The following is a 72,089-nucleotide window of genomic DNA, read 5'->3' on the forward strand; positions in this document are numbered from 1 at the left end:
CCTTTGTGAGAGCAGTGTACATCGATCACAACATAGAAAACACAAGATAAATAAGCTCAAGCTCCATTGACACATCAACAAAAATGTATCTTTGATATAAATGACAGCATTCTGTGTTTCTTTTCAGGGGCTATATGGACATAAAGTACAATTTATTTCAATAAAATAAATAAATAAATACCATCAACGAATAAATAAATAAATAAATACCCCATTATCCCCCAAGTATTCTACATGGTCAGTCCAGCATAATACAATAAGTCTAATATACTGTAAGATGATATACTGTAACAATGCTGAAATTACAAAATATATACCCTTTTACAAAATCCCAAGGGCTTGACAAGTGTTTTATTCCCTTTATAATTTATGTACATAGACAATGTGATTTACACCTATTCCTTGTGAGTTTACAAATCATACTGAAGCACTGTCTCCATTTGTTGCATACTGGTGTCTATCAAAATTGATCCGTAAGGGGCTGTAATTCATGTGCGTCACATTATCATACACGACATTTACAATTTAGATGCTCCCGCGCATTCAAAGCAAATTCGAAGGAGCGAAAATAAATAGAAACAACCAAAACAAATGAAAGAATGAATGAAATTCTGCCCAGCCGGTGATTCAATTTCCTCACCGTGTGATGATTTACATTCTCAATGCGTTTCTTCTCAAAGAGGCAGGAAGCGAGAGGCTCGATAATAAGGCTTACACATCTGTTCTCGACACAAATGCAGATGCTGTTTTACTTGACTGAAGCTCTTAAATTCACTTTTTATCATTTTTTTTGCTTATTTGGTTTGTTTCATTGTTGATTTGTTGCTCATCTCAGAAGAATGACCGAACAACCCCGGTGCTACCGCAGGGATTTCAAAATACCCTACAGCTGTCTGTAGTGGTGTTTGCATTGAAGTGGAGATCGGCTTGAATTCCTCTCTTTGAAGGCAAAACACAGTTGCAGTTATTCCGTTAATGTAAAGGGAAAAAAAAAAAAAAAAAAAAAAAAGCTAAGTTTTAGAAGAAAACCTCACTTGATTCTAGTACAGTTTCTCTTGCATAACCAAAATACAACAGCAGTGTGTCATTATGTAAATGCTCGCTTTTAACGGCAAATGGAAGCGAGGATGAGAGGTCAGTGTTGTCTATACAGTGAGCTAATGGCTGCGAGGAACATGATTAAACCTGGCCTGAAATTCTGGGCTGATCCTCCCGCCTGCATGTGAAGACGAAACCTCAACCTAAAACGATAAACTGGGCACATTTTTATCTTTTTTTTTCCAATTTTCCTAGAAAAAAGTATAATTAAAGCCTGAATGATAATCGACAGTGCTCATTTTTTTTTTAGTTTCCATAGCCAACAATAGAAGACCATAAAACATGTGGATTTTTGCCCTGAAAGGTGCATGCAATAAATGTAAACCACTATGTAATAGTAAAATATATACAGTGTCCGTACAGTTGAGCATTGTCCATAAACAGCATCCCCTCTCTCTGACCACACATAGAAAATACAATGTATAATTGTGCCAACACTTAAGCTAAATAACTTAAAATAAATTAGCTTCCATTAAAATGAATTTTGATGTCACTGTCTAACATAGCTCTATTAAAGTGCTTCAGATTTTGTGTCGTAGTGTGTTAAATGAAAAAAAAAAACAAGTGAAAATAAATAAGACTGTTCACGTCATTTAGATCTTTCTGATGGATGTCTGCTGGGATCTGAACTGCTATTTAATTCAGCTCTTTAAATGTGGAAGGAACGTACTTGTCGAAATAAAAACCCAATTGAGAGAAATCAACAGGAAATTCCAAATAAAAAGTCCAAAATGAAACCATGAAAACAAAAATCAAACTAAGACTCTTGTTACTGTAATTGCTCACACAATCAGTGTTTTCACAACACACCTACAGACCTCCTCATTCCATTTAAATGTAATGCTACAACATTTGCAGTGTCTGTCAGAGTTATCAAATGAAACGAGTAAAGTTCAAAGAGATTAAAACTAGGGAATTAAAGCGAGTGCTTTAAATCAAATTAATGGATATTTCAGTGGGTCCCCTCCTTCAAAATGTCCCGCGCTGGCACAGAGCATATGTAGAATGCAATGAACTGTATGATAAGGCTGGATGCACACCCAGGCCTAGAGATAGAGATAGGAGACCCAGTAGACCAGGTTGAAGAGACCAAATGCAGTGGGGAAGAAGATGCGTGCATACGAGTCTATCTTGGCGATGCGGATGTGCAACCTGCCGTGCCGCCAGGCTCCGGAGCGGCAGTCTTCGAAACAGCAGAAGAAGCTGGTGCAGTCCTTCCCGTCCAGACACTCGTAGCCGTACTCCTCGTCTCGCTCCTGCATGTGCGTGGCGTTGTTCATCTGAATGGCAGTGGCCGAGCGTGGACGGATGTCTACCGTGGGTGTCTGCTTTTAACAGGACAGAATGACACAGTCAGCCACAGGAGCCTCAGAGCGCCACAATCAAGACCTCACTGACGTAACGGGGGACCTAATTTGAGCTGCCGTTTTCTGTCATTAGTCAGCAAAATGTAATTTGCACCTTCAACTGTCCAATGGACCCTTTTAATGTCAAATCGACGCTTATCTGCCACCTGTGGTTGTAATTAGTGAGGCTTATAGTGACAAAGGGTCAGTCCCAGTGGAACCCATGATGCAAATTACACGTTTGAGCTGGGGTATAGCTGGCAGCTGAGGAAATCATATGATTCGTACTGGAGTAGTCCATATTGCTTCATTTAGCAGCTAAGTTAAGCTAGTGCTGGGCAATGCCCCTCTATTTTTACTTCTGATTGTGCTACTGATCCCCTCGATTCCAGGAAATTTGTGACGCTGTGTGAAACATAAATATAACAGAATGTGATAACTTGCTAATCTTTCTTGACATGTGCTCAACTGCAAACAGTACAAAGACAATATATTTGACGTCTGACCTCATCAGCGTCACTGATTTTTGTAAATATCTGCTTATTCTGAATTTAACTGGTAACAGGTGATAGTATCATGATTGGGGCATCGAAAGGTTCAGTCGTATTTACGTTGTACACAGCGTCCCAACTTTTTTGGAATTGCGATTGTACACGTGGAAAAATTCTGTGAAATACCGTAGCAAACAGATGGCTGAGCATCATTTATTCTAAGCGTTTTTTTTTTTTTTTTTTAAATGTGTTGAATTCCCAGTGACTCAACATAATGTCAGAATTTGGACCTACGTGGATGTTGCAAGCCTTTTTTTTTCAGAAATACATTTCTAAGATATGTTGTAACTGGCTTATGATGCATCATAAAGCTAAGCTTAGGGAGGAGCATGTGTTGGCAGATGTGCAGCACACGGCTCAGTATTTCTGCAGCCCACTCTTTCTGTCACTAAACAGGTTAAAATAAACCTCCTTTTCAAACTGTGCTCACCACTGGAGGGCACATGCCTTTCGTTTGTGAAGATTCCCAAAATAGGACAGTGACATCAGTGAGTCTGTGGCCCTGTCACTCTAAAGGGAGAAAATTAGTATTCAAACAGACTGTTTTCATCAGCTTTTATCTTGAAACACCATGCCACCTTTGCACAAATTGGAATTCTGGCTGTATGGCAGATTAAATGTCCTACCCACCCCTTTGGCAGAAATGGAAGGTTCCTTGACCTTGCTGATAAACTAGGGTGTCAAGCTCACCATTTAAAAAAGACGCAGTGAGTCGTGCACACTCCAAAGTTCAGCTTCTAAGAATTTTACATCACCACAAAAGTGCCAGTAGCTGTCATTTAGGTTGTTCTTTATGTGTTGTCCTTACAACATAGGAACAGTAATCCAGAAATGACTGCAGCAGCACCAAATATGTTTTACAGCATTGATTTATGCTCTGTGTTAATCAGCTCTTAATTGCAGCAAAAATCACAAAACAGCAAATGCTTTTTTTCCCCTCTTGCCACATTAATGTCTTCGCGGTCATTTCTATGTATCTATAATCATGCTTGCTGCAAATAAAATAGGTTGTTGCAGTTTTAGTTTGGACATAACAAGATCTGCCGTAAGCATGCATCCTCAAACAAGCTTAAAATACTTAAACTTGATTGAACTGTTCATTCCCTACAACTTCTCATCTTGCCCAGCACTAGTGCACAAACCTGCGGTCCCTTTGAAAACCATACATAACCACAAACAAAGCAACATACGGGTTAGTTTCAGCAATTTTGTCCTCATTTGACGGACAGTATGTTGAATTAAGGAGGGGATTAGCGGAACAGGTTATGACTCAGTTCTCAAAGGGGATTGGTTGCACTGGAGGAAGCGCAGTGGAAGCTCAAGCAGAAGGAGCATTAACAGCATCCTGCCGCATGGCCTGGTCAAGCTGGGCTGTGCTGAGTTGGTGTTAGCGAAAAAAAAAAAAAAGAAAAACAAAGAAAAACAACAAAGATACAACACAGTGGCATTGGCAACTTTAACTGGCTGAAAGTAGACAACCTCTCAGAGAAGACAAAAGGCGGAAGCATTCTGGATCGCTGCTGGAGGATCCCGTGCTCATCTGGTTTAAGTGGAATATTTGATGGTAGTGTTTAAATACTGCGGGTGGATTTTTCAGCTGTGCATTTATACTAATGTGTAGTCTGTCAATCTAAAGGAGCTGACCTGGAAAAATATCCCCGTTAGTCAAACACCGACTGTAAAAAAATAAATATTGTGGACCTCTGTGTGGTAAAAGCAGATTATCTTGTCTTGACTTGTGTGTTAGGCTAAATTTAGACCTTTGCTCGCTCCCACCCGCCCAGGATGCTTTTTGGGTGTTTAAAGATTAGCACGTGTTAATCTTCTGAATGGACCTCCAACTCTAATTAGACTTAACACAGTACAGGGGTTGTCTGTTTCAGTCTGTTAAGGCTCTGCTGACTCTGTAGGAAGCGTCAGGTTGAGAAGCCCAACAAACACACAGGTATAGATTTACTGGCAGGAGAAGGGAAAGAAGAGGAAGCTATTGCAGCAGCTGCTAGTTCACTGCGGTTACAACAACAACAAAGAGTGAAACAGGACAGAGGGAGCCAGAATGAGTCCACACCGGGCCTGGACTATTACATTCCTCTGGACACGGGATGTGTGGGATGCTTATTTGAATTTTAAAAACTGCATAAGTACGTCTGGCTGGCTGCCTCCGCACTGTGCACTGCAGAGTGCCCCTTTTTAATGTTATCTGTGATACCTATTTAGTAACTTATGAGGAGTACAGCAAGAATGCAGGTAGATAAAGAGGGAATAGAGAGAGGCGTATCTGCCGTAGAACAGACAGAAAAGCAGTGAGGTGCTGGGGGCTCAAAGAGCCAAAATGCATCAGACACATGCAGTCAGACACAGGCAATATACCTTTGAGGAAAAGAGCCGGAGGAGCTTTTGTCCAGACAGGAAACAAAGAAAATGTGGAATTGAAAGAGAGCAACAAAAAAACAAAGAATACATGTAAACAGAGAACAAAAGACATCAATAAAAGGAAAAAAATAAACAGAGACACGAGATAACGTGTGAAAATTACAAGCACTGTACTGTCTAACTCAAAATGGAAAGAGAAGAAATATACTGTAGAGAGACGTACATGTTACGAACAGACACAGGGGGAGATGCATGGTGGGATATATGTATCTCACATGCTTCTTATGCCAGCATCACCTTAGGAAAATTATTACAATGCATACGTATTGCAAAACTACACAGATTAAGTAAACACTGTTCATAAGTTCACATACTCCCTGTGAGCGTGGCATCATTACAGTTTCACATGAAGTTGGAAGCATCTCTCTCACACTCCATCAAGCTTCCTTGTCAGTTCCAGTATGTGAAATCTAACATGTTGTGGTAATGTATGTCAGTATTCCAAGATAAATAAATAAAAAAAAGATGATAAACTGACAGGAGTAAATCTAAATCCCTCTGCATTTTAAGAAGAAGACTTAAATCCCATGCAACCAAAACGTCTCACAAGTAGTAAAAGAAACTTTTCAGGTTCTTTATTTATTTATTTTTCCTCGATTTCCTATTATTTCCATATTTTTAACAATTCATGAGCATCAAAAGAAGTTCGGTCAAAGACCTCCTTTTCTTGCACGCTTCCTCATTCGAGCATCTTGGCAAGTCGTGCAGAACCTAGAAAAGTCCCTCTGAGATGGCAAACTGGCATTGCACCTTCCACTTTATTAGTCATTCATTTGCCCACGAGACCATGTGCAAAACCTTAGTTACCGAGGCTGAAACTAGAGCGCCCCACTTTCCCCCCCAAGTTCCAGTTCGATACTCCTGTTCACCCAAGCACAGTGTGCTTAGAGCTTTGAGATTTAATATCTTTCAAGTCTGATTCCCTCCCAAAAAAAGCCACGACTTCAACGATGGATTTCCATTACCTACAAACAACCCTTTACAAAAACATTGCTTAGCATGAAAACATTAACTTTCTCTCATAAATAGACTTTAAGTGCTCGATTTGAGCTAATTTTCATTCAAACTCTTCATTTCTGGAACCATAAACTGGCTGTAGCTGATGGGGAAGAAGCGCTAGTCCTGCCGTCGAGGGTAAACATACTCGGCTTCATAAGTGCTCGTATAGTATGTTTCGCCGCGGGTTCACAGCCCTTCAACCGAGCTGCCATGATCTTTTGAGGGATTTAAGGCTCACATGAGGGCAACTCTCCTGTCATGTGACACAGGTCTAAATTACAACTGTAACAGATGTGTGGCGGATTAGGAAAAGGTTCAGGCTGCACGCCTCGCTCATTGAGTAATTTGACGTGGTGGCCCTTGGGAAGATGCTCCCTTAGCGATACTAAGCAGCGTATAGCTTTTTTTCCACGGCTTATCCCGGTACTGTAATGCAGTGGGGGAGGGACAGAGAGCGTAGGGAGAACTTGACCTTTCTCCTGAATAAAGGATACTGTAAACACTGGAAAGACATTACATAAAGATATATTACATAAATGAAAATAATGTTTGTTGAATTGAGCACGATCAAAAACTGAAACTTAAGGAAATTATAAATATACTGTACGTATCATAAAGTTCACTTCAGTTGGTTTTAGAAAGATGCTCACCGGGTTTTTCTTCTTCTTGTCCTTTTTGGCACTCGGCTTCCTGTTGCTGACAAAATAGTGCAGTGTGCCGTACTCTATAAGCGCGGCGAAGACGAAGATGAAGCAGACGGACACAAACAGGTCCATGGCAGTCACATAGGAAACTTTTGGAAGGGATTTCCTGGCTATGGTACTCAGCGTGGTCATGGTCAGCACAGTGGTGATGCCTGGTAGTGAGATCAGAGGGAAAATAAGACAAAAAAAGACAAAACAGGAACCTGTAAGTTCAGTTATACTGCACCGCCACATAGAGCTCATTGCTATGTGTCTTTTTACACTGCATTCCTATTTCATCTAAAGAATGCTCTATAATTTAGTTACTATGCATCATAAAAGCAATTTCCGTACATTAAAATGCTGCCTGTCTTGTATTGTGTTTTATCTGTTGTTAGAAGTAGCTTGCCACACTGTAATCTTGCTGTACTTAATGTGCTCTTAAATCTGTCAAGCACACGGCGCGCATGATGCTCACAGCTTTATTCAAACATTTATTCGGGAACTTAAAGAAGAATTCATTAAAACGGTTGCACGTGTTACTAACAGAGCAGTCTCCCGGAAATAGCTCCACAGCTGGAGGGAAGCTGAGATGAGCTCAAGTGGACGTCTTTCTAATCATTTTCACAGATTGCGGACCAGGTTTTCAACGTGTTAATGCGTTTATTTTATGCGTACAGTTCAAGCATGTGCTCACACATTGTTCAGCTTAGGAACACATGTGCTCCTAAATGTTTCAGTGTGGGAGGGAAATCTTTCACTTTAGCATCACATTTACTGCCTAGTGGGAAAGAAAGAAAATCACAAGAGAATTAATAAAACTGAAGTTGCATATCTGTAGCATATATAGACACATATGAAAGAGGATTGACGTTTTAATTGCAAATCTTAACAGTCCATATGGGAGGAGTGAACAGCTGTTTTACTGTCCCCTTGATCCACATACTTCAGTGGTTCAGCTGCCATTGACCACCACACTGGCATGCTGCATTCCCCTATCTGGCAACCCTCTCTCCTTTTCACCCGCTGTCTCTGCCTCTCACGACGATGTCGATGGAGGCGGGGTGATTCCACATGACGAGAAAATCCATTTATAAGTGCACTGATAGAACAGATTACCGACAGCAGCGTCACAACTCCCGAGCAACAACAAACAAACAACTAAGAAGGCCGTCGCCTTGCTATAAATAGAGCCAAGCCGAGGCCTCGTATATAGAAGATGATTTATTTCTATATTTAATGTGGCCTAAAAGACATTCAGTCTGCGTCAAGATTAACATTGCAGCATTGTGAGTGAATTGATATATTTCTGGATGGTACTGAAGGATTAAGAATTATGTCATCTGCGTTAATCCGCTTCCTAACCACCTGGCTTCCTGTACCTCCCGCATCATCTTTCAAAAGAAATTAAGATACTTGACTCCTGGTACAATTTTAGCAGGGAATTAATAGCGTTCTTATTCCTACCGCAGAACACGTCTGGAGCTGCAGAAGCAGGAGAAAACAAAACAACCTATTTTTAGAGAGATTAATGATGGACAAAGTAATGATGATAGTGAGGTAGAATGAGGGTTTCTGGCTGCAGGGATTGTTTTTACGTTCAGTTGTGCTCGCTAATGATCACATCACGTGAGCTTGAGGTCAGGATTTAGAGCCTTAAGGGGCCAAATGGAAAGCTGACTAAGGAATATGCGCATAACTGCATCACAAGTGAACTTTTGATGATGTCCCCTGGACACCAAGGGCAAGTTCAAAAGTTGACAAATTTCCTTGAAATCCTCTCGTTTGCCCTCTTTTTGCTTTCACTCCGTGTCCCCCTATTACATGCTTTGAAGAGGCCACCTGCATTATTATTGTGCTGAGGCTGCATCTCTGCATCCTCCCCTGCTGTACTGCATAATTAATGCCTCATTAAGGCATGCATGAAAACATATGTGGCAGGATAGGCTCTTCTAATCAAGATGGACCAGATTCCTAAGTAGCTGCCTCTCTCTCAGAGGGGAAAAGAGAGAGAGGGATGAGAGGACAAAAGGAAAGGGGAGAACGGCAGGTGGACTTCTTTTCAGTCTGAGGCGGTGCGACCAACACAGGGTTGTTGATGGGCTTCACAAGAGGGAGTAATTAAGGCCAGGATGACTACTGAACCACACTGGCATAAGAGCAGCATATGTGTGTTTGGACTGACTGCAAGAATGAACTAAAGGCTCAGTCAAGGCTTGATGAGAAGATACAGAGGAGATGTTGCGCAGTCAAAGTTCTGCTGATGGACTTTTGGCTTTTTAACGTGACGTCAATATGTCCAACAAACGCTGCTGTGGCTGAAACAATTTTCAATTCTATTTTTACCCAGTGATGTCCTGGCAGGTACCGCATCCTTGTTGATCCAGAATGAGACCCAGGAGAGGACGACAATCAGGGTGCACGGGATGTAGGTCTGAATGGTGAAGTAGCCCATTCTCCTGCTCAGGTCAAAGAAGACGGTCAGCACCACATAGTCTCCTGCAGAGAGACACATGACAGGAGAAAGGAGAGAAGGAGTGAGGGCGCTGTGGAATTTTAAAACATATGGGGTGGACAGATTATATGCTGGCGGACAGTATGCCCAGTTTATTAAATCTCTTCACATTGTCTCACTATGATCAAAGAAGGTTGTCGACACAGAAACGGCAGGCATGGATTAAAACAAACCGGTAAAGTCCATGACCTGATCAATACATCGTGTTGTGCAACCTAAGTCTTCACTGCATGTTTGCCCAGGGCAACTGGAGATCTAAAATGAAACCGAGTGAATCAGAGAGCTGGACTTGCTTGGATAAACACACGCACACACCCTCGTCATCCTGCCAGTAGTTAGCTGGAACATGAACACCAGCACGCAGCTGATGATGAGCCATCCCTGTGCTGGCTGCCCGACCCCAGCAGATGTTGGGTGTTAAGGGGTTGAGGTTAGCTGAGCCCTGATAGACCTGACCCTGACAATATGGATCATCTGGCCCCGCCTGCTTAAAATGCATGCGAAGCCTTGTGCACGCACACACACACACACACACAGATGCATACATGCCTGTGCGCACGAGTGTGCTTCCAACACCCTTGCAAGGAGGGCGAGTTGAAGCAGGACCAAACAGAGAAAGACGGGCATGGAAGAGAACAAACGTACACATTGCAGTCGCATCTGTGGCAGCTTGAAAATGCAGCGATGCTTGCCAACAGTTACTGTCCTCTGTAGCTGTCTATCCATGTACCTGTCTGTCTGTTTCCCTGGGTTTAATGGGAGTTCACTGCTGGCCTCCAGCTCAGTCAGTTGTCTGCTAATTGATTAACATCAGACTGCTAACAGTGTCGGAAACCTCCCCTGGCCTCTCGCTGCGGTTTGTAACCTGCAGGGCACTGTGTATGTGTGTGTGTGTGAGCATGTGTGTGTGTGTTTAAGCACCCACAGCTCATGGAGCAGTCTCTGCAGCTGGGGACTGAACAGCTGGCTAATAATTTTCCTCAGGAGAAAGGGCGACAACACATACTGCAGTTTAGCGAAAAACAGCCAACATCTGTGTATTTGTGTGTTAATGGAAGGCAGAGAGAGAAAGAGATGAGGCTGTCAGTGTTTGTTATGTCTGCGAACGCGTGCACCCCGCGCGAGCGAGTCCTCGCAGTGTCTGGACAGGGACCAAGTCTTCGGGATTTATCCCAGCATGCACCTCTACTCACCCAGCCATTGATAGCATCATTAAATAAACCAAGCGCAATATCCCCAGCAGCACAACCATAACTGTTCATATCGCCACGTGTGTTTTCTGCTGATGCAGGCAGGTGCATGGTATATTACAGTGCACCGCCTCGCTTTGTCGGAGTACGGGAGACACATGAAGGCTGCTCTCAGGGGTCCCGCAGCCCACTATTTTGTTTTTATTAACACTACATTAACAGGGGCCCAAAACGGAGACCCCTGACAGCTGAGAAACTGCCGGTTAATACACTTATTCCAGCTTGGTCAGCAGCGCAAAGCCTCCTTCACATTACCTCAGACTCTTAATGATAATGGGATTTCCACCACCGGGGTGAGGTCGGCTGGTGTGAGACCCTGCTGCCATACGCCTCTCGTCTTCTGTTCCGCCAGTTTCATTACAGGCCACAGCGCTTGGCAGGAAGACACTTTGAGGAGGTGCTATCGACCGGTGCCCTCCATTCTGGCAGCCTGATGTATCTGCATCAGCCCTCCTGCCATTATAACTCCATAGTAATGCATCAGTTTGTTAATGACTTCCTCATTCTGCTCAAAATCAAAATGGTTTCCAGTTCCCTCACTGGTTTAAGTGCTTGTCTGGGATTTCACAACATTGCCGTATGGGGAGCAAACAGTTCCTTGCTCCAGATAAACAGCCTCTGCACCATTAGTGGACTGTGTGAACATTTGACACAGTTTTGTTTTGCATTTTTACTTGATTGCCTGCTTGACTCAATTTTAAAGTATTCTGATGACATGTTTAGCGTGCACTCCTGGTGAAAGCTGGTGCGGTCTATGTGTGCGGTGGGTGGGGGCGTAGCTGTATGAGATAATGAGTGTTGCTACCACGAGGAGTTCCCAATGATAATTCAGAATCCTACACACGAGGGACTTTAAATATTAATTTTACCCCAATTGCAAAAAGCAGTTTATGAACCTGTCCCTCTGTGTCTCCACTTCGGACGAAAATCACATCAACTTTATCCACCGTTATTGGTGGATAATAGTGCCCCCTCCCCCCCACACTGAGCCCTGTCTTGCTTGTCTTGCAGCACCTCAGCAAGCTTACAAGCAAACTAATTTTGTTCTTATCTTGTTATTGTTGTTTGTTTAACTCGTGAAGTGCTGGTATTGCTGCTTGCAGCTTTCTTGTTACTTTTCTTGTCACAGCGCTTCCTCGGGTCATGAGCAACACACCTGTTCTTGAATGGAGTGTAGCGAGAGACGGAGAGCGAGCTGTACCCAGCATGCCGTTCGGCAGTGTAACAGTTAACTGGGGTCAACAATCCCACTGAAGTTTCAGCAAACCGCTTAGAAAACTCTGTCACGGCATGTATGGATGGATGCACTTTAGAATGTATATAGTTAGAAAGCGAATGTATTTGTGGAACTATGTCAGGGGAATTAAAAATAACAGCATGCACATTTCAGCCTCTGAGTCAGACGGCAGCTCACGATGCCCCATCCATTTGCAAACTGAGCTATTCATATGATAATTCAGTAATTCGGCAGTCATTATTAGGTCATAACGAGGCAGGAAAACGTGTGAAAATGCCCAATTCAGCTCCTAGGTCACGACCTTTGAGAGTGGGGAGGGGCACTATTAACTGCGTGTTGACACCTACCTCATTAACACATGAAATTTCTGCATGATTTAATCACAGGGGCCAACATCTATGTTTAGAAGGTTCAGAGCTCAGAAAGTCTTGGCCGGAAATTCGTTTTTTTCAGAGCGTCTCAGCACATGTGTTTGTTCACAGTTGATTTACATGAAAAAACTGATTAATGACATTCATACTGCTCTCAGATTAGGAGTGTCGAGCTTGTGCTGAATGTAAGAAAATGTTGTGCTCTTGGAGGAAGGTGAAATATATAAAAATGTCAAGGCATGTCAAGCCACCTCAGACGTGTCTGACAGGCCTCAGAGGGTTGGGGGTCCCCTCTCAATACACTGCACAGTGTGTACTTTAGGTTGCTGTAACACACTACTAATTAATGTGTCTGGTGCGCTGCAGTTTCCTGGATCCTCAGCTGTACATCCGCTAAATGTGAAGTCCATTGGATGAGCGGTTGTAGAGAAAATCGAAGGACAGACCAGCAGACAGAGAGACAGAGGCTCCTTCCATTTTAGCTAGATTAAAAAACATGGTCACATGTCTGCCTGCCTGTGTGGGAAGACAGAAGTGTGTTTATTTCTCATAAGACTGCAGCTGGGATATCAAAGCACCCAAGCCGTTGTGCCTGCGTTCCTCCTAATGGGGGCCCTCAAACTAACCTCAGCTAGAACTGCGCATCTGTCAACGCCAACAGACGAGGGTGTGTTCACAAGAGCATTCACACTCTATCTTCACAGGGTCTATATAAAGATCCCTTCTTCAAGGCTGTTGCGGCTAAGGTCGAATGTACCTCCTTCTGTGGATCAACAATGAAAATGAAGAGGCTCTCATACGTGAGAGACTTGTATGATCTCCCAGTCTTTCATAGGCATCCAACAAAACAATGATCCTACAGGCAGCTTCACCCCTGACCTCATAATCATCAGTTCATCTTCATGTGTAATTACAGAAACAAGAACACACTCAGAGTTCAGATCCCTCCTTTGCGTCTTTGCTTTAAAATTCCCCCAAAGTTCAAATTTCTCCAATCCTATCATCTTATTGCTATAATTACATTGCTCTCCATTCCCTCCTGCTTGTAATTCCTGAATGAAAAACGCTGATGACAGCTGTGTGAAAAACCAACTACGCAGACAACAGCTCACAACTATTGTTTGTATTAAGATATGGTTTGAAGTATTTTTATTAGGATCACAAATTTCCCTGGCAAAAGCTATTTACTACAAGCTGATGTAATCTACGGAAAGCAATAAAAACTTGGCGGGGATGATCATTCATCAGAAAACAGAGCTACTTTGTTGTTAGAGGCTGCAGAGACGACACACTCAACAGAATTAGACGCACACACAAACAGCAGAGGGGGTAAAAACGGATCACTCTTCCATATGAGCCCTCTACCGCCAAAAAAAAAAAAAAAAAAAAGATGGATGTTTCATGACTGTTGGAAAACAGAAATCATTCTAACGTTCCGCATTTTTTGGGAGAGTACCGAACCTGCGAGAGGGAACGCTGAGCCCAGCGTGGCTGCACATTTTTGCACAACAGCCACAGGGGAGTTCATCAGAATATAACATGGTAATTGAGGATTGCTGACACGAAGGGGAGGGGGGGGGGAGTGTCACATGAGAATATCATTCTGCTGGCAGCCGGGCTGTAAATTGGTGTGGATATGGACGGGCAGGAGAGACCTGAGGCACATGCTGGCCATCCTATGAAGGTAGACAAGCCAGACACATTGCAGAGCTGCTGACAGGCTGTTTCACTGAGCTCCTCTCCTGTCAGGGGTCGTCTACATCAGAGGCGACAGCGGGTGTTGTTGTGCGTGCGTGTTTGTGGCGACGACAGGAGTTTTTGCTAATGACCGGGGTTGCACCACGGCTGGTTGCCGGGGTCGGCAATGCTGAGAGAGGACGTTAACTCACCACTTCCTGCGACATGACCAGAGGCCTGGCGATTAACCAGTTAAAATGGCCTCACTTCTTGCCTCCACAGGCCGCCGCAGCTTTTTTGTAGCCGACGGTGGCTGGCACGATGATGTCACGGCATTGTCATGGTGAGTAACTGCGGCAACACAGCGGCGTGATTAAACAGCAGACAGGAGTCTGCAGAGTTTGATTGCCTTGTTGTTAACATTGTAGTGAATGTGACAGAGACAGATGATTATCCCCCTCTCAGACGCACTAATAGCTCTCAAATTATTGAGAGCGGGGCTGTTTATAGGATTTATGACAGGTAGTAAGAAGCTGCCGGAACGGTTTTCCTTATCATCATTTGGAGAGTTTAGGAGGAAGCGGAGAAGTTAGATAAGCATTTTTTATTTTTAAGATGATGATGTCACATCCTGTCATCAGGGCTGGATTAACATGCTGCGGGCCCGCGGGATACAGTTATCTATGGCCTCCTATATTGTCAGGGTCAGGTCTATCACGGCTCAGCTAACCTCAACCTCTTAACACCCACCCTTACACACACACACACACACTTTAGTCACTTTTGGGGACAGTATACAGACCAACATTCATTTCCTGGTGACTAACCGCTACTTGCCTCACTTTAACCTTAACCTCTGACCCAGAAATCAGCTTTTCCACAAATGGGGGCTCAGCTTTTGTCCCCAGTTGGACAAGCCGTCCCCAGTTACCTGGTGTTTAGCATGGAATGCGTCCCTGAAATGAGCCTACGTTAGAAACAATCACACATGTTCTGCCAATGTTCAGACTCACAGACACCAGTGTCTGAAGTTTGCTGCAACGTAGTCAGTGATAATTTGATTAAACTCTTATCAGTAATGATTTTGTGCCAAGTACGGATGATATGAAATATTAGAGATATCTGAATTATTTGACGTATTAAAACTAGATTCTGGCACAGGCGTCCTTTACAAGACAAGGCCTCAGGCTACAACTGCAGTTGCAACCTTGTATTACCAACGAATTTGTAATTAATCAAATCACCACAAAGTAATTACCACGCAGACCGACTGCCCCCTCGGCCCAGTTGGTAATCAAGCCTTGGCTGCCATCTCCAAAAATACCACCCTTCTATTCTGTTTCAGGCAAATAACAAGTTTATTTCTTGTTCTCACCTACAATTTGCTGAATTTTAAGGCAATCCAAGCTCCACCAGAGAGTTTATTTCCATCAAGTCATATAATTAAAAACAACCACCACCATCACGAGCCACCTCTCTCACTTTGTTCTCAGTCTCTCACCGGTTTATCCATGCTCCAGCTTACCTCTGCTAAAAATGGCTTCGTTATTTCTTATTCACACGCTGAGGAAAGATGCGATTCACACTCATTACATAAGCTCCAAGTTCTAAAATTCAGCGCTCACTCTGCTTTCTCCCCATGTTTAATATATCACCTCTCTGGTCTTATTTTCTGTTCTAACTATTTTGGCCAGGTGACTAGTCCCACTTGTGCTTCTTTAAAAAGGACGAACGAGCTGCAGCTCAACATAAATACAGCTAATTTCGTAAAAGCAACGAGAAGAGGGGAGAGAATGTGATGCTATGACAGTGATAGAGAACTGCAGAAAAACACAAGACAAAGCTTTCCAGGGACCACTTGGTGGAGGATTTGTTCAGCTTAGAGAAATAAAATGGCAAACCTAAAAACACAGATGGATGGACAGGTGCCCTGATATTTCAAGGCAAGCTGTCAGAGGGAGATAGATGGACAATATCTGCTATTTGCATCTTTTTCAGTGATTCAACGATGGCCATTTGAGGTTTTAGCTTTTACCTTCACGCAGTTCTGCCCTACACACCCGGTGCAGAATACTGATTGTCTTTTTCCAGACAAAAAAAAGAAAAAGAAGCGCTGAACAAAAAGGAGAGTTACAGCAGGAACAGCAATTTGTTTTCAATAAATGGCAGGAGCAGTGGGTAGTTAGCTTCAGTCGTAATAACCGCTGTGGCTGAAAAGCCTGCACAGCCTCCAACAGAAAATCGAAGGGCAGGGGTGTCACAGCGTCGGCCATATTTTTTATAACCGATGATAAACTGTTTCTGTAGTGGTGTTTTTGCACAGGATCGTTACGCAAAGATGCTGTTAAAAAGTCCTCGAGTACCTCCCACATGCCCTCTTTAGGAACCACAACAACAAAATAGAAACTTTGTAATTTTATGATGCGACTTTCCAGGACATTGTTTAACTTTTAAACGCACTGTGCTGACTCATTGAGCTGTGCAGATTAAAGCCAGTTACTGTGTCAATGAGCGCAATCAAAACTTAGATGTTTGCCATTTTAGGTTGATTAGCAGGAGTCAGATAAATAAAGATTTTGCACAACAAGAGGAATCTGTTAACATTTACTACACCTCATTTTACTGTAATGTCTACTTCCATAAATCATTAGGTGCTGTCAGAGAAAAGAAAAGTGAAAACTATGTATTACAGGATGTCTTCAGGATGATTTTCCAGTCACAGTGGGACAATGTACCGGCCTTTACAATAGCAACAATATAATTTAAATTTAAATTCGATGGATAAGCTCAGACAAACACTGTATAAGCCTAGACAATCAATCCCCACTTCATTGCCAATGGCTTTGTGCTATTACAGATTAGAGTTTTTGGATCCCTGGTTTAAAGCTTTGAAATCTAATTAATCATCCCCAACATACTGACTGAATAGCCCAAAACTACAGCACTGATTTATGCCTGTGCACACTCAGACTAAGTAGCATTTTCTTTTAAGTCTCTTAATAATCACAAAGCCTTGCCAACACTCCCAGAAAAGCACAGCATGCACACTTAAACAAACTGGTATTTTCAATGCAACACGCATTATAGGCTCATTGCGCTGAGGTTCATACATGATCCCGACAATCCTGAATATTAACAATGCATCCCCTCATACAGATTCATGGACAGTTTTAGGATTTAATTTCACTGTAGCCTTTGCTAGACATACTGGTAATAGGCCTCTGATAGATTATAGTAACTGTGACATTCATTAGCATAATATGCGCAGATGGGACATATTGTGCTCTTTTCAAGGCTTATATAGGTAATAGAATATGTCACATATGGCATATAAATATTGATTCTGCAGTGTTCTGATACCACAATAACAGGAAAAAGCCTTTAACTTTGTTAAGTGCTTCCCTAGAATTCATGTGCTGCACACTGTCATTATGATTCATGAGAAACTTCTGTTTTAATAGCAATTCTGAGATTTATCCTCTTATGAAATGTATTAACCAACCAGACACAGGATGTTCCACCACTGCTCTCTCCTTATTTCTTATGGCTAATTACTTTGAAGCCCTGGGTTGCAGAATATTATGTAAGGCCAATAAGCTGACTGAGAATAGTAACCAGCACCCAAGCATGGAACTTTATAACAATTTATTGAGCAGTGAGGGCTCGGTCTTGGAACAATTGCTCCACAGAGTCGCATCAACTTTGGACTGCTTTTAGGATCTAAACCAGTCTCGACCGGGTAGCAAGATGAGACTGTTTTTTGTGTGTGCATGCATATGTGAGCACACACAGCACATATACAGACTCCATTTATATGCTATCGTAATAGTTGTTGCGACACACGTTTTCTAAAATCGCATATTCTGCACGTCACTCTGAAATAATGAGCCCTACTGTTCTACTTTACAGTCACACGTTTCACAGAAATACTGTGTGTGTACTTTCTCAGAGCTACACACCAACTACTTACATACATTTGTTATTCACGTACCTTCTAGCCTTGTATTATGTACGTTTCAGTGGTGGAATGTAGCTGAGTAGACTAAATCAAATACTGTACTCTTGTACAGTTTTGAGGTACATGTGCTTTGCTTGAGTATTCTTACATTGATTAATAGCTGTGCTTACTGGTTAGTTAGCAGAGATTTTTCATAGAAAATATTGTCAGTTAATAAAATATGACACATTGTTATAAATAGGTTGGCAATGATGAAAAAACAAAAGAAGTTTGATGACGTTGTGAACCAACACGGGTTCATGGGAGTTGTAATGTTCATGTTCGCCGACCTCCGCCTGCGCTCTGTGACTGTATTGTCTCGTGTTTCCCGTGTCACCACTAACAGGCGACTGAATGAAACGTTACCTCAGATAAAATGATGGATTTATCTGGGTTTGAAAATTGTTGAAAACAATTGGTATGGAAATGTCAAAAAGAATTAGCTAATTATTAGTATAGAATTATTATTATTAGATATTATTGCAATATTTTTACTTGTTCCACCATTGGTCTGTTTTTAGTACACAGTAGGGACAAATTCACACTGCTTTTCCTCTTAGACCAAAAATCAAATAACCTAAAAAAATAAACAGTGAATAAAATTACTGTTTATTACAGTGGTAACAGTAGCAATTAAGTCCCTTGTAGCACCAGCAAGTACTCATCTGAATTACAGTATATACCTGTGATCTTCTCTCTTCCTGCACCTTCAGGCTTACAGAGTCTCTCACTCTCCTTTTGTCAAAATCTAAGAGCAACCCCATCAACCGAAGCCTGACCTTCCGCTGCTTCATGCTGGTGCAGCGACAAACGTCTTTCAGAATGACGGCTGCACCGGCAGAAGTCAAGAAGAACGCAAACCTCCAAAAACAGCATCTCTGACAGCTTTGACCTGCTTTGGTATTGGCTGAACATCCTCCTCTTTTTTTCCCTTGCATCCTTTTTTTTTTTTTTTCCATCCATGCATCTCTCCGCCCCATGACCTCCATCTTTGCCTACCGGCATCTCAACTGAAAAAGAAACCAACAGCACCCTCACTTATTTACGTCCACTTGCTTTCCCCATCTTTCTCCCTCTTGCAAATGAGATGACTTTAATTTTGTAGTCGATGTATTCCAGCGTCCTAGTTTATTGCCCTGAAACTCGTGCTGCAAATGCAGTTGTGCTGCGGAGAGGTTCGGTGCCCTTAAAGTAGACGAACAAACATGCATCATGAGGACATTTATATTCACACATTGAGGTAGAAGTGGCAGAGGCTTAAATATGATGAGTGGAGCAATGGGCTGCCTTCGATACCGAATATTATTCTATTTCTCGAGCTTCACCCACTGCCTTCAATCCATATTCCTGTGTGCTTCATGGTCTGTCGGCCAAAAAAGAACAAACACCACAGAGCGCTGAGAGGACTGACAATCTAACATGGCACAAAAAAAAAAAAAAAAAAATCTATTCCTCTAAATCTGTGCTCCTCTGTTTTTGCACCACAGGCGCCCTTTTATATGCAGGTGGTGGTCGATGGGGAGGAAAACAAGAGCTTTATTTTCCCAAAGCAATCTCTTCTCCTTTGGCCTATCACCAGTCCCTGTTTTCAGGTTTTAATTACTGGCTTATTAGACTGTCAACTGAGAAAGGCAGAGGGAGAGAAAGAGAGGGAGAGAGCAGGAGGGGGGCTGCAAAAAAGTAGGACACAGGAATACACCGGGCGCAAACTAAAAAAAATGGTCTGTTTTGCGAGAGTGAGCAGGGAAGGAGGGTTGGGGTTGGGCTGTGCGGAGCAGACGCCTGTACATGTGAATGCTGTTAGTGTATGGGGTGGGTTAGGATGTGTGCATGGAGGATGGGGAGGAGTGTAAATTGGTATTTAACTTCACAAAGGGAGGATTCTGGCTGAGTCAGAGCATTTTTCCTCCCACTCCTGCCCATCACAACTATCACCCAGAAGCAAGAGGGAGAACGCACAGAGAGAGAGAGAGAGAGACAGAGGAGGGGAGGGAGGGAGGGAGAGATTAGAGACAGCAGCTATTATAGCAACAGAGCGACCACGGCTAATGCATTGTTTCAGCACTTCTTAACCTTTTTCCTCCAGCAAAGACAGAGCGGTCGTCATCTGATAAAAAGCAGCGAGGTGTTATTACTGTGAATAAATGACTGTTTTCATATACAGCCATGGGTAACATACTGTGCAACTGATTGTGCAGCATTTCAACCTGTCCACGTACGTCTGATTAAATACTTTCCTAAAATGAAGTGAAGTTTCACCTCTACTTTTCACCGTTAATTCAATACTTTATCACTCACAACAGAGCATCACCGAAACGCTTTGCGTGAGCATGACAGGAAACCTACTATAAAACCATGAAGTCATGTTTGAGCGTTTTCCTGCTCCGTGTGTATCGGCATGTTCCTCGATCTCATTCTGCGCCACCTTTTTTCACATTTTGGCGAATTATTCCGAGCATGAAGTGTTACTCATCAAGGCAATTTATGCGTCGGAAACTGGAATAATTTCACACAATATGCTTTCACAGGTGTTTTATTTGATCAGGGATGCAATGTCTCAGTAACAATAATAAAAAAACTATTGGTGTTGTGTTTTTATTGCTTTTTGTCTCCCTCCATCTTTCCTTGATTAAACCAGGCAGGTGGTGACAAGCGTCCTTGTCTCTGTGGCATTGTTTTTTGTTTTTTTTCTATCAAGGAATCTGATTACATTTTCCCTTTAATTTGCTTTGGATTTCTGCTATTGAACCCATATGTGACGTGGCTGTTACCACACCACCGCTGGGGGATTTCACAAACCTCCTGACGCCAAAGCAATATTGTCCCACATCTCTTTTAAGTGGATTTCCTTAAAGGAACAGGATTTCTATTTGGCAGTGCAATAATAACGCAACACAGCCTCCATGAAACCCCCCTAGTCATTACGTTCTCCTGACACGAAACTCAAATGTTGTCCAAGGACTCACAACCAATGATTTTCCTCTGCAAAGACCCCTCTTATGGCATGAAATATTTAAGGACCCCATCTCATTCTTCAGTAGTGTTTTTTTTTTCCGATACATATCGATTCTGAATATCTTGAAACTGTTTCAATGCTCGTTTTTCCGCAGTGTCGGTTCATTGGCACCAGCTGCACTTTCTCGCGAGCTCATGTGCAAGTGATGCTACAGAGCAATGCTAACGAAAGGTGTTAGCACAACAAATTTAGCGAAGCATCTGAAGGACACGCACGTCGACCTCTATAAAGTGTGTTTGTAATGCATTTGTAATGCTCAAAGCTAAGCTAATCCCCCTCAGAGCTATCACGCCTGAGGAATCTCGGACTGCAGCATTTCAGTTGATAGAAAAATACTTTGACTATGATCTAAAGTAAATGAGCTTGGATGCTGTACAGACATGCATCATATTTTATGTTATATTTCTCTTTCAATCCAACTCTAAAATTTTATGCCCTCAGTTGTGTCATTTTTTTCACTGTGATACCGAAAATGGTGTTGAATATTGCTACTTTTCAAGGTATTTTCTTAAAGTTACAGTTTCTAGTATCGTGATGACACTATACTTCACCTCCTGTTATGTTGCTGCAGAAGAACTGTATCTATTCCAGTTGTATGTGAGAGTGTGTAGGAGTGTAGTTAAGGATTAAATTATGGTCGAGGTCCCCATTCGCAGCACCCAAGGCTTATAGATAGAACAACGATGCACTCTGCCATGCTATAAGGGGAATCCTTTGGCTTGCCAGAGAATGACTGTGCTTACTGCGCGCATGGGCGTTCATGTGTTTGTCTCGTTGACTGTTTCCTCTCGCCGGGTCACTTCCTTTCATCCACAAAGCCTCCAGATTCGCCCCATCAAAGAATCATCTGCAAACCGTGGAGCTCCGTAATCGGGAGAGGGCCACTGATGTGTCCCTGGGCTTTCTCCACTCAAACTGAATCACACAGGCGGCCGCACACAGACAACAGGGCTGCACGCCATGGCTTTTGGAAGGTCACTCTAAGAATAGCTTTCAATACATAAAAAAAAAAGGACCAGATCCAGTGGAGAGCACACACTGAAATGTGCATGCAAGCAAATGGACACATAGGAGCATGCATTATTTCATGGACACAGACGCAGACCAAAGCACTCTGAATTCTGTCGAACACGCACAGATATGTTCCACTGGCTGATGCACATAGCGCACATTTGTGCTCAGCTAAAAGCGCAGCAAATTAACCACCTCACGTCCTGCTGAATCCATCCCGTGATTCACTGCCCAGGAAAGTGAGCCTGGTTGCAAAACAAGGAAGAAAGCAAATGGCATCGACCTTTTATGCTTGAAAAAAAGCTTCTTGCCCATCGAAGCAATGCTTCTTCTTTTTTTAAACTCATTTATTCCGTTAATGTGCTGGGAAGATGGTTAACAGCTGCAAAGGGACCCCTTTGATAGTATTTGATAGCTAATGTAAATGCACCACACTGGCTACATTATCGAGCGGCCTCAGACAAAAAGAATAAATCACCCATTTCTTGATGAAACGAAACATTCATTCATCTTGGTTCTCCTCCCATCTTCTTTTATCTCCTCTCTATCAAACACTTGCATATATAATGTATTAACACAACTGTTAATGCAAATGCGGTGACCAGTGATTCTAACTTTCTGACTCTTTGCTTGCAAAAAAAACCTACTAATAATCCAATGGGACTACATGTTTATATAATCTTCCTTATGTTGTTGCTGAGAATTCCCAAAGTACAGCCTCAGACACAGTAAATGCACATATTTTTTCACATCCTTACACACTTGACCTCTGTCAACTGGCAACATGGATGCTGCTCAGTAATTTCGCTTTGCAGGACAGATGAAGTGCCACGACTACCATCCCTTTCCCGCTGCTCCTCTTCCCCCTGCTCTCTCTTTCTTTCCTCTCTGTCCTCGTCTGCACTGTGATGTTCATCCCTGAACTCCAGCGTGGCAGATGGGTGAGAACACAGCTCCCAGCGTCGAGCTTAACCCAGTCATCGAGGGGTTAACTTTGAGGTTAACAGCAACGTTGGCTGTGTACCTAGTTAGCGCCTTGGCCGTCCCGCATTCAGATCCTCTGTATCTCTTCTAGCGCCTCTCTTTCTGTCCACTGGTGTCTTTTCAAAGGTCCTTGCTTGTCATAAGCAGCAGTAAATGTTTTTTTTTTCTTTTTAATTCTTGGCCTGAGATAGTGTGCGTGCATGCAAATGTGTGTGTGTGTGTGTGTTTGTAGAAGCAGGTATAGGCTTCCAGGCAGTACAGCCGGCCCTGATGTGAAGTGACATGTTAAGAGACCAAGCCTTTGGACACTGGCTGAGGGAGGAAAGAGGCAACAAATAAAAACAGACATAGCCTTTATAAAAAGCTACAACACAACTGCATCAGGGCAGCAGATGGCATGTCACCGCCCCAGCCCCCTTTCATTACAATATCACTCAATCGTTCTTTAATCTTGCATCACTTTTTTTATCGTTCTGTATTTTAAAGAGATACTCTGAATATGAGATAATGCTGGATGGCTGTACTGTGACATGTTGAGCCTGGGAGAGGTTGGCTTGTCTCACAGAATGAGAGGGAATCTCTTCCTCTGACTATTTGCTGCAGTCACCATTGTCTGGATCAGGCCAATTCACCTGTCTGCTTAGCTTACCATTATACGTCCCTCTGTTGCCTCACCTGACCCATTTCAACTCTGTTTAACTGACGGTGATGCAGCACAGCGCTTGAACTGCAATGCTGTGAAAATGTTTTTTTTTAAGAACATGTAACTAAATATAACCTTCTGTGCAGGTCAAACACACAGAACCCTTTTGCTGGCAGGGATTCAGCGTGTTGGAGAGCATATTGTGGTGCACACCAGCAGATGCTGAAACGAGAGTTTGAGTTCAGGGTCGTCTGGTTGAAGGACAGTCTCCCTACTTATTGCTCTATAGTCTACAGGCTCCTGTCACCAACACCTTCAGTCGAGATTGGAAAATGCATCGCTCAACAAAGCAGCAGTGTTTAAGCTACACTCCCGGTGAATATAAAACAGCAACAACAACAAAAAAATCATTATAGTGTTTGTGTTTCTTATAAAGAAAAACCCTAATAGTTGTACTGCTTGTATGACACCTTTCATGCAAATATGCAGCCAGAATTGCTTCACATAACGTGACTAAAATAAGGAAACTCAGCTATCATAGGACTAGACGTAATAAATTTTAACAATCAATAAAATACTTGCTAGCAATCTAACATATTTCTATGCATTTGAATGCATATTTCACTTTGCACTAGGGGATGAAAGAGAAGAAGAGCAGAAAGAGTAGATAGTGTCAATATGCAGTTACAACCTCAATTCCACGTTGGGACACTTGGAATTCAACAGAATGAAATAATTTGCTTCATCCTTCTTGACATACTCAACTGCATACAGTCCAAAGACAATATATTGAATGTTTGACTTCATCAGCTTCATTGATTTTTGTAGATATCTGCTTATTCTCAATTTAATGTATTTCAAACAAGTTGGGAAAGAAGCAACAAAAGACTGGGAAAGTTGTGGAATGCTCCAAAAACACCTGTTTGGATCATTCCACAGGTAAACAGGTTGATTGGTAACAGGTGATAGTATCATAATTGGATGTGAAAGGCTCAGGATGGAGCGAGGTTCACCACTTTGTAAACACATGATTGTATAAAGGATGTTACTACATGGGCTCAGGAACACTTTGTTAAACTGTTGTCGGTAAACATAGCTCATTTGTAAATGACTGCATTCTGTTTTTTTGGAATCAGGGTTTTGCAGTTTGAAAGCAACCTGAATTCTACTGTCAAAAATGTGGATTTACCATCTGAGTGATCAAAGAAATAAAACGTCCAAATCACTAGTACAACTGTTCATGACAAGGATGTTTAGCTGTACTTAAACTGCACTAACGGAGCTGATAATGATGCAGGGTATTAAGGAACATTGCTACATTTCCAGCACACCTTTCAGGAGCACTCCCTGCCGCATGGCGAGTACTTGAGATGACTGGGTAATTATAAAGTCCTAACTGACTGCTTTTTCAGACAGATGTTGCGCTCATGAATCTTGAAGCAGGTCAGATACCCAAACAGACTGCAAAATGAGACAAGAGGTCTCTCAGCCACAGTCAAAGTTCTCTGCTCTGACAAAAGAGCAGATGGCTGTTTGTGGAAATAACAAACCAGATCAGAGAGAGAGAGCGAGTCAGAGGACGCTGCAGATTCTCCACTACAGCTCATCCTCCTACGCAGATTGCCTTTTCACGTTGTCACTTGAAAAAATGTTTTGATTAAAACAGAAAATTTATATGCAAGTTTTTAGCTCTTTTTTTAATCAACTTGCACCACAGTAGTTTGAGCATTTGGTCTTGCAAATGTGTGTGTATAGGTGTGTGTGTGCATTGCGTCGCAGTGACGCTCTGTTGAACTGAACTGCAGAACGACCAGGTGAATTCAGTTACTCCCGTGGCTGCATGTGTACGCAATGTTTGATTTGCTGTCCGCCGCTGAATACATGACTCTATTGAAATGTTTAAAACAATAACGTACATGAAAGGGGCCAATGCCAATTTTTAATTTATGTCACTACATCGAAATTGCACCGTGATCAAACATTTCTAAACAGTGTTTTCTGTTAACGCTGATGACTCATGCTCACAGTTTTGTTTGTCACGATTATAGAGCACTGGCTTACCTAACAGGGATAGCAGCTATTAACACCCTCCACAAACACTCCAAACACAACTTAATTGTTCATCATAGGAAGGCATTGTTCATGGGTTCCACCGCTACCAACCGGCAATACGTTGAAAGGAAGCTGGACACTCATGCAGTGAAACTACACCTGCATCAGAAACAGAACTCGTGTTTAAAAACAAATACAATTTTAAAAATGCATTAAAAATTTTATGGAGTACTTCTTTCCCGATGTAATTAGCTACAGTACATGCTTCTCATAAGACAGGCTGGGCTTTTATTGTGAAAGGGACACAGTGCTCTAACTGACTCGACGTACTGAGCTGTATATGATGAGCAAGAATAATGGCCCCGCTGCCACACGTCTGATACAATGACTTTACTTCCTGTAGCCTTCCAGCCAGCAGTACATTCTAAACAGATGGAGTCCAGCCAAAAAACATCCATTCTCCCTGATCAATACCCACATAACAGATAGACTAGGATGAATGTCTCGTAAAAAGGAGCTTGAGTTGAAGCTGAAAAAGAAAAGACTGCGACCTTTATGTTGGTGTTATTAGGGAGATGTGTGACATCCTTTCTTTTTGTAATCATTTCTAAAGTTGCAAGTTTGGCCAAATAAGTGCTGAAGCGGCTGCGCTTCCTTCTAAGCCATTTAACAGTAGGATTTATGAGGGGATCTTTTGCTTGTGCATGTATAATAGACCCTTATTTTAAACGTTCAGTCACTTCCTCTGGATAATGCAGCTGATCTAATGAGAATGAACTCTCCTCTGGCCAAAGTTAATCTCTGCGGCAGGCTCTCTTTCATTCACACCACAGACAAGTGCAAAGAATACAAACGCTTCCTTGCAGAACATTACATATATTACTTACTGACATCTCATGAATATAAACATAAACAGACAAAAGCATATGCATGAAAATGCAGTTTTGGCTCTTCTCTAAAATGTCAACACTGTCCAGGAAAAGCAGCTGTTTTTCCCTCAAGCAAACATTCACATTCCTGCATCATTCTGAATGGAATCCAGCCAGCGTGTCATAAAAACACTGCGTGAATGATGCACAGTTTCCTTCTCTGTGTTATTTAATGGCTCCGCACTCTTTAAACTCATCCAACCTTCTTACAGCGTACCATGAAGGACGGTTCACTAATGTACATGAGAGAGTCAATATTTCAAAGTTTTACTGGCAAACAGCAATTCTATTTAACAAAGAAAGGCTTTTTAAATGTATAATTTAAACATTATAACATATATAACAAATCCTCACCGTGCATTTTGTTCTGGACCATGATCCTTAATAATAATTCTATCAAAAAATGAATGTAATAAAATATGGAGCAGAATACGAGATCTACATGTAACAGATTATTATATTATTAAATGCAATTATAATTATTAGTCCACTTTTCAGTGTCTTCTTTGCCATTTTAGGTTCCAATAAGCAATATGGAAATACATGCAAACATGTTAGGTGTCAGAAATTGTGTTGTGTTCACAAAGTGGTGAACCTCGCTCCATCCTCGTTTGTGAACGACTGAGCCTTTCCAGAGTGCTCCTTTCATACCCAATCATGATGCTATCACCTGTTACCAATCAACCTGTTTACCTGTGGAATGTTCCAAACAGGTATTTTTGGAGCGTTCCACAACTTTCTCAGTCTTTTGTTGCTTTTGTCCCAACTTGTTTGAAACGTGTTGCTGCATCAAATTCAGAATAAGCAGATATTTACAAAAATCAATGAAGCTGATGAGGTCAGACATTAAATATATTGCCTTTGTACTGTTAGCAGTTGAGTATACATCAAGAAGGATTAGCAAATTATTTCATTCTGTTTTATTCTTGCACAGCGTCCCAACTTGTTTGGAATCAGGGTTGTAAAAACCTTCTAACAGGCATCTCTATGATTAGTGAGTAGCGGCCACAAAGTGTACTGTAGCTTATGTTGCGTTCTGGCTCAGAAAGAGTTAAATCCACATTCTTAATGACAGAAGAGGCTGTGGTACGCAGAAGATTTCACACGTATTCAGAACGCCATCTTAAGTGTCACAATTTGAACCACAATGTGCGGTATAAAATTAAAAGCCAAAAAAGTGCTAAAAGTGTCACTGGTGTGTGGGAAAGACAGTCAGGACAAGCCACAGACAAGCTGTTATGTCAGCGCATGCACTGAATGAATGACTGGGACACCATTTTGGAACAGTCATCCAGCTCCTACAATACATCCACGGCTCCTCCACCTGTGCCGCCCCACCATGAAAATCTGTACACCCGTCTGCCCATCCCACAGGATATGATATGGACAGTAGGTACCCCTTATGGATTATACTAGAGGCAGTGGGAAATTAACATTACAAGTCATGTCCCTGTTTCTCTACTGGTTCATGTTGTAACCCCTAGCAACAGACAGAAACCAGATCAGTATACAGATCAGACCTGGACAACGAATACCAATTTTGAGAGAGTCAGAGAGAGATTGACTTAATTTTATAAAATATTTAGAGTCACTGGCATGCACGGTTCCGCCTGATAGCAGTAATAATGCCTCTCATACATTCAGATATTAAACTCCACCATATCATCACGTTAGGGTGAGCTGCCTGCACCATCCTGCCTCCATCAGATTAAATGCACCATGCCCGACGTGAACGTGGTGCCGTGCAGCACCCGTGGAATCGCTATTCCGCCGCAGCCGTCACACGTTCGAGAAATCGCTTCCGACACACACGACCGTCCGGCGAAAGCAGGACGGCGCTTGCACAGAACGTGTGTTCAGTGAGCCTTCACTGAATAACAAAGACGGGGCTTGTTAGCAAAAAGAATTGATTGTTTTCTTACCTGAGACGGTCCTGACGATCTCAGAGGTGTTTCTCAGGCCCACGAAGGAGAACTGGTAGAGCCTCCAGGAGCGGATGTCCCCAACCTCAACTGAGCTCCTCTTCCACTTGTACACAATCTCCTCCCTGGGGTAGCCATCTGAACAGGAGAGAACAGAGTTAAAGGAGCTTTGTTAAACTGAGGAGAGGAGCTCGGCGCAAAAATGACACAATGTTTTTCAAAGACTAACATTCATCCCTTTCAGGAAATATCTTAAGACTTGACTCCTTCCATAAGCTCTCTGCTATATAAAACAATGTGTTCCAGCGCCGTTCAATTGAAGACTACACCACAGAGCACAGTCTGTTTTATTTCAGAGTAATCCATACCCACTAAGTCAGCTGGCTTGCAAATAAACTGTTTCATGAAGCAACCATTATATAACAGACTCCTGCACAACATGTTGACGAGATACGCAGTCCATCTGCGGGGAGGAAAGTTCTCTTTCTGAAGCACTGAGCTGACGTAAAAGCAAGCGTTACGAGATCGATCCATGGACGGCTACGAGTTGGTCTTCAGTAATTTCATTACCTCAAGAGGATGCTCTCCGGTTGTGAGAATCACAATAACAGTCTTACTTGTCTGGCACTGATTCACTTAGACGAGCAGATGCATTTTCCTAATCAGATCATACTTGTTAGTATTGAATTTATATCTGGTGTTCAAATTTCGGGAGAAAAAAAAAAGCGTTTTTAAAATGAATAGCGAGTTCAGTTTGGAGTTGGGCTCCTTGTCCGGTGACAGGATGTAAACAGGTGCTAAAGTCTGAATGTAATCATCTTCGGCCAATTCTCTTTCGATTTGGGTCGAGCGTTGTCTTCGGTCTGGTGATGAGCCGTGTGCGGCCGACGAGGGAGTGGCTTTAATAATGCACGCAGAGCTTCCTCGGTGCAAACTTGAAATGGCTTTGTGACTAAAGTGCTCTCAGAAATTCAGTGATGCTGGACCTCGGAGGAGCAGGGGATGGAAGGATCTGCCCCGCTTGCCACATTAGAGACATCCAGGCAGGCAGTCTGCTGCTCCACTGGCAATGCATCCAGGACAAATGATTGATTCAGTGTCCTTTTGGGAAGTTAGAACAACAATGCTCCTGGAGCTCAATAACACAACTTCACTTTGGAACTAGCTGTCTCGTTGTTGTCGACATTAAAATATTAAAATGAACATGCAGTCCGAGCTGAACGGAAACAACACGCCTTATCATTCTCCACCTCGTTACAGTGTGATCTGATCCTTCTGGCCATAGTCACAACCAGCGCGAAGGAGGTTGCATTGGAAATTCTACAATGCCGCTGTTGCTTTGTGGCACGTGTTGAGAAAAATATGCCGCGTGATGAATTGCTGCACACACTGCTCCGCCTGCTGCCTCTGAGATTGAGCTCATGTACTGTACATCAAGCGATTTTCAAAGTTCTGAAAACATCCATGGCTTTCATCAAATTTAAATGAAGGCTTCTGTTCCATTTTTAGGCCCGATGCCCCCCTGGTTTTTTCTTTCTTGTTGCTCTGGAGTTATTTAGGAAGAATTCTCCCTCGAGAATATCCCATGGTGCATCTCTCTGTAGATCCATAGTGGCCTCATTAGCATAGCTTACCCCCCATACGCTCCTCACACGGGGGGCGGGGTGACTCATTTGGACTCGTGTCACTTTTTGAAATGTCTTTTAGAGCAGTATTGACAAAGTGCAGGAAAATCAATCAGTGCTTTGCCTCTGGTCGAGTTGGCAATGAGACATCTATTATTAAATCCCTTTACTGAAAAAAAGATTGGGTGGCAGTTGTTAGCAGCCAGAAGAGAGCGGCACTGCTCTCTGTTTATCAAAAAAAGCACGTCTTGGCAAACTACCTGAGTATCTGTCATGTCTTCTTAACTATAACTCAAGCTCACAGTGTACTAGGTCCCAACGCTTTTTGGTCCTGGAGGATCACCGTCTTCTTACTGAGACGGGGAAACTGGCTCTGAAATACTGTGCACCACCCAACTGGAACAACCTGCAGAATCTCTTAAACTAGACAAGCTGATCCCTTTGAATCAATGGAGATCTCCTCTGATAGACGTGGAGCAGTGTGAATGTAGGTGTTTTATTTGAATTGATGTTATCTCCCATGTTGTTGTCCTTGAACTTGTTGATTTAGTTTCATTTCATTTGTATACTGAGCGGGGACTTTGCACAATACATGTACTCTACCAGAGACAGCTAAAAGCTCATTTCTGTATTCTTTGTGCACCTCTGCTCTTTTGTAGTCTCTGTATTATAATTTAGTTGATACCGATGTATACATATAGTTTTCATGCGCAAAACAGAACATTGTAACACATAAATGCACATTGTTAAATCTATTACAGAGCCCTTAGATAGTGTTTTGGTCAGCAAAGAGAGCAAGATATTCTGCACATCCTGTGACCCTGTGTGATCCTGTTCCTGTTGTATAGTTATCCTTAAATGATGATGTCTTTGTTAGGCTCATATGGCCATAGTGTAGTCTGTGTATGTGTGTGGGTGTGTGTGCGTGCGTGTGTGTGTGTGCATGCCTGTGTGTTTGAGATAAAGCAGAGGAAGAGAGGGCGGGGTAAGACAGTAGGGTATCAGCATATGGCCAGACTTACAGCTTGAAAACTCCAGGGGACATGAGTGCTCATCCATTGGGAAGTTGTTCAGTTTAAGCTGGCACTCGGCATCGATGGTCAACCTGCAGAGACACAATATTTGGATGCACACAGATATTTGATAGTAAAATACAAATAATATATATCTATATATTCAAATTGATGAATTGAATATAGTTTCAAATGACATACCAATCGATCACAACACAATAGTTTACATTTGGGAGTGTGCAAACGTGAGCATTAAACCCCTGCCCTTATCTGTATTAACACAAGGAATTATTAATTAAAATTTCACTAAACTAAATTGATGTTTTTTCACAGCAACACACCCGTCTCTCCGTTTCACACTTGAGGGAGTTTGAAGGCAAAGTCATTAAACTTCCTCTTAATGAGAGAAAGACCTTAAATGACTTTACCCATCCATGCACTCGCCATTGTCATGTATCATTGTCCTCCCAATCACAGCGGTCATCCTAATTAACCACTGGTTAAATTCTGAGTTCCTTAACAAATTAATGAAGTGGAGGGGTAGTGGTCTGCAAAGCAGAACATCCATCACAGCGTGATGGAGTCCAGAAGAGTTCACTCTCTCTCTTATTATTACTGATGATGTATTGTGGTGTCAATATAACCGTCCGCTGTATTTATGATGGAGCGCAAAAACATGAAAATAAGCACAATTAATATTTCCCTTCAATTGATCCCCCTGTTTTACACACTTCACATGTTTCTTGTCGGTTTCTTGTTGTTTCTTGTTTTACACTCACAAACAGTCTGCAGCCGTGTTATTATTGAGCTACAATGCGGGGGCTAAAAGGCAAACATCGTCTTGTAAATCAGAGCAGTAAATTCCTGGCCACTACTGTGCATTTGTCCAGCCTTAAGCTCTTCAGGCAAAAATGGGTCATTAGATAATGTAGCAATATTTATAATTAGCATTATATTTATATTATTCAAAAAAAAAAAAAAAATCTCCCCAAGCATTTAAGAAACTCAAACTCAATGAAAACCTGTATGGAAATTAAAGTGCTCCCTTTTAAGCCATATACTCAATGCAAGGGTGTCTAAAAGCATCAGTTTAGACAATGCAGTCCCTGTGTTCCCCTATCACTGACAATGACCTGCCTCATTCAGAGGACAGAGTTCCTCCACGCTAATTAATGTCAAATTTAAAATGCTGAAATTTAAAATTGCCCGGGGCCTGTCCAGGATCATCCGCACCATGAATCATTTATGCAGAGAGGCTGTAAATTGTTACGTACTCCAAGTACACCTTCTGCTGGCTGCTGGTGGTGGATGGCAGGGAGAGCCTCAGTGGTAGCAAATTGATAATAATACAGATACAAAATTAAATGCTGCACACATGTTATTCGTTCTTAGTCCACCTTTAATGCTCAAATTGTTGAGACAAGACTAATTACCACGTGTTTTCATTGTTATCCATTGTTTTCTGCTTTATTCAGCTGAGAGTGCTGGAATGAATCGTTTGTGCTTTTTTTCCCCATTGAATCTGTAATTAAAAGCACTTTAATCTTTTGGTTTAGACACACAAGCAGAAAAACTGACTACTATGGCAGAGATAATGATGACTGACAATTTAACCTTCCGATGTGATAAAATGATAATGATAACTGATAGGTCGAATAATTCTGTCACACAATCAATCAAGCGGTGGGTCTCGGATCAATGAGAAATACCCAAAGCAGGTCTATTACTAATATCTCATGTGGCGCGCTACCTGAGGGTGTAGAGTATCCGACCATCGTTCCAGATCCGAAGCATACGGTTGGGCGTGGTGATCCAGTGGGCGTCGGCCTTCTTGGAGTTGCGGAAAAAAGTGTCCGGGATCCAGATCTTCCCGACCATGTTGCTGTTGAGGCGCAGCACCTTCATCGTGCTGTTGAATTTTAACCTCCTGTCGTACCAGGTCTGAGCGAAAAAGATGTCGATTGTGTATTCCTGAAGACAGACAAAACACAGCTTTACTGGAACTGTTATGTTTAACTTCAAATGCTTTATGTAACACACGAGATAAAAGTCCCCGTTTCTCAGGAAAGCCTCGCAAACCGTACTGTTTGCAGCCAGCGCTGTCACCGATGTGTAGCTTTTAACTGTGAGACGCATTGAGATCAAATCCAAATGTGGGCTGCAAAAGCACCGTTTCTTCTGTCTGAGGGGAACTTTTCTATGCCAGTGGAAACTTAACGCTGGAGCACATTCGCAGGCACATTCTCCCTCAGACAAGATGGTAGATGGTGTCTATTCAGGCCAAGAAGTCCTTTTGTCCCCACTAAAGAGCGCTGCTGAAAAAGACCATCTTGACGCCCTCAACCTGAAAATTAAATGTTCAACGGGGCAATTAATAATTCCCCTTGTTTGGCTCAAGTATTATCTAACCTCATAACCTGCCGCCTTGGCAGCACTTTGTCCTGAGCCTGACAAAACCCTCCGCCTCCTATTCAGCCGCTTCGAGAGCCGTGTTAGAACATACGCACGAGGGATGAAAACACAGGCGATAGAGGCATGGGCAGAGCTGAAGAGCTAAAAGGTGTGAGAGGGAAAGGAGCGGCAGTGAGTGAGAGCGAGCTATCAGTTTTTCTTATTTATTTTGTTATTTGGAATGGTTGAGCCCCGAGGTTCAAAGTGAAGTACAGCAGGAGAGGAAAAAAAAATCTGGGGATTTGTGTGCAAGAGGGCATAGAGGCTTTAACTTCCTGACAAAGCTTAGCCCAACAATAAAGCCTAAATCCACGCCAAAGAGTCCTAAACGAGATTTGAGAAATAACATTTTCACCAGGCAACATTCCCATCCTTTCAGCATCCGTTTTCCCACAAAGGACAGACAGTTCAAATCCAGTGATGAGAGAAAGATTGAATGCCTGAGGATCTTCATCTGGGCCCTGCTGAGTGGGATAAACTTCTTTTTTTTCCCCCTCTCCCTTCAACCTATATACACTGCGGGATCTTTCACAGAATAATTTCAATTCAAACCGCTGCACGCATCTCAGAACAGCTATGAACTGCTCGTCTCCAGTGGCCACAAAGCATCAATTTATGATTCTCTTTCTTCTTCAAGCCTTTCTCTCGGCCTGTCCCATCTCTTCTTCCTCTCTCTCATGAGTTGCAACTTTGCGATATTTCTACGACTCCTGAAGCCTAATTTAAAAAAAAAAAGAAGAAGAAGAAAAAAGTCACATTGTGTTCATGTTGAGATGCTCTTAGGAAAAATCTACCCACCTCACCACATTTGTCATGTCGTAGTGTGAACACACAGGCCCAGCCACGCTCATTACATATGAATGTGAAGCAATCAGTCAGCGTTTCATGTCAGCAGAATGCTTTCGTCACACACACACACACACACACACACACACACACACAGATTCCCTAATGAGAGCACAAACACATTTTCTAACCGATCCCACCGATGCTTCTCCTCCAGCCTCACTGCAGTTATTGAGAGTGGGTGTTTTAGCTAAGACCAAGTGAACTGGAACTCCACCACCATCATGTAGAGCAGACCGCTCTGCAGAATCACAACAGAAGTGGGTTCTTGACGGGAACGTGCACCAGAAAACAACACGTAAAGCCACGTTGATGCGAGGGTTTTCCAATCCTTCTTCCTCTCCACTATCAGATGACCTGTTCTGCCCTATTTTGGACATCACTGCAGTATGACAGCTATATATGTATCCCATTACCATTACTCAGTTTTCAAATTTAAAGCTCATGTGCTGTGTTATTGTGCACACTTAAAACAGTTCTTTTAATTTTTGGAAGCTGATACTGTGCAAATAACCGGCTCTCCCAGTCATATTGGCTGAAACTGACATGCATCAGTGAGAGTAACATAACAAATGCTACACCGACTTGGCTTTGCAGCCATAAGCTTCTTACATCTTAAAGTAATAAGATCCAACACTGATAATTATAAAATGGATGGTAATATATTGGGGCATGTTGTTTATAGCAAGGTTAAGCTACACATCACATGACTGCAGGGTTATTTCATTGTCCTTATACCGATTACTGGAATAGTAATACAAAGAAAGCATTTTTGTTGAAGAGAAGTCTATAGAAAATAAACAGCATTGCAGCTGGTGATCACAAATACATGCAGAGAGCAACCAGAACACAATTTGAATGTGTCGCTCCAACTATAACAGCAAACAGAAATGATCAAAAGCCTAAAAAAACCTTGTCTACAAACCACATCCAAGGAAAACCACAAATTGGTATATTTATTTGAACAAACCACAAAGAGTTTGAACAGGTGACACCTCGGATTGCAGCTGATGCGATTCCTGGCAACAACAAGACAGAGAACATCTTGGGACTTGCCAACGCACGCAGCCATTTGCAAATATGCTGCTTTGAGATCTGGCCTGTGTTTCTAGCAACACAACTGGTCGACCGTTATCCGGTGTTTCAGATTCAAAACAAGAGGTGTGTAATGCTGTCAGATGCGTTAAATGGACCACGTTTATCCACTGTGGTGCAAAGGCCAGTGCAGCAGCTAAGTAGCTGATTGACACCTGCATTGTGTTGCTACACTACAAGGGCAGTGGGGCAGCATAGTGATTAGCTGGACTAACCAATCCTCCATGACAGCGAGCATCTGACCTGCTGAAGGGTGCTTGAGCAAGAATCTCTGCCAGCTCCAGAGAAGAGAGCTACTCTCTCGGTCGTTATTCACTCACCTCCTATAAGACGGAGGCGGCTGAACAAAAAATTGGGAATTAATATTCTCATTTAGTCATACATGCAGTTTCAGGTTGATAATTAATAATAATAATGACACACTCACACTGTATTCTAGTGTTACTCACCATATTGATGGCATTTACTGGGCCGATGCTGTTGACAAACATGTCTGTGTGGATCACTGTCGGTTTGACTGAGAAGAAGCAAAGGAAAAATCCATTTTAGAGAAATGATTCAGCACATCATGCACAACAGTTTTCAGGATGCTGTTTATCGGTTGTTATAGAAATCGTCATCATCAGTGAAGTAAAAGAGGGAAATAATCTCCCCGTTGTGAATGTGTGGACACGAAGCTGCTGGAAAACATAGACAGGTGCAGAGGATGAAATCATGCAAAAGAAAGTTTGAGATTCTTGCATACTGTTCACACTAAATTCAGGGGCCAATATTACTCCTAACGAAGACAAATGTCAAAAAGAACAATTTGAGATTTTGATCTTGAGACATATGAAGTTTGTCTCATTTCAGGGATGTTTTTCAGTTGTCTCAGGTGTGGTGTAGGTGTAATTTGCTGTTTGCTTTTTGATTGGTTGTTGCAGCCTGCGACTCAAGCATGAAGCTGCTGGAGATTTCAGACTGTGAGTTTCTGGCCTGAAAATGGCTTGAAATTGAAAATGAAAGAAAACAATAGCCAAAATGCACCGTCTTCACAAATCTAGCAGTGAATAGTTGGGGTGATAACTGTTTATGATTCTTCGTTAGTTTTCTTATTGCAGTGTTTAGTTTTACTACCACAACTACTATAACTCTACTGCTTCCACTAATGAAATATTTACATTCATCATCAGAATACAGACACAGCAATTTTAATCTTTTTGGCTTAAGACTTCTAGCTGTGTGGTGTTTATGAGTCTTCACTTCCTTTTAGATCCACTCGCTAATGAGATTCAGCTCAATCACTTCAAGCATATCCAGTAATTTACGTAAATCAAATGATCCCACTTTACTTTTACGAGACTATATTACATTATCAGGGTTTTAGCAGATCTAAGATTCGTCGGATAGTGCTGATGAAATCGAAACCCTGGCTCCTCTGTCTGCAAAGAGACTGCAGCGGAGCCTGCAGGACCAATTTCATCTTCAAACAGGCTTCCTGCCAGAGTCAGAGAACCGCACACTGTATTTATGGCCAAACTCCTGACCCATTTACCAGGATACCTTTGTGCCCTCTGCAACATCCCATCCATCCCTTCTTCTGTCCACCTGTGCTCCGGGCTCGTCTTGATAGCCAGTCAGTTACTCTCTTTTCTCAAAGACCTGCTGGTGCACCGGCGCTCCCACAGAGATACACTTTTAGGTCAGAAGTTCCTCATAAATATTTTGACTTGACAAGATTTTGAGGGAAGATTACAAGTCTTAGCCCTAGAACTGTACACTGGAAACAACTGAAGGCCATGCATTACACCTCTTTACTGCCTACAGTGGTTTACTGAGATGGACAGATGGACGTCAGAGAAACTATGGCTCAGGAAACAGGACAGCTTGGTGTCAAATGGACGTCCACGCTCTGTCAGACCCCCTAAGTCAGCCTGGATCCGCTTTGCCACTTCGCCATCTAATGCGTATGTTTATGGATGACTGGATGCTGCATCCGAGAGGAGGGACTCAACCAGACTCGAGGCTTGATGTGGGAACCGTAGCGAGTGTGAGAGACAGAGGGAGGGAGTGCAGGTTTGCATCCACTCCTCATGTCACTCGCAGGCATACATGAGTGTGCGCTGCAGCCCCATCCCTCCGCGCACACTTTGACATGCATGAACAAACTCTAGCACACACACACGCAATCAGACGCACACAGCTCTTACTGGTTTCTGCTTTATCCCGCATGAAGCACTAAGAGTTGCTTTTGGCCAGTTATATCAGTGAGTGGCTATGAATACTGGGGATCTTATTGCATTGGCATGATTAGAATTTCTGTATACTGAAGTGTGGTGCACAAAACATGTAACCCTGGACTGGGTTAATAGTGAAATCACATTAAATGTTACAGGCATGACATTACTGGAATTTTAATAAATAAAAACAAAGTTGCCTTGTTTTACGCAGCCAACTGGAAAGTGGACGTCTTCAGTAAATGCACAAACAGACGCCAAGAAATATTATTCTGAGATGCCAGTGGACTTAAAGTGGCTCTTCAAAGATTTCTAACTTGGTGTGTGAGACGACACATGCCAATACACCCACCTCAGGCATCCAAAGGCTGATCGAATTAGCTTATAGACTCTGACCAAATGCATCGCCGCGCATTACCAATCATTAAGGCTTGTTAATTAAATCCATTAACCTCGCTGTACAATGACTTTATGTCCTTGCCGTTGCGCTCCGTATTTGTGAATGCTACGAAACAATCTATTTTCTAGAAGGCAATGACCTTGATCGGTGGCGTGGATGTGTTATGAATTAAGGATTTTCAAATTTCCCCTCTCTCGCTCGAGCTCTCTCTCTCTCTGTGTGTCTGTCCTATTTGCTTCAGTTTTCATACGCACAGTAGACTCCAGGGGCATTAAAATTAAATGAGCATCACAATGGACTTCAAAGACGAAGCCGTGGCACAATCAGCGATGAATCTAAATCCACAGCATTCCAGTGCTCTGAGGAGCGGAGGAGAAACTTCGCTTTGCCGTGGTGTGGTTCGTTGGTTGATTGGTTGGTGGATCAGATGACAGTACAGCCAGCTAATTATAACCCTCTCTGTGGCTGTGTAACTTGGCAGCAGCTGGAAGACCAACGATGGGAGAGCGAGATCATAGCGCGTTTGAAGATGATGGTTAAGGCGGTGGCAGCCAGCCGCGCGGCTACGCAGCGGCTCTCTGGGTTGAAGCCGCGCCTCAAAGCAGATCTGAGCTGCTCTTCAATTTATAACACGAGCCCACTTCTGAGGTCTTAAGACTAAAGATGATGCCCTTCGTGAAATGTGCACATTAAATGCAGCATTGTACACATCGTGCGGCGTATGGGCAAGACCATGAAAGCAGCTCAGTGCAGCAGATTTACAGTACACATCCGCTGCTTTCATCTTGTGCCATCATTTCAGGCAATTCATTTGTCATGCTTTAAAGCTGGATTAGATCAATTCGCAGCAGTGGCACCTCCGGCTTGGGTTTTTTTTTTTTTTTTTTTTCCAGTTAAAACAAATAGCCATTAGGAATTAGCTAGTCGGGAAGCTGATGAGAGATATTTCCCTTTTCGTTGCACTAGGGATGCCTACTGGGCAAAAAAAAAAAAAAAGTTTATTAGGCACGTTTAAATGTGTGGCTCCAAGTAGTATTAAAACCTAACTGAAAACGTGTTATTTAATCCCAGGAAAGCATGTAATATTGCATAAAATAACTGATTAAGTGCACAGAATTTGATCATTTAACGCTGGCTCATCACTTTTCCTCTTCGGAAGGAGCGCTCTTTCGCTTATTTCAGTTGCTGCCTCCCCCTTCCTGCTGGTGTACTCCACTACAAGACACAGAAAAAGTGTCTCAAATGTAACTCTGTGACATAGACTGATAACTGGACTGGGGCTTGCCATTCTATTCTTGCCTTTTGCGGCCTCAAAAACAGAACTACCCACTGCCCCTGCAGTGGGAGGAGAAGCAGTTCATGACTAGCATATAGAGTGGTGTATCTTTATCATTCTATAAGTGTATGTGACAGACTGCATGTGACAGTTTTCCCAGGAATACTGACCCACGAATAAAGTGTTCAAGGGTACTGAAGATCTCCCTATTCAGCTCCTGCAGATGGACGTGACAGGCTTTAGGATATATGTGCACTTGTGTAGACAAGAGAGACCTGCCCAACTGCCTGTCAAAGTGAAGGGAGTAAGCTGCTTGTCCACTTCTCACACTGACAGGACAAGGCGTGCAGGACCATGACGGACTGCTATCTTCGCCATAACACATGCGTGTCCATAAACACATGCACGCATACTTTATAGTCAGCCCGTCCGCTTGTCAAGACACAACACAAACACACTCATAGAAAGGACACGGGCAAATGCACAAAGACACCTTGTGCTGCCAGGCATGGTGCAACAATAAACTGTATGCTGCGCATATTAAATGCTCTTTGTGTTCAGTTTCTAGAGCCTGAGTGCAGAACAGGCCATCCAGGTGCAACTGGCCTACCCTACTCTTTAATTTATGCCATTTAAAGGTCAATAATTCTTAATGTTTTACAATTTTCAGCAGATTCAAAAATACATTAGGTAGCATGACTAATATTATACCATCATCACCTGCTCCCTCAGTGAGGCAAGTCATAAGCAGATCTCAAGTCTCAAGTCCAGTCCAAGTCCTAAACTTTGTGTTCTGAGTCGTCAGTTTACAGAAATAATGCATGCTTTTTAAAATTAGAATTCACTACCATCAAAGAAATGGATCAGGTATTTTATGGCAATATTTCTGTTGGGTTGGAGTTTGTTGGCATTTTATCAAATTTGAATCCAGTTTCAAGTCCAGACAAGAGCCAAGTTCTAATTCAGCCTGATGACGATTTACTAGCAGTACAATTGTTACCTACCTACAGGTGATAGAGTCTGTAACTGGCAATGTGCTATTATCAGCAGAAAAAAGAGGCGGTCCACTGCGGCTAACAATGCAAAGCCCACCAAAAGCACCTTTCCCTTCTGTGTGTGTGTGTGTGTGTGACTGGCTGCTGCTGGATTCATTCAAAGTATTTCTGTTGTCAGGGGGGGGGAAAGTACTTCTTATATCATAATAATTCATCTTTGGGCCTTGAGACTACATCAAGTGATTCTAATCAGGCCGGAGTCCAAATGTAAAGTAACGAGTCACTGGTGTTAAAGTCAAATTGTCAACAGATTCGTGACTCAAACACTGTTGCTGCGTGAGAAGCTCATGACTCCAGTAATGGTGATTTTAATTCATTCTCACATCCTCTTCTTCTTGTGGAGGGAATTGTATGACCTCGCTGGCTAAAGTCAGCCCTCCGAATAACGACAAAAGAGTGAGGCTGTTTTTCAGCTCCTTAAAAGCTGATGTGTTTTCTATTTAAAAAAAAAAAAGGTCTCTGTAAGTATGCGAACAGAAAGTATAAGTGTCACTGGATGTGTTTTTATGCTATGCAAGTGTCTTCTCTCAATATGAGTCTTCATACACACGGTAGTATTAAAAATTAATGAGCATCACAATGGATTTAGGATGTGTTTCCTCTAATTGCCATCTCCAAAAAAAGGAGAAAGGAAGTCTAAGAGAAGTATTCCCTTCATCTAATGTACATTTCTTGGTGACAATGTTGAGAATCATTGCTGTATCATAGAGATAAAAGATTAAAGAGGGGTATATATAGTGTTTCAGGCTTCGCGCAGTTGCAAAAGCATGGATTAGCTGTCGACAACAAGTGAGAAAATGCTATGCTCCAGGCTTCAAAGTGTCCCTTCTAAAAATCACTGCATCACATCACAGATGCTATGTCTCTATTTTCCTGCAGCTAATGGGCAAAGCGCTCGGCTATAAGCATGCATGTCAGTTAATGCGCGCATGTATGCGTTTGACTGCAAATTTAACCAGAGACGTGGGTGCATGTCTATGTGATTCTCTGACTAAACGTATCATCCGTGAAAAATCAGCGCCCACCTCCGATGTCAGGTCTGAGTTTGTTGTCGTATCCATCGAGAAGGCTGTTCAGGATGTGCGTGACGTCACTCTCGTACACTTTGGGAGTCAGCACCCACGTCTTGTTGGACACCTCATCATCGTCATCAGTCTGGAAGGAGCTGTGGGGTGGGGGAGGGGAGAGAAAACGCATTGCAATCAGTCGTTTCTTTCAATAGGGGAGCAAGCAGTGTTTTTCCGCATGCGCTCTGTTCACTTTATATTATAAAATATTGAAAGATGTGAGACACAGCGAGAGACAAGTTCTCGATCCAAGGTCAGGAGATGAACTTGAGAACATTTTCAGGACGCTTCATCGCCACGTCAGTGCCACTGTAGACACACTGAAAAACGTGTGATTAATCCTCTCTCTCCATTTGGTTTCTATTATTTCTAGGTATTTAAACTTTTGAGTTACTGAAAATAGTGAAATAAAGTGATCGTTATGCAGGATTCACATATGATTCACATTCAGTGCAACACATGTGACGCAGAACATGCATATAAGAATGTAATATTCATGTGGTTCTGGTTTGCCCTGCAAAGCCTTTTTGCACTAAACAATATCATTTTTTCACTGTGAGATGCATAAGTTCTCTTCACCTTGTACACTTTCCAATTTAAAAAAGCATAGTTCGATTGAGATTGAGATACTCCTTATTCCACGTCTAGGACCACTCAGGGGCAGGGTGTTTCGGTGAAGAACCCGGAAGTATTTCGTCTAGTATCCACGATGCATTCAGACCCAACCAGATAAGAGAGAGTAAAAGCAACCTGTGTGCTGTCTGATGTTCGATGTGAAAACGAGATGAAAGGACTGAACTTATTTGCTTCAGATCTTTGCATTCCCTGCACGAAGATGACACCTTTGTGCCACATACGCTTGAACGATATGCGAAAATTGCAAAAGCACAAAGCAATCGTAGCCTAAAAATAGCACGAGGCTCACACATACAAGCTCATCTAAGAGAATATAAAATAGGTATATAGAGACCTTTTGGCTGATGGGAATTATGTTGTCTCTAAGGGGATGAGCTAATTCATTATCTCAGTTTTCGGTTTTTTTGTTTATTTTCATTGGAAGCTACATCAGTGCTCTGTGCACCACCACACTAGTTGAGTGTTGTGACACAGCTCTCTTCATTAATTTTGTCCACCTGAAAGTCTTATGTGCACTTTCCCCCCATAGAGGGGTGTTGCTAATGTTTGCATTACTTTGTCAGCATCAGTCATGCAAACTCAGCATCATTTAGGCACCTGGTTTTAGCATTAATGTCAAGTTAAATTGGATCCAGCATTACAGTCCCACCTGGACAGATTCACCGTAACTTCTTCTGTTCAGACTGAAACAAGTCCAATAACAGTCACTCTCTCAAAGTGACATGTTTTGCCTTTTGTTTGCTTCCATCCAGGTGAACACCTCGCCCCAAAAAAAGTTGTTTGGCAAAGCCTCTGAAGAAAGGAGGGCAATTTAAGGCAATTTTCACTCAATAGCTGTTGGAATTAGATAAAATCGGCAGGCCAGCAAGTCGATCAGCGTCAACCTCTTTCGCGTGACCATTTCTTTCATATCACAAGAATGGACACACCAATAAATATTTCAATTTACGCTTCTTGTGACTAAGTGTTGATTGACCAATGAGACATGCTTGTCATGACGGACTATTAAAATCAAGACATGAACTCAAAGTATTTTACTTTTACGTTTTAATACTGCAAAAAGTCAAAGTTAGCATAAAACTGAAGAAACAAAATCTAATTTCAAAGTCTTCCTGTTGCTTCTCAAAATGGCCTTCATTTTATATAAACATGACAAAAGAAATGTAAGGACATGTAAGAATTTCATACTCTTACTGTCTGGTCCTGAGTTTGAATAAAAACCTCCACAATGACCTTTAATAACAGCTGAAATTCTCCATCAATTTTCAGCTCAGCGATTCTACAAAAATAATGAACGAATTCCAAGATGGCAAAGTTGAGGACCTTGACGGCAGAATTGCTTGTTGTATCATAAAGAAGGTTTTTAGGGCCCCCAAGTTTGTGAGAGAGCCAATTTTCCTCAGTTTACTTCCTCGCCCCAGACGTCTCAAACTGAAGGGATAATGACGTCTCAAGAGCCCCCGACCACAAATACAGCCATGGCGGAGCTGTAAATGTTTCTCCCGCTCTCTCTTGGTGAATTATATGTCTGGAATGAAGGTTTACCCTTTGTGAAAACAAATCTTTTTTTCAGGTTTGACGCCTGAATTAAAGATGTGATCCTCGATGATAATGCATGAGGGCGAATTTATATGCTGACAACAACAAGCTGCCATGGAGTGGGTCGCTTTAAAGACTCAGCGCAACGCAATGCTGTCTGATAATAGGAGGGGAGGTTGGCAGCACCAGTGGGCGGGGGCGAGACGCTCTGTGCGCCTGACGGGAAGAGACAAGTGGACAGAAAAACACATACGTGATGTGTGCGAAAGAGACTGTGGGCCAGACTTATGTGCATAAAAGCACGGGGCGAATCTGTGCTGCATCTTTTCATTCAATTTGTGCTAGCACTGTCTGTGTGTAATTAGTGTGTGATTTACTGAGGCAGCAGTTCATTACGCAATCAGTGTCTGGGACTGCCTTCTAGACGTGTTTCGTACGTGAAGGGGGAGTTCAAAAAGTGCAGTTTGGTGGTGGGAGGGTTGGGGTTAGGGGAGAACATTATGTAGGCAACCACTTCTGATTAAGCTTTAATCATTATATTAACCTCGCAAAAGGTTTGCAAATAGTACTGCGGAACTGAAAAAAACTATGGAACAAAAAAAAAAGGTGCAAAAGACTAAATGTATCTTGACTAAAGATGGAGAAGTTTTTCTTTGCACCACATGTCTGGAAAAAAACACCCTGAAAACATGAGGTCTGCTCCAAATCTCAGTTCTTTTAAATCACTGCTCAGATTTTGCTGCTTGCTATTGCCTTTAGCAAATCAAATCTGCAGCTATCCTTTCATATCTTGCAGTATATTCTAACTGCACTGTGATTTTTATTATGCTGTTTAATCTGCTCCACTTTGTTACTGTACTCTTTTATGCATTTATGTGCATCATTTACAGTAATATTCTTATTGTTTTTTATATCATGCTTTTTTCATCTTATGTACAGAACTTTAAATGACAGAACGCTATTCAACAACAAGGCGACAACTTGCCTTGGCTTACCTTATCAGGAGTGCAATCAGTATCTCTGAACTGCAGCAACTCACTGAATGTCAAGCTCAACTTCTTTCCATGAAAAAGCCACAACTCCCAATCCCCACTGTGCTTAGTGTTAGAAAATGGACAGATGCTGTCCATTGTTGAAATTTCTGTAGAATGCAGCATCATTAAAATGTATTCTTCCCAGTAAATTTTCTCTGAATACGACAGTGTAAATTTGCACACGCTTTGGAAGGAGACTGAACATTCAAGAGCCTGCGTAACATCCAATGAAATGTGCAATCAAACACACATTTTACATCTCCTGCTATCCGTGCCATCTTCCTTGTATGCATATGCATTAGAGAGAGGCCTACTTCACTGATTACATGCAAGTTGTGCCTCAGATGACGGAAAACAACTTGCATTTGCGGCTGTTAGATGATTAGCACAGATTGATTTAGATGCATAATGCATCAGAAATAAAGGCAGAGAGACAAGAGACAAGGAGAAAAGTGATAGATGGATACATAGAAACAAACAGAGAGTGGCGAGGTATTTTTAAGTTGTGGCGTCAAAGTTCTGGACAACTTGTGCACTTCCAGTAACCATTGGAGCAGCTCAGGGAGATGGCCAACAGCATAAAAGAGCAACCTTGAAAACAGCTGTGAGCTTTCAACAAGGCTGTAGAGCAATGAGAAGAAAATAGACTTCTGAATGAAATAATAAAGAATCAGTAATGGTGAGGAAAAAAAGACACTGTTTCCATGGTAAAGGACAAGGATGGAAGCTCTGATAGCTTTCTCGTGTTTTCCGGCTGGGTGCAAGGAATAATGTTTTGACCAGCACTCTTCCTTAGATGGCATTAAGTGCCATCCATCTCCACCATAACACTAGTACCTAAAACATTAAATCTTAATTATGTCACTCAGGTGGACCCTTTTAGACATGCCTTGCTTTATGTGAGGAAGTACCTGTCTCTGGCACAGACTCAATAGATGGATGGATGGACGGATGCAAAGATGGGGCAGAGCAGGGTGTGAGAACTTGAAAATATCTGGTGTTTTTCAGGTTGCTGAAATCTTATCATCTATATTCATCTCTCAGAGCATCTCTGTGTTTATGGAAATGCTCCAAAGACGAGCACATCAAAGGAGATGCCATGTGTTCTCCACTGCAGGCAGATCTGAGGTTTTGCCTGCTAATTCGGTACCTGAAGATCCACAGAGGTCTGCGCCTGTGTGTGCGCGCCTGCTGTTACATGTTTGTGTGTGTACTCGTGTTTGTTTGTTTTTTTCTTTCATGCATATGCATATCCGCGGCTGCGTACGTAATGATGGAGAGTACTGCAGTTAAGTGTTGTGTTCACAGCCACCCTCGCTGAGGACAATCTGACAGTTTCGTGCATTCTTCCTCTTCACATTTAGTGCCATCGTCACTCTGCTCTATATGCAGCAGTCAGAACGTGCCCCTACTACTGAGCAGATCTCAATTAACATTTCATCTCAGGTTGCATGTAAAGCAGCAGGGAAGTGCCCTGTCCTCTGCAGTTTTACATGTTCAAAGAAGTTCTAAGGAGGGTAACAGCAGCTATGGAAACAGCTATGTGCCTACCATTAGCATCCACATCAAGTTCCCTTGAACTATCATCTTTGCATGTTTTACATTCAATCTAATAAAGAACCCCACATCTAATGAACCTCCATGCTTATTATCAACCCACATGAAATTGGCCCTGCACCTATGGCAACAACACTGCGAGCCGCTCGTGCACATCGAGTTCTTGCTAGAAACCTCCCTCAACAAGCTCTACTCTTAATTAAACAAAACAAAAAATACAATAACAATTACAACCTAATAATTGAAAGTGTATGTGAATGCTTCTGGTTAATAATTCAGGCTGTCAGATTGCAAAAATAAACATTTGCACTTGTGGAGCTCACATGCTGGACTGCTAACGGCCAATCACCTGGACTGTGTCAGCACGCCCTACTTAACTGACCTCTGGCAGTGAATTTGCAGGCTTCACTCAGACCAGATCACATAGATTAGCTACCATTGGCATGCCAGGTTGACTTGTTTCTCTCAGTGGTACACTCAGGAAAAATAGGCCAGTTTGTGATGTTCCCAATATGTGAGGTTATACTGATGTGCACAGCTGGAATGCTTGACGTAAACAAACTCTTTGACATCAACAATAAAGCTGTCTTGTGTTAGTTAGTGGATTAAAACCCTGTCAATCAATAAGAGAGTCTGTGTTTTCAGGTTTGAGGCTGCAGGATGAGCTTTCCGTCTGCACATAAATTGCAGTGCTGTTAACTTTCTGGAAATGCACGTAAAAACAGGCCATATTAACACAAGGAGAAACAAAATATCGGCGGACTAGTTTTAAAAGTATCCTAAATTCACCTTCTGTGTACTTGTGGCCTTAAAATAGAAATGCACGAACCCTTTTGGAATAAGGGTAGCCAGAAAAGACCTATATTTATCCACAGGATCTCTTCGGACAAAGATAGAGCTCACAGGGCTGAGGCAGCAGGGGCGGCTATAGTGAAAAACTTTAGATAGAACACTGTCTTAGGCGTGTCATGTGCCAAAATCCATGACCCTGCTTCACGTTTACTGTGATGCTTATTGAGCTACGGAAAAGAGACTAATCACCACCGCTGCTATTTCACACCGCCATCCAAATCTATCCCAGAAATCTGAAATCGCTCTGACCTTAATACCTCCTGGGTGATGAATATGACAGAAACTGTAAGCAAGAGGCAGCTATGAGCTCTGTCATCTGCTCCTCAAACTGTCTTAACATCGATATGGGAAAAGAAGAAGACTGACATAGTCATGCTATCAGCTACATTTTAGGAATTCTGAGACACGAACACACATGATAGTCATTAATGGGAGACATGACAGATTGACAGTTTGTCAGAATTCTCCGTTGTAACTGTTTCCAAGCGATGACGAGAGGCAGATAGTGTATAATGGCTCGACCGAGTTCAATACACTGCAGGTTTCCCATTTAAAGGGATGGATTTTTAAATGCCTTTTGCTGAGAACTGATGCTAATCGCTAGACTTGAATGCAACAGGTGGCAGGTTGGACTCAGGACTGCAGTCACGAAACTGGCGTAAAACGTCTTCTCTTGTGAAATTTCATCCACGCTAGCAGAAGACTCCAAACCTACATTCATTGTGTTTAAAGCATGTTCCTGCTAACTATTAGCCAGAAATTTAAACAACGGATGACTGATTTAATTTAAGCGGCTTTATTGTCATTTGTTTTATATAACATTATGGCAACTGCAAACAAATGTGTGGGCGCGTATGTTGTTGGCAAGTTATCTGTTTGTTATTTGTTACTTGTTTAGCAAGGATCTTTTGTTTGGCCACAGCTACATGTAGCATTGTACTGCTTTTGTTATCTTATATAGCATCGACATTATAGGTGTGGAGGGATGCAGTTACATGAGCAGCTCAACATTTTCACACCAGGGAACTATTAAGGTGTGATGTTGTAAAAAGATTAAGATAAAATATGCAGTATAGAGACTTTTCAATACTTTCTATGGGGAAAGGACCAATAATATACATCTCTACTTAACTGCAGTGAATCTGCAGGCTTTCACTCCAGTGGAAAACAGTTGGCATCGATTAGCTACCACTGGCGTGCAATGGTAAGGAAAATTAGGCCAGTTTGTGATGTTCCCAATGTTGTTTCCCCAAAGTTAAAGGCTCAATCATTAAATTCTGAGACTATTTAAATGTGAGGTCATACTGACGTGCACAGCTGGAATGTTTGACTTAAAGATGATGTAAACATAAAATACGCTGTCTAGTGTTGGTGGATTTAAAACCCTGTCAATCAATAAGAGAGTGATAGCAGAGTCCACTTCTGTGGTTTAAGGTTTGAGGCGCCTTTAAATTGTGGTGCTTTCAACTCTCTGGAAATGTATGTAAAAACAGGCCATATACATTAACACAATGAGAAACAAATGATGGGTGTACCAAGGACCAATGATGTAATACTAGACGGCCAATATTATCCTGCTGAAAGGACCAAAAGCTTTGTTTTTGGTCATTTTTCATATAATATGTAAAATGTAAGAAATGTGTCACTAGTTGGAAGGCAATAGAGGCAAATTTACTTATTATTAAACGCAAGTTAACAGAAAATTAAACGTAATGACACTCCTGAAGTGTGATTTGCTATAATGGCCAACGTCCCGTGTATAATGTCCATCAAGCCAATTTAGGCTCTTGTTGCCCAGTGAGGGGAGCAAATTAGCATTACGATATGTCCTAGTGCTGTTAAGGTTAGAAACTAAAAATAGAAAATAAAATAATAATAATTGCAGCGTGTCCCAAATTGTGGTTACGTAATGATTTTCATCAGCCACCACCTCTCAAATGCTTGAGGTGAGTCTGCAGAACAGCAAACATCACCTGACCCAAACAGAAAACCTGAGTAGGGCTTCCTCGCTGTGACATCACTTCCTCCTGTCACGGCCCGTCCCAGTGGATCCTGGGAACCACATCTGAAGCTTACCCAACGACTGATCGATGGCAAAACATTTGCGATGACATTCCCTCTGCTTCTACTAGAGGCTTTTGTGCCAAACCTGGACGCCGCCATACCTTTTGATGCGAAACAGCATCCGGCTTTACGCTGGGGTTAATGTGTGCTGATAGCCATCAGACATCACTACACATAGTAACTGTCACAATGAGTCACAAAGTAGCATAGATTACTGAAAGCATGCCCGGGGCCTTGAGAGATGTCTTATGTAAGAGGTCTCATACATGAATCACAAACGACTTCCAATGCAACTTCCCGAGCAGCAGCTCCCTTTTAATTATCGAACGGCAGACCTGTTGCTGTCGCGATGACGTCCGATCCGCAGACGCTACCTTCGCGCATGTGTTTACCCGGAGAGCTCGCGCTTGGCCCTGTGATTACTCCAGAAGCGAGGGGGGGAAATGTCACCTGCGTGTGATCCTGCCTCAGTTCATTATGTTTCAACCACTCATGCACAACTTATAAAATCCATATCCCGCTCTGGGTGCAAGACTGGACAAGGTGTAGTGTTTACTCAAGCGTGCTGTGAGCACTACTTGTGCATGCAATTACAAAACACACACAGCAACACACAGGCCTGACGGTGCAGGCTGGGCAGGGAGCCCTTGGGTTGCGATCGGGCTTGACGGCGATTGAACGTCGACTGATTTATCTGCCTCCATTTTTCACCCTCCGGCAACACAAGACGAAAGCGGTGCGAGGAGCCCGACCATCCCTCCTCTTGACTACTCTTATCTCAGTGCTCGGGAATGATGCCTTGACAGGGACGACCGATGCAGCTTCCTTCCACAAACTCAAATGTGCACCTCTGTGAAAGCAGAAATGGCAGTCCTCCACCGCCTGCAAGACAAGGATCAGTCCATATGTGGTCCCCTTGTCCTTATTGTGCCTTTACACTTGTATACTCTGTGATTGTCTGCCATTTTGAATTGCTTTTTTTTCTCCCCTTCTCATTGCAAATACGTGGGATGAAACGCGCTCATTCATCCTCAAGTTGTCTTTAACACAAACGACTCTTTGCTCATTATTCCAGTTGGGCCATGTCGGCCGCATGCGTTCAGTAATGAGGCTTTGGCTCTTAGAATAGACTTGATCCTTAAAGGTAGCTTAGCACAGACTATATGTAGCCTTAGCTTCGAGCGAATTAGCCTGCCACCGTGCTATTTCTAACGGCGGGCAGATTGTGGGAGACATGGGGCAAACTGTCCCCCTCACAGGCGTCTGCATCTGTACAAATGCGCCGTTTTAAATCGCCAAATCACCCGACGCGCCTCCACAGCTGCTTGTCGCTTTTGTTGCCCGTAAATAAAAACACAAAGAGGCGAGAAACCTCCCCAGAAGCGCGATACATGTGTCGCCGTGTCCGAAAAATGCCCATTACACCTCCGTGTCGAACCACAGCGATAATAAAGCGATATATGCGCACACACTACGCGCTTTGCTCGTTTCACCCAAAACTATACATCCCCCTTCAGCCGCCTCGGCGCTCAAATAACAGGGCTGTGTTGCCATCGGATGCGAGGCACCGCAAGAAAAAGGATGTAAAATAAATGGGAAAAAAAATGCAACCCCAACAGAGGCGACACAGAATGACGCTTCGCAGAGGAAATATCCCGCATTCATGTCTTACCTTGTCGGGAGATTAACGACAATAAACGCCCAGAGAAGCAGCTTCAGGGGCAGGGAAGGCTTCGCCATTGCTGTCGAGCACTTGGAGGCTAAATTTGGCGAAGCCATCATCACCATCTTCGTTTCCTCTTTATTGCAGATGGACGTGTCCGTCTATTTACTGGGTTCCCTCTCCACGATACATTACGCACGTTTGCGGCAGCGGGTCTGCAAATCTAGACCCGAGGCGGACGTGCGGTGGAGTCGGATCAGCCAAAACAAAATCGATGCGAGTCGAAAGCTTGATTTCGTATCGCTCGTTTTTTTTTTTCTCCCTCCTCTCTCTTTTCCGTGTCTGTTGCCGAATCGACAGCCTAACAGGGGCCCTCAAAAACTGCCACAGACGGCGAAGCCTCCCCCCCCCCTCCTCTCTTGTAATGAGCTCCACTGATATGGAGCAGCTGAGAAAACCGGTGGAGCCTCGGTCTGAATGCAGATTAACACTGGGGTCAGAGAGGAGCTGATGCACGTTGCTGCAGCGCGGATCAACACATGCGTGGTTTCGCCGAGCGGAAGCAGGGGAGCACAGAAGAGGGGAGAAGAGCCTTAGCTTGATGCTACAGGAAAAAGAAAAACAAATGGTGGTTTTATTTCTTACTGCCAGCACACTACGGGTGCATATCACGTGATGCTTATATTTTCAGCATCAGAAAATTACATGGCTTCTGGTGCGAGTGGAAAACTTGATAATTATTGCCAATTAATGTGAGTCAGCAATTAGCAAAAGTCAGTGAGGGGGCTCCAAAAAATGAGATCAAAGGTGACTTCTTGGGGTCCCTGACAGGTCCCAAATTTTATGCAGCATGTGTGGCCCCGATGAGCGTGTGTAGAGGACAGGAAGTTGTCATCATGCTTCGCTGGCACAGAAACTCTTTTTGTAAGTAATGACACGAGTCCTGTCAGGTGGAGGAGCGTGTCTGAGTGTGTGCGTGCGCGTGCATGCGTGCGTCCATGGCTCAGCTTGGGATCCCTAAATGAGCTGCAGGCGCGGGTCCGGTCCGGTCACGCTTTCAGCACCTTGGACAGCTCCATTAGTTTCATCTGCGTTACAAACCACCAATCAGCACCAAGGACAGCTTCCAGTCAGTTTGTAGCGGCTTAAATCAGAGGGATGCTGCTTGATCTAGCGGGAAATAAATAAATAAATGCTGACATCCCCCGAAATTGGGGCCCAGAAATCCGTTTAGTTTGCTTCCCTGTTTTGATTTTGTAATTAATTGATGGTTTGACTGAATGAAGTTAAGTAGGAAAGTGCCAGAGGGCGCATTTACATTTGGACAACTTGCACAATTCTTCTGTGATATATCTGGTTTTCCAGGTCTTCGGACATATCTTTCCATAGCAATCCGGGGAGAGTGTCCTGAGGTTTGCATTGTCCTTTGTAAGGTGCTCCAGTACCCATTTAAAAAATAAAAATAAAAATAAAAAAATCCTTATATAAGTATGCTAATGCTCCTGCTTTGGTAGGGTGTAACTTATTTCCAAGGACTCCTTGAGGGGATGTTTGAGGAAAAAAATATGTGTTCATAATCTAAAATACAAAACGGTAGCCTGTCCCGCGCTGTCTCATAAATTACTTTGATACCACTGTTACACTTCACAATATCTCCCCCCCTCCGCTCCCCCTCTCCCGCCCTCTCTCTCCCTCTGGACACACACACACACACAGCTTGAATGGAGAGTTTAAAATCTCACTTCGGAGGAGAACGAGAGGGAAATGAGCAGAAATAAACAGATAAATAAATGAAACAATTGGTTCTTGTTAGGGCCGTGTGCGTGATGTGAATGGCATGAGCAGAGCTGGTCACGCGTCTTCGGCAGAGTTGTTCTTCCTTCTGTTTTGACTGACCCAAGGACACATTTGTGTTTATATACCTGAGCTCACCTGAACTGCATTTCTTGTATAAATCGTTTTAGTCACTGACAGATGTGAAGAACAGCTTGTCTTCATATACAGTCTATCAACACAAAATGACTAAAGTGTGAAAAAGCAGTGTTTTCTTCTTCTATATTTTGTCCCCGTCCAGTAGCAAGTTGTTGGTCAGTGACGCACAAAAACAAACAAAAGCACACTTAATTGATCTAAATTAAAGTGAAACCTACCTGAAGCGGGGAGACCGGTGAGAACTCAGCAGAGTGGCAGGTGCAGTGAAAACAAGCAGGTGCTCGCAGAGCCGTCATGTTGCCATGGCGCATTAGCCCAAGTTCCCCTCTGAACGTTTATTCCACAGGCGCACAGGCCGTGAACATGCCGCACACGTCACTTTTTGGTCCCACAAGGCTGTTTTTTCATACGTTTGTGGACTTTTATACTTCAGTTCACCGAGAATGACAACCAGCCATTGTCTGCTTTCTGTTTTTCAACATTATTCATTAAGGTTTGACTCTGGCAATCAGACTTGATTGCAGCTGTTGCCGCCTAAGTGTGACATGCATGGAAGATTAGGTGTGTCTGATTTGAAAACACCATCGTGTGTTTATTTGTGGCAAGTGAGGCTCAGCGTAGGTTAATCATCTTAAGGAAATTGACAGATGCTTCATCAGCCATGCAGCACTCCTCAAAGCGGAGTAAGCTAGCAGCCACTCCCGAATAAAGATGAGATAAAGGGAGGGTGTCTCTTGAAATATTTAACACATACTCCTATAAACAGCTTGCAGTTCACATTCCTTGGCCATACTGTACCTCAACACTTCGTTTACTGTGATCAAAGGTTTCACAAGCCAAACGGGGGACATATTTAGGTCATTCTGACACTTGTTTTCTGCTTTAAAATATGGCTATCCTTGAAAAGCCACTGGATTTGTTTTGCTAAAACATGGCTATGAACTGAATAAAAAGCAACAAAGCGTAATCTCCATTATCCTCACATGCTGCCTGTATAAATATTCTACATAGCTACAGCCTTGGAAATGTAAATTTAGGCCGTACTCATCATATACTGTAAATTAAACAGAGGCACACACACACACACACACACACACACACACATACATGTATGGCCTATATCATTCGGTCCCCAGGGCCGGATATCTCTCTCTGCCCTGCGGCCATGTCACCGCAGCCGTCTAGAGACTCTGGCCATGCAGGTCATGACCCAAACTTCAGCGTCAGAGCTGCTGGTTAGCGGTCAGAGGTATTGATCCGGCAGAGATGGAGGAGGCAATTTAGATAAATGCTGATATATCCAATGGCCACTAAATTGCAACGCCTAATTAACCCATGTGGAAGTGAGGCATTCACGGATGGCTGATATTTAGATACCTGAATGAAAGGATGGGTGGAGGTGCGGAGGGAGGAGGCTGTTGTTTGCTTATTGCCGATTACAACATGTGGCTGGATGTTTGATTTTAGTCTATATGGCTTGTTTTGAACATTTATTCTGATTATACAAGGCAGCCAGTTAATATCCCTGGTAGAATCTGCCTCTGCTTCTCTTTTTCAGACTCTCTCTTGCACACACACACACTCTCATACACACACACACACACTAACAGAGAGAAAGCGAGAGAGATGTCAGGTTACATCCACTCGGTTCAATAGTCACAGCGCAAATTTGAGCCAAATTGGCGCCTCCCCATATCATTGATGCACCTGGGCTCTCATGCACTGACCTACCTCCAGAGAGCTATTCGTCTGCTTGTGCTTATAACACTGACAAGATACTGTACATGCAGATAGTTACCTTTATCTATCTAACAGGACCTCCACATGAAATTACAGATGTATTACACAAACCTGGTCCAAATATCTGCAGTAAGCAAAAGCGAGCATGTCTGACTGTAGTGTCATGCTGAAGTGCATGAAATGTATTGAGTATATTAGAATGCGGCATAATATAAATTACAGAAGTCTGTTACGGAGCATGCAGGGCTTTCACTTCAATGTTCAAAAAGATTGGGTGCACTGTGGGCAATGACAGTGCTGGCATGTGAAGGCTTAGTTTAGTGACGTGACTGCTTAAAAAAAAAAACCCATTCAATAATGATTTCATCTTGCACGGCACCCATTCTCTCCGCAGACAGTGTGGCATGTGTGAGTCTGGCCGCGACGATATGTTGTGTCATCTTTAGATAAGAGCTGGGGGAGGTGTAGTCTTCTATAATGGCATCATTGGACACACAGATGCCCAGTTCCACTATCATTCCAGTTTTACAACCCACACATATGCTGTCACAGCCCCACTCGGTTAGCATCAAGCTGTGGGAGCAGAATGATCTACGGTAGGCATTACTGGATATGAGAAGCAATCTGGCACTCAGGCCGAAGTGATGTAACATCAGACGTCCGAAAACAGTGGGAGAAAAACATACGCGACCAAATTTAAAACTTGTTTCGCCAGGAGATTTTGCTGTGATTCTGCTCAAGCGATGACAAAATAAATAAATAAATAAATACAAACTAACGAGCGCTGAAACTGTAGGACAGGTGCAGTATGAAGCCAGGTGGTCTGTCTATTAAACTCAGAAAATGCGCCCAACACATTTCCTCCTTACTGAGAGCTTTCGGACGTGAACATGAGAAAGCACTCTCTCTGGTCTCATGTTGCTAAAATTTTTAAACCACATCTGAAATGCCGGCAGACTGGAATCCACATTGTCTCTAAGTTGTCTCAGTCCAGCTGGCTCTGCTTTTTTATTTTCCTTGCCTCTTATATAGTCTTTATTAGGCTCCATTTAGAAATAGCTCCTTAATCTACCAACATGTCACGCTGTGTCATTTGGTGCTTTCTGCTGATTAAAGAGGGCCACCATTAAGAGTTACATCTCTGTGTCTCTTGGATTTCTGTACTTTGCTTTTACTTTCATAATGGTTTCTTTCACTCATACTTTATACATCATGTTAACTAGAAGCACAATCTGATTACCGGAACAACCAAGTGGACATTCTCAGAAGCGGCCCTGAAAATAAGCGTATCACTATTTACTCAGTGGAACTTTGCTGCATTTAGATTGAAGCAACCTCAATGCAGAATATTAACCCCCGTTGATGCCTGAATTGATCCTAAATTAAGAGGAGTTTGTTAATTTTTCTGTCGCACATACAATAGATATAAATTTAGGTATGATGCAAATTAGCGACAACAGGCGTTCATGCTTAAATGCAATCAAAAATACTTTTTTTTCAAAATTCATAATTGTGCATCATAAAAGCCATTCAAAATTCATTTATTTCATCAAAACAGCCACAAAATTGGCTTACAACTATTACATTATAACAACAAAACAACGGATGTAGTTTTTACTTTGACCGGTCCGACGAGAAACCAGTGCTTGCAAAAGGTTCCTAGGTGTGTGTTGAATATGCACAAACTGGCATTAGAGGAATGCATGTGCGATTCGGCTGCAATCTGTGATTAAAGCGGTATGATGCGAATTTGCAAAAATCAGTGTTAAGGGGTTAAATGTGCTGTATATTAAGTGTATATGAGCGGAACATGTAGGCAATTCCTTGGTCTCAAACATACTTCTTTGCTACTATTGCTGCCTCTCCCGAAAACACTGGGCCCATAAGTCCAATCTAAAGTACCTAAAGCTACATCATATTATCATATATATATTATTATTGCATTTTTAATGAAATTCATTTTCAAAATCTCAAGTTATGTTAAGTAAAGCCTGGAGGTTTGCAGCTGCCGAACACCATGATATCACCACGGAGGATTATACCACTAGAACAGGCCAACAGTCCCCCAGCTGTGGACAGCTGCAGAGGGTGTGAACTGTTCTCAGATTTGTGGGCATTCAGATCTGTCAAACTGAAGGGGGCACAGTCCACCGAATCAATCACCTCTCAGGCACGATGGCACGCCTAAACAGGGTTTTACCCTCACGCTGTTTGCATTTAGCCTGGCAGAGTGTGTGGACTGTGTTTGGATGGTGGGTGGATCTCACTTTAAATACTGGCCTTTGAGGAAAAATTACTCTCTGAGTGAGCGGATGTGATGAATGATTGACATATTAGGGTAACTTCATTTAAGCAGTGAAATACATGATGTTTATATACATACAATATAATATTGTTCTATATGATTGTGTTTTCGTTGCATGTGAAACAGAGTTGTCTTGAGCTACAAGACAATTTCTGCAGGAATCCGGCAATAAAATTCAGTCTAATTGACAGTAATCTAACTACCATCAGCCGATCTGTAATTTGAGGGTTTAGAAGCTATTGCTTCAGATTATTGAAATAATAGATTTCATTTTCTTGAAAATAAGTTTGGGACATACTGCACATTGTAATGTTTTTCATGGTCTAAAACCTTGTTTGTTGTTTTTTTTCAATGATGTTCCTTTCATACCCGATCATGATACTATCACCTGTTACCAATCAACCTGTTTACCTTTGGAATGTTCCAAACAGGTGTTTTTGGAGCGTTCCACAACTTTCCCAGGTTTTGTTGCTCCTGTCCCATTTTGTTTGAAACATGTTGCTGCATCAAATTCAGAATGAGCAGATATTTACAAAAATCAATGAAGTTGATGAGGCCAAACATTAAATATATTGTCTTTGTACTGTTTTTAATTAAGTATATATTAAAAAGCATCAGCAAGTTATCACATTCTGTTTTTATTTATGTTCTACACAGCATCCCAACTTTTTTAGAACTGAGGTTGCACTTACAGTTAAACAATACCTTCAACATAGTGCACATAGGAAATTTAAATCTAGCATAAGGTGCTCTCTTCCAGTCCATTTGAATTTGACAAATTACCTAAAGAAATCAAAGTGAAGGTTCATCAACTAGGCGGAGAAATCTAACAATGTCTTAGGTTTTCAGATGTTCACTGGGTTGAAAGGAAGTTCAACAAGACAATATGCTGCCTCTGTCTAAATTGTTCTGATCCAGTAAACCATCCATTGTATATGGATTGAACAAACCATAAAGATTATATAGAAATTCAGTTTGCTCTAAGCCTGTGACAGTGAAGCTCAGTCATCTGCTTTCCACGAGGCTTGCACACGCTCCTGAACTGTGGCTCGTGAGGCGCCTGCCAGCATCGAACCTCTCCACTGTGATTAGGGGGAAATTCAGCTGGCTGATTTCATAGCCTCTTTATATGGTATTTGGTCTGCTTGACGTTAAGCAGGTATAATCTCCACTCCCAAAGGTAGATCACAGGGAGTTTCTGCTTTCAGCTCTGGTATTATTTCTGAGGCTTTTATGTTCTCTTCAGGGTCACGGCTTTATCAAGCACAAACCACAATCGAGCCCAAAGTCACTGATGCAGATACTACAGATTACAAATGAGGGGGAAAATATGCCAAAATGGAAGAATGGTGCAAGTTGCAGGCAGGATACTGCCAAGCAAGTGAAAAGAGAGGGATGCTTGAATGTATGAGTGTGTTTTAGAGTATTTCCACATTTAAACCTAAGGAGTTTGTCTACTTTGTTTTCTAAAGCCTCTTTGTAAAGAAAAAAAACTGAAGTGTGAGAAAGCTGCAACACAGAAATGCCTCCACACAAACACACACACGTACTGGATGCAGATGCCAAAATATTTATCTGCTTTGGGATGTACTTACAGTATGATGCATTTTTCTATCAAAAGCAAATCTCCCTATCATTACACAACAGTTGCCATCAAGATTAGCGGCTCCGCTTGCGGAATGCTAATGCCTTGAAAATTCCAGCAATGCTTGCAGCGCCGCAGAGAACCGCTTCACAGTGAAAAAACATTTCTGCCTGTGGCCTTCATCGCACCCTGATGTTTCCAAAATAAAGCTGTTCTCCACAACACCGCAAGTGCTGCTGGTACTTTCACCTTCAAGGTGGCCTCTCTGTTTCCATTTGCCTTTTTTTTTTTGTAGTTGAAGACGTGCCAGAGGCCAACTTTGTCATCTGAAGAACTCTAATGCTCTGCCATCCCCCATTCATCACAGCCTCAAGTTTCCAAAAAAGACTTGAGAATCCATATTACAATCCTGTTCTATAAAGGCACATATTTACTTTGATCACAGATAATAGAAAAAGCTGTAATGTAGCCTAATGCACGTGTCAGAAAGAGGACAGGCTGCTGGCACCCGTTGTGGCTAAATGGACAATCCCCAGGGAACTCTTCACCATCACATCGACCATCAGCTATAAACTTTATGTCTCCGTGTTTTAATGGCATCCAAAGCACCACAGTAGAGGAGGAGCCATTTAGCCCATTTACTCTGGCCTGCACCGCTATGAATTCAACACCCCTTCAGATTAGAGCATGTCACCTAAGTCATTAAGAAAACAGCAGGGGAATCGATTCTCAAGGCAATATTTCTTTCATGTCTCATTTTAATAATATTAAAAGGGTTTCCTAATGGTGGCCAAAGGCTGTGACTCACACCACTGCAGATGGGAGAGCCGAGCACAACTGCATCTCTGTAATTCATTAGCAACACGGTGATGTCATGCAGTAAGCCAACGGGATTGGATGATAACTGTGGGAAAAGTGTGTATGGATGATGTGTAAAATGTGGTGACTATCATGTGAAACTGAATCTCTGAGCCCACATAATGACTGTTTAACATTTACTATGAAATGCTGTTCATCATGCAGTGTTACCTGTGAGGGTGAAGATGAAAGCTTGACTGTGGCTTACACTGGAAACATTATTTTTACAGGGCAGAGCAACACATCACTTTCACTTTAGGGGGACATTCGAAAGGACGCGAGATGAAAAAAAAAAACCTCTAATTCAGCACAGCGGTTTTATTTTTATGAATATGGGGCCAGCCTCAACTAATCAGTGCAGTGCATCTTCACACACCTCAGTGGTTTTTAATGCCTTTGATTTAAATTCACTGCGTAGGAGAGGGCTTTATCCGGAGCTCATCACTCTTTTCTGTGCCTCCATCAGGATGCTTACATAACATCTTGTTCAACCCAAGGCCATAGCACTCTGTCCCATTGTGCATAGCTGGCATATTGGTTACTCACAACAGCAGTTGATAATTTACGGCCTTGTTGTGCTCATGGTGGAGGGGTGCCTCACATTTTGTCTATGACTAAGAGGACGCCAACTGCCAGGGCTGATGTATCCAAATAGTCCAGGGCCTTTAGCTCCCTGAAAACACCTTAAACTGGAACCGAAAATGTAGTTTTTAAGCTTTCATGACAAGCAACAAAAGAAAACTATTGTTTAAACGAGTTCTGTATGAAAGAGTGCACACCGAAATTGTCCACAACCTGTATGGACTGCCTGAGATCAGAGCTACAAAAAGAATAAAAGAAAAATCTCCATCAAAACCTCAAAAGCTCTTCCCCTGTAGGCCTGACAGCCAGCTGTAAAAAAAAAAAAAAAATGTGTTGCTCGCTCCTTCATGGAGGACGGCAGCTGTAGTCATCTTGGATTCACAACACTTAAAACTGATTCAAACAGCGACTTGGGTTCACGGGGGAAAGAAAATCCATCTTCGTGTTTGGTGCGTTCCAAAAACTCAGATTTTCACCATGTTAGGACAAAGATTTTAGCTAACGATTAGCAGCACCTATAACACCTATGTTCCTTTTGGAAGGGCCAGCTTAACCAAAATCCAAGATAGTTTAGCAACATGTTTCAAACAAAATGGGACAGGAGCAACAAAAGACTGGGAAAATTGAGGAATGCTCCAAAAACACCTGTTTGGAACATTCCACAGGTAAACAGGTTGATTGGTAACAGGTGATAGTATCATGATTGGGTATGAAAGGAGCATCCTGGAAAGGCTCAGTTGTTCAGAAGCAAGGATGGAGCGAGGTTCACCACTTTGTGAACACATGATTGTATAAAGGATGTTACTACATGGGCTCAGGAACACGTCGTAAAACTGTTGTCAGTGAACAGAGTTTATTTTAAATGATTGCATTTTGTTTTTCTGTGTTTTACACAGCGTCCCACCTGTTTTGGAGGCGGGGTTGTAGAACCTAAGCGGCTGCTGTTTGCTGGTGGGCAGGTCGCGTAGGGTGGGTGCTCCGGAGCTGTCTGCTTTGGCTTAGAAATGAAGTTGATGAGAGCACTGAGAGGGAGCCGAAACAGAAAGGTTTCAGCCTGTGAAATCCAAACAACGTGCTGAAAGGCACTGGAGCTGAGGAAAACTTCAGAGATGGGTGATAAATCTCAGTGGGTTTGTCACTATGAGCAACACCTTTCACACTACACATAGTCAAAGTCACAATATTGATTTGTGCAGCTTTAAGGCTAATGTTTTTGGCTACCATCACTGTTTTATGGTTAAGCTGCTGCTTGTCTTCATGCTGCCTGCAGAATGACCTCCTGTGTTTGTACAACCTGTTAGCGCCTCTGCACCCACTTGTATTTGTATACTCTGCGATGTGGCTGTAAATCTTGGTAAATGCAGGTCGTCTGCCTGCAGCTGTGTCTTTTATCCCTCTCCACTGGGCAGTGGGGCATCTGTGGAAACCTTTCTGCTCCTCTGGTCAGCAGCCTTTAAAGGCCATGACTGGAGCCCCAGTACCGGCCTGGCTTGCTGTATGAGCTCAGACAGCGAGCTATAACCGTGTGTTGTATGCCTCTACGGGTTTGGATCCTTGGGCTCCTCACGCAGAAATGCGACCAGTGCCAGAGGTAAAGCGCACTGCTGGGCTGATTTTTGGAGACACATCAAGGACAGCGCTGTAGTTTTTGAGACATGAATGACAGGAAATCTGTCAGCAGCCACAGTCACTGGAAAATAACAGACGGAGAGAACAGAGAATAGGTAAAATAAGAGGAGGTGATGATATGCAGGAAGTGCAAACAAACAAGACCTCCTGGCGACAAGAAATCACATCAGGATTTGCACAAATTTTGTAGTGAGGCTCCTCTGACACATCACAGAGTTTAGCAGGAGTGCTTTGTTTATAAAGCAGCCTAATGTATTCTGGATCAGTGGGAGTGTCTTCATGCCTGTTGCCTAACCTAAGGCCATTTGCTCTTACCTGGGGAACTGAAACATGCTTTGTGTCTAATTTAGGGAGAGAATAGAGTGCCTTGGGCTGAAAGCGATGCATTTGGTAAAATTGCAGTGTGTAGGACTCCGCGTTGGGAGTGCACTTGAGTTCACCAGTAATACCCCTGGTTATGTTTTATTTTTACAGGCTTTAGGTGATGAGCTGCTGCATTCACAGAGCCTCCAAAGTGTTGCGGTTAATTTGGCAACATTTCACTCTTAATGCTGAAGTTTGCTTGACACAAATTTTAAAGCTTCTGAGCAGAACAAGTGTCGCCCGTGCCAGCACTACTCCTCTTATGTAAAACTCTACAAAAGGAAATTAATGTATTTGTCTTCCTTTTTCTTAAACTATATCTATAAAATAAATCTATGTACTCAGGAATAATTAAATATTATAATTAAAAACATCTACAAACTTGCATTATACAGACCTGCTGGTATACATCTGTCCCAGTTGTTACTGTTCCTGTGCTGCTATGCATTAAATTCTGCAAAATTGTGCAATTCATAAAACACATTCTCATTATTATTACACTCAAATCATCAGCAAATCATACAATTTGATGTTAATTTATACTGGGACCAGGTATAATATTTGAGTGTGAAAGAAAACAGTCATCCTGGACAGTTCAATTAATATTTATGAACATGAACAAGTGAACCCCTAAGCTAAAATCTAGACAACCACAACTATGTGATCAGCATCACATTTCTACAGCTGCTCTCATGTCAAATAATGGGGGACCGAGCAGTCCGACTCTAATAGTAGAATAACTGGCAGGTCTTTTACACCCAAATGAGTTTTATTTCATAAAAACGCTCCGAACCAAAAGATGAGCCTATATCCCCAGAAAATAGCCTCGAGCGCTGTCACACTATTCAAAAAGTTGGCCCATCCAGAGCAAATGGAACGGCTCCAGGAGGTGTAGCCTGACGGCTTCAAAGATTAGTCTTCACTCTCTTGTGTGTGACTTCCAGAGAGGTTTTCATGTTTGCAGAATCAGACCGAATGAGCCAAGGTCATGGGGACATTGCGTTCGCTTTGACTTGAGCAGCGTTTCGTTGGATTCAGGAATGCTTTTGAAAGCTACAAAGGACATCAAAGTATTTAAGGTCAGACCGTGATTTTATTTTTTTTTTTGTATAACTGACTGCAGCTGATTAGATCTGTAAAAGTGTGCATCCTGGAAAGCATCTTCTAAGTCGCTTGATTTACAGCGTAATGCAGTGGAAAATAATGAATGGGCAAGACACTGTAGAAAAGGAGAGAGAGATTCATTTAACTTGTGTTGCAGTTGTAAACACTTTTAAAAGTCTTAGAGGAATATTCAATCTCCTGGCTAAAGAAAGATGGTGTGTGTGTGTGTGTGTGTGTGTGGTGTGAGAGTAATTGATACTGAAATGAACATTTTCCTGGGTGGAGTACAAAAACCTACCAAGTCAAAAAACTGGACTGAACTCAGAACACAGAGGAGGAACAAGAGTCCACTCCTGCTGATGTTCTACATTGAAAGTTGATGAGATTCAGTGTCCATTTATATTTTAAAGATTTTCAATTATGCAATGCACCCCTTTGATAGGCACTATGTAAAGGTCAATTTGGGCTCTACACATTGAAGGTTTGAGTAATTTATTTGCTGTGGCACAGTCATTTTTCTTACTTGCAGCAGAACGAATGAGGACTAATGTGGTTCGCCTGCAGTGTGTTGTAAATTCTGATTTGTGTGCTAGTGTGTTACAGCCTATATGACTTTCTAAATTATGCATGAGACCATATTAGCAAACTTTTTATTAAGATGAAATTATTTGTATAGAAGAGACACTTTTATGTCAACAGTTATGTTAAATGTGTCCCATACTTAAGCAAACAAAGCTTTATTAATACATTTCATTCCAGGTGGAAGCACAATGCGCTACTTAAATCCACTGATAAACACCCGAAAGCTCCTCAAAAAGCTAGTAAGTGGACCTTGAAAGCAATAAAAACAGCAATGAAATGTTAAAAGAGACATATGCACAATGGATGAACTGATTTATCACCTATTTTCCCTCTGCACAATATTTCACTGTTAATATTCAACATTTGTATTTTGCTGGTTGCTGGTTTATGGAAAACCTTGAGTTTGCCTATAACTAAAGGAGTTGTTGACATCTTTTTTTTTTTTGGTCATTTTGGAGATTTCGGAACCTGTCTCAGGTTTCATATTCAACAGTTTTTCAAACACGCATCATGCTAACTTTGAGAAAGGTGGCTATCCTTCGGCAGCACCATCCTGCATGGCATCGTATTGGAAAGCTTGCACGCATAACTGCATGTAACTGAGAAACTCTGCTGCTGAAAAATCACAGGCACAATCACTAAATCCTGCCTCCATGAAGAGAGGTAATCACATCATCATCATCATCAACCCCAGTGTTGTCATCTCTGTCTCTGATGTTGCTGCTGCTTCATTATACTTCATTCCGTCTCATCAACACAATCTCGGCGACACCGTCCTCGTAGCGTTTACTGCATCATCGACACCGTAACCATCATCATCTGTTTCAAACTTCATGCTCAGCCCTGCACTTTCAACCATCTCTCATCTCAGATGGGTGGAGCAGGGTATGGGAGCATTCAGGAGGATGGAAGTAGGATGTAGTTTTTTCTAATGTGAGAACAATAACCTGGATACATGATTTGATTTAGAGCAGAGAGACAGCCACATCCTGTGAAGCGTAATGGATTCAGCTAAGTAACTTCTTAATGCCTTTTCTGGAGAGCATTCAAAACCTCTATAACCCCCCCCCCCCCCCCACACACACACACACACACACACGTACACACACCTTTCTGCTGCCTCCACCATTCCCTCCATCATTCTTCACGCTGTATCTCTTCCTCTGTCTCTTTGTCCCTCGCTCCGCCCCTGCTTTGCTCCTGGTCTCAGGCCAGTTGGGTTGAATATGAAACTCGCTTGGACAGCTGCGAGACAGCGTGGAAGTGTCACTAGAGAGGCAGAGAGAAAGGGTATATGCGATAACGGTGGTCTCGCCGTGCCCTGCCAGTGGTGTATCTGATGCCCTGTCAGTCACATGCTCACCTACCGTGGACCCTCACTTGACATTCAGTACATACAGTACTGTACCTTCTGTGACACCCCTTTGAGCAGGCCTCTCAATCCTGGAGCCTGATGTGCAGAATCCGGTCGTTGGGGAGATGCACGTCACCAGTTCTGGCCCAGAGACATACAAGCTGGTGGCAGTGAGCCAGCTGCTCTCTCCCCTCACTTCCACCCTATTTGCTTTTGTTATATTTTGTTTGTCATTTTCCTTTTAGTTATGTAAAATTCACTTATTTTTAGTCGCTATTCTTGCGTGTTCCCCCTCTCTTTGTCCTGGCTTGAGCTGGGTTTTGACAAAATAGTGCTTGTCCACCCCCATTTTGTCAAACCCAAGAAACAAATGCTGTACACTGCTTATGCATGTACTGGAATATGTGCAATGGTGAAATTACAAAGCCACCACAGAGCCCAGACTCTTACTAAGACAGGTCAGATCCCCCCAAAAAAACCCAACCAAGTGCACAATTAGAAAAAATAAGGGGACCAAATACCAAACTCTCTTACAACCTATGTTTGAGCAACCTATCTTTCAAAACAGAATACAATAGATTTCAGCTTGAGTTTGGTTCAGTTTGGTTTTTTTATATTTACATCGAAGTAGATTTTTCTTCTCCTTTATCTACATGCAAACAGTTTTGGTTATGCAACGTCAACCGGCTCTTGGTCGGAACCGGCAGCCACATCCAGAGGAGCGAAGCACGGAGGCAAAAAAGTCCAAGAAGGCCAGGAGGAATAACATGACAAGAGGGATGAACCGCTACAGCTGGGATGGCACAACAGACAATTTGGCAGAGAGCAATGCCTCAAGGGCAGGGCTTAAGGAGATACCACAGTTTTTCTCCATTGATTTGATGCACTTCTGCCAAGACTGCAGTTTTAGTGATTTCTGCTCCTCCTCACACAGTTCTCTCCACTCTTCACTCAACTATCAATCAAACAGAAAGCTTTGCAGAACATTCACACAAGTAGGCAATGCAGAGAGTGCTCTGCTCGCAATATTGTCCTTCTCGTTCCCAGCGAAGAGAAAAAAAATGCTTCCGCGGTTTGGGCTAATTAACTGTGAGAAAATATGCAGAGGCTGAAGAAGTGAAACCACATGTAGTGTAACTGCACTAGGTGACCAACTTGGAATGGGAGAGTGTTGGAAATGCAGCCGTGTTGTGGGGGTGTGTGAATGACAGGCGATATATGGAGTAGTAAACAGGCTGACTCAAATATTTGATCAATTTTACGGCGTTTTCAGTTTTATGACTGCAGCTGTGAGCTTCTGATTTGATGGTCCGTGTTGAGAGAGACAGTTGTTTATTTTCTTGTGAAAGTATTCTCTTTGTAGACACCAGTGGAACCAGAGTCTTGGGAGCACAACACCTTTTGTTGTTTTACAAGCTGGTGCTTGTAGTGCTCATTCGCGAAAGTGCCATAGTCTTTGAAGCAAAAAACAAAAAATCAATGGAGGAAAGCGGTTGTTGCCATGACAGTAAAGGGAATAAGGTTAAGGGTTATAAAGGGGTCTTAATTTATTGTACAACATATAATGTTGAACAATGATTTGACCTGTGCTGCATCATGTTGACCGTGTTTTTAAAATAATTAGTTCAGACCTTGTATATATTTTCATTTCTGAGCAAATGTTGAGAAGTTTTTAATTTTTTTTTTAAATAAAAATGAAAAAAAAAAAAACGCTTTTTACTCGCAAAAGTAATGAGCTCCCTTTCCTCACAGGAGACTTTTTTTTACATCTTGCACATAAATACATTTTTAATTGACTTACATGATGGAGTTAAGTGATAAGAAACCTAAACACTGTATTAAAGCAAGAAAAAAGTAAGGAAAAGATGGTTTAGCGGCCTTCCAGGACCGTAGACCGAATCTGTCACCTTCAGTGGAAGTTAAGTTAACTTTGAATTAATAAAAATCTGATTATGTTGACACACGTGCATCTGCTTAGACATTTGGCTGCCCGGCATGTTTATGAAACACAATTTGCTTGATTTGCCTGATTGAATTTCAGTCAGAGGGAGCCGGCCCTCTCAGAACGAAACACCAACTTATGAAAAATTCAAACGCAAGAATCTTATGAGTTTGGCTTCGAGACGTCATTTGGAACACAAAAGGCAGCGGAGGGCTGGAGGCCTGCGCAGAAATAAAGGGAGGGAGATTTGTCAGCGGTCAGGTTTGGAATACAAAAATGATTTATTTAGTGCTAAAAAATCAAGATCATGCACGTGGCCGGTCTCAGAATGAGTAATAGCTGGCTCCCGAGGCATGTCACGGCCTGGCTGTGTGTGCGCCAGGGCAGTGTTTTAATAATGCAGCACAAAATGAGACTTCACATCATTTCAAAATTGGCAAAAATTCTGCCTCTTTTTTGATGTGATTTTGACTTCATGACATAGAAAAAGGCAAGTCTAACTTCTTTTACCCATTAAAGAAGTTTCTATTGGTGATGGGCTGAGCGTCTCCTGACAACATGTTTTCGTGTGTGTGCGCTTATTCGCTTAAATTCACATCCTCAGTCACAACATAAGCAGACGTGAAGTCTTGAAAACAAACAGGGAAGTGGAACAACTTGGGCCAATCAGTGTCAAACATATCACTGGTTTTTAAACTACCGCTGCGATTCCTCCAAACTGTGTTTACTGACAACGGTTTTACAAAGTGTTCCCGAACCCCTGCTGTTAGATCCTTTACAAAATCACATGTTTCACAAAGTGGTGAACCCCCCTCCATCCTTGCCCAGGTCAAAAAGTAGAGTGCTTTAGTGAATTAAAAAACATGATTTAAGTATAGAAAAGTCATTGCAAGTACACTTTTACTTTTTGTGCTACATTCAAAGTATGTTTGACATATACTTCTAACGATGTCATTAAGTTCTACTTAAATGTATTAAAATTAATTAATTTATTCTGCAATATTTAAAGTGGTATCACAAATTACTTATAAAAAGTCTACTTTTATAAATTGTACAAAATTACAAATACTTTTAATAGTAATAAATGTGCTAAATGTACTTATGAAAAGTATACTTAGTTTCCTGTCCTTTGTGATACACTACTAGCATGCTTAATTTAACTTTATTTTAATTTAATTTCATTTGAAGCATATTTCCAACACATTGGTGATATAATATAATTGTACTGCAAGTGTGTTTTGAATGCTTTTGAATCATGGATTTCTCTGGTGGACTTCAGTACACTTAAAGTTTGTAAAGGGTTGTGCCAAGTTAGCAACTATTTACACTTCAGGTATACTCGCGGATTACTCAAGGATTCGTTAATGAAATAAAACATGAACTCTTCTGTCTTTGTGCTGTTTTCAATTAGTTGCATGTCAAAAACGATTAGCAAATGATCACTTTCTGTTGTATCTGTTGTATGTGTTACACAGCATCCCAACTTTTTTGGAATCCAGGTTGTAGACACACACACATCGTCAAGAGGCCCGTGAAATCAAATGAGGAGATTCAGCGTGACAGTGACACTGATAATGAGTACCTACTGAATGAAGCAATCGCATCGGGTGTGACAGAGAGATACGATCCTGTCTTTGCCACTGGGCTCTCTCTCTCTCTCTCTCTCTCTCTCTCACACACACACACACACACCCACCCACACACACACACACACACACACACACAACGTCAGAACTTCCCAAGTGAGGGGAGACATTTCATGGTTTTGAACAGCTATTTCACCGTCCTGCACCACTCGTACCTTTCCTCCAGCAAAGTGAGTCGGACTTGAACACTAAAGGAGGGGAGAAAGAGTGGAGCGAAAGTGACATATATAGGTATACAAAAAGAGAGAAAGCCTACAAAAACACACATCAGCCCTCTATTCAGCAACGAAAGGCTGTGTCAAGGACTCTCTGCACTGTTGTGCATCTCTGTTTAGGGAAAAGCGTCTCAAGCGTGGAGAAAAGCTTGGGTGTATTCATTGTGTATGTAAGTATGAATGTGATCGTGTATTTAGCTGGGTTTTTGCAACAGACAGGCAGCAACCAACCAAATATTGCAACACCTCCCCCTGCTGGATCTACTGCAGTGAGATGAGCAGATGAATAATGTAGGTGCTCTCTCTCTCTCTCTTATTCTTTCAGTCTCTTACTCTCTTACCCTCATAAGCTCACTCTGCCTTCTTAGTCTCATATCTATCTATCTATCTATCTATCTATCTATCTATCTATCTATCTATCTATCTATCTATCCCTGTTGTTGTTTACTTGGTGGGTGGGGTCAGAATGCCGGATGACACAATGTGAAACAATAAGGGGTGGATGAAGAGGAAAAATGTATTGCCTGAGGGTGGAACAAATGTCAACATGAAGAAATTACATCAGCATTAGCTGTGTGAGTTTGTGTGTGTGTGTGTGTGTTTTTGTGTGTGTGTATGTACCTCAGGGTTTGAGTGTGAGAGAGTGGGGGGGTTACACACAAACAAGTGATTTCAATGTGTGTTCCTTAAGGATTTTTAAATATGTGGCAGTGTTTACGGTAACCAACCACACAATTACATACTAGATCAATTATGATGGATGTGTTTGCCCTCAAGGCGATTGTGTGTGTGTGTGTGTGTGTGTGTGCGTGTGTGAGGCATATAGGTCCATGTACAGCATGCACGCCACGCACAGAGCTCGGTTTGCTGTGGTTGCTTTCCTGTTTCTGTTCTTGCCATAACACGACAGAGGAAGAGATTTAAAATCCTACAGATCTTTTGTGTTTGAGAAGGAAATCTGCAGGGTTTCAGGAGAGAGAGAGCGCCTCAGGCACACCCTCATGTAATATGCAAATGTTGCCCAAAAAACAACAGTAGTACATCTGTATTTTATGACAGCATGCTATGTTTTTTTCCGTCTTTTCCTCTATGGCCCACTGTGTTTTGAAATCTCTGAATTTCTGAAGAACTTCAAACAAGCCAACTGCCCAGGAGAGCTGATAAAAGAAGCAATAAAATAAATAGATAAGTGAGTTAAAAGCAAAACAATGACACGGCACAATACTGCAAAAGAGCAAAGTCTCTGTCTTTCTTCAGCCTGGTGTCTTGGCCAACACAGTTACAGGACTGAATATTTTTCCATTATTCCATGTACACACTCACGAACCAATTCACCTCATTTGCATTAAAATATATTTCCCCACTGTTCCATGTAATCAGTGTAAAACGTGGCTATTCACAGCGCAGTTGTTTTGAGTGTTTGGGGTCAGTTGGTAAGTCCTTGAGTGCACGTCTTCAGTCAAATTGCAGGTTGTAATTTCAGGTCTCTTGACCATTAAAGCAATGTCACATTTATACATTTTTTCTGTCAAAACAGTGACAAGTAGCGTTTTTACTCAGCTGAGACCAGTATCAGGAGCCAAGGAGGAGAACTATAACATGGTGTGGTGTTATTATCAGCAGTGGTCAGTGATCAGCAGAAAATTGACCTGTAACAATGTTAATGTCCAGTCCTTCACTGGTTTTAACCCATTTTTAGTTCATTTTGACACACAGCTACTCCTCAGGCTGATGGCTAAAACATCTTTATCTCAAATCATTACATACCTGCTGACACCTGGCTATTACAGCCAAACTGACTTTTTTAGAGGCATTGTGAGCGTTAAGCAACCCATCGGATCAGGGAATCATGTGGAACTGTTTTTAAAAATGAACGTTTTTACATTCACATTTAAAGCACAAGTAAAAAGCCTTAAGGTTGAGTGTCGTGGAAGTCAAGCCTCACTGCAGGCCAAGTCTCAAGTCTGCTTTGTGGTGAACCTACAGATTATGTTTTTCATATTTAGCCTTGTCTCTGTTAACAGGCTGCAAGTTTTACCCTGCACGCAACATCTTTTGAGTATGCTTTGTAACAACAGCTATTCGGGCTGAGAGAGAGCTCCATATGTTTTGATTTGCCTCTAGTCTGATCAGGATCTGTTTGCCCTCCCCTCTATTTGCATTTAACCTGCTACCTGATGAATGCTTTAGCATCCCGTACATCCCTCGGGACGTGTCGAGTCGGTGTACACAGTCTATCGAGGCTTGATTTATGGTTCGACACGCTGTAATATGTGCTGCCTACCATGCACGGAGCAGCAGATCCAGAGCCAAACCATACTGCGAAAGATAAGAGGCTCTTAGCAGGCGCGTGTCGGTGACGAGGGGCTGTGATGTGAAAACACGACAATTGAAATGGAAGCCGAGAAGCACGCCCTCCTCAAATCTGGCTGTCTTCAGATGATTCCCCTCGTAACTGCGTCGCGAAAGCATGACATATCGTAACAAAACATCCAATTAATGTTCCACACTGTGCTTCCTTTGTCACACGCCGCGCTATCCTGTAAGTTCCTTATTGATTTATGCTCTTGAGACGAGAAAAGCACTGGCCTCCAGAGGAAATCATAGTTTGTAACCTGCACAAGCCAATGCATTTATTGAGGTTGGAGGCAGCGCTGTGTCATACTTTCAGGAAGTCAGTTTTGCAGGGTAATCCCCGGTGGAAAGCAGAGCAAAGCTCTCCCTGAAAGTCCGCGGAGAAATGACTTGGAATAAGAAAATGTGATAGGAAGAAAAAATGTTATGCTCTTATGATTGAATTCAATATAACTTGTGCCCTTTGAGTGGCTATTTTTTCATCCCAGAATAGATGGTTTCGAAGGGGCGTGTCATGGTAACAAGATATGATTGAATGGGAATGTGTGGCTGAGCAGAAGTGAGCTTCGTAGCCTTTTTGAACTGCAGAGCTTGTTAGTGATGCGCATGGAAACTATTGGTTTTGACAAAGAACATCCGGGAGGCCTTGGAGAGAGAAGGAAAATTGGGAGGGATGGGAACAGATGGAGAGAAAGGAGGGGGAGAAAAAAGTGGGGAGCGTAAAATAATATTACAAAAGAAGAATGAACACAAGTGATCCTTTCTGAATCCCCGAAGGGAGGAAAGGTGCTCGG

The 72,089-nt window shown here is 42.4% G+C and overlaps 1 protein-coding gene across 3 annotated transcripts; it reads right to left on the reverse strand.

Annotated features, from left to right (window-relative positions):
- Positions 1 to 2,144: 2,144 nt before the first annotated feature.
- gabrg2 (gamma-aminobutyric acid type A receptor subunit gamma2) lies at positions 2,145 to 51,231 on the reverse strand. Of its 3 annotated transcripts, none has more exons than XM_041951746.1 (10): positions 51,113 to 51,231; positions 41,717 to 41,856; positions 36,194 to 36,261; positions 33,103 to 33,323; positions 31,362 to 31,444; positions 28,715 to 28,852; positions 9,457 to 9,609; positions 7,078 to 7,283; positions 5,366 to 5,389; positions 2,145 to 2,423 (listed from the first exon to the last, which is right to left on the reverse strand). In XM_041951746.1, the coding sequence occupies exons 1-10, from the start codon at positions 51,226 to 51,228 to the stop codon at positions 2,145 to 2,147; spliced, it is 1,428 nt and encodes a 475-aa protein (XP_041807680.1). In that variant the 5' UTR covers positions 51,229 to 51,231. The 3 variants fall into 3 exon arrangements, with proteins under 3 accessions (XP_041807680.1, XP_041807679.1, XP_041807681.1); XM_041951745.1 differs by having other exon boundaries at positions 2,145 to 2,426; XM_041951747.1 differs by lacking the exon at positions 5,366 to 5,389 and having other exon boundaries at positions 2,145 to 2,426.
- Between the last annotated feature and the right edge of the window lie 20,858 nt (positions 51,232 to 72,089).

Source organism: Chelmon rostratus, chromosome 14 (genome assembly GCF_017976325.1).
Source record: "Chelmon rostratus isolate fCheRos1 chromosome 14, fCheRos1.pri, whole genome shotgun sequence".
Classification (NCBI taxonomy): Eukaryota; Metazoa; Chordata; class Actinopteri; order Chaetodontiformes; family Chaetodontidae; genus Chelmon; species Chelmon rostratus.

What these genes read in the sequence shown, in the direction of transcription:
- gabrg2 (XM_041951745.1), bottom strand. Translation starts at nt 51,228, where the DNA reads ATGGTGATGATGGCTTCGCCAAATTTAGCCTCCAAGTGCTCGACAGCA. An exon ending in ACAAGAAGAAGAAAAACCCG is followed by an intron (nt 5,390 to 7,077) that starts GTGAGCATCTTT and finishes TCTGGACAAAAG; the next exon opens with CTCCTCCGGCTCTTTTCCTC. An exon ending in TCCGGCTCTTTTCCTCAAAG is followed by an intron (nt 2,427 to 5,365) that starts GTATATTGCCTG and finishes TCCTGTTAAAAG; the next exon opens with CAGACACCCACGGTAGACAT.